The sequence below is a fragment of the Corvus cornix genome, chromosome 4A (genome assembly GCF_000738735.6).
Source record: "Corvus cornix cornix isolate S_Up_H32 chromosome 4A, ASM73873v5, whole genome shotgun sequence".
Classification (NCBI taxonomy): domain Eukaryota; kingdom Metazoa; phylum Chordata; class Aves; order Passeriformes; family Corvidae; genus Corvus; species Corvus cornix.
Genome location: NC_047058.1, coordinates 2,597,809 through 2,666,779, shown reverse-complemented (window position 1 = coordinate 2,666,779; position 68,971 = coordinate 2,597,809). Strand labels below are relative to the sequence as shown.

At 49.5% G+C, this 68,971-nt stretch overlaps 4 protein-coding genes and 1 long non-coding RNA gene across 7 annotated transcripts; 2 read left to right on the top strand and 3 right to left on the bottom strand.

Annotated features, from left to right (window-relative positions):
* The first annotated feature begins 15,582 nt into the window (after window positions 1-15,582).
* ITM2A (integral membrane protein 2A) lies at window positions 15,583-25,351 on the top strand. Its single transcript, XM_039572084.1, has 6 exons — window positions 15,583-15,736; window positions 19,278-19,409; window positions 19,627-19,815; window positions 20,881-20,991; window positions 22,081-22,231; window positions 24,270-25,351. The coding sequence occupies exons 1-6, from the start codon at window positions 15,653-15,655 to the stop codon at window positions 24,356-24,358; spliced, it is 756 nt and encodes a 251-aa protein (XP_039428018.1). The 5' UTR covers window positions 15,583-15,652; the 3' UTR covers window positions 24,359-25,351.
* Window positions 25,352-33,842: 8,491 nt separating this feature from the next.
* GPR174 (G protein-coupled receptor 174) lies at window positions 33,843-41,116 on the bottom strand. Of its 2 annotated transcripts, XM_010402735.3 has the most exons (3): window positions 40,788-41,116; window positions 39,345-39,414; window positions 33,843-36,719 (listed from the first exon to the last, which is right to left on the bottom strand). In XM_010402735.3, the coding sequence occupies exon 3, from the start codon at window positions 36,338-36,340 to the stop codon at window positions 35,366-35,368; it is 975 nt and encodes a 324-aa protein (XP_010401037.1). In that variant the 5' UTR covers window positions 36,341-36,719; window positions 39,345-39,414; window positions 40,788-41,116; the 3' UTR covers window positions 33,843-35,365. The 2 variants fall into 2 exon arrangements, with proteins under 2 accessions (XP_010401037.1, XP_019143352.1); XM_019287807.3 differs by lacking the exons at window positions 39,345-39,414; window positions 40,788-41,116 and adding an exon at window positions 36,941-37,597.
* Window positions 38,303-63,162, top strand: LOC120412034. The gene is made up of 3 exons (XR_005604695.1): window positions 38,303-38,754; window positions 60,976-61,065; window positions 61,985-63,162. It is a non-coding gene; the product is annotated as an uncharacterized LOC120412034 (long non-coding RNA).
* LOC104691292 (putative P2Y purinoceptor 10) lies at window positions 45,682-51,449 on the bottom strand. 2 transcript variants are annotated; one of them, XM_019287805.3, is made up of 3 exons: window positions 51,051-51,449; window positions 49,476-49,548; window positions 45,682-47,856 (listed from the first exon to the last, which is right to left on the bottom strand). In XM_019287805.3, the coding sequence occupies exon 3, from the start codon at window positions 47,804-47,806 to the stop codon at window positions 46,691-46,693; it is 1,116 nt and encodes a 371-aa protein (XP_019143350.2). In that variant the 5' UTR covers window positions 47,807-47,856; window positions 49,476-49,548; window positions 51,051-51,449; the 3' UTR covers window positions 45,682-46,690. The 2 variants fall into 2 exon arrangements, with proteins under 2 accessions (XP_019143350.2, XP_010401036.2); XM_010402734.4 differs by lacking the exon at window positions 49,476-49,548 and having other exon boundaries at window positions 51,051-51,448.
* On the bottom strand, window positions 55,049-63,802 carry LOC104691291 (putative P2Y purinoceptor 10). The gene is made up of 2 exons (XM_010402733.4): window positions 63,180-63,802; window positions 55,049-58,011 (listed from the first exon to the last, which is right to left on the bottom strand). Exon 2 carries the CDS (start codon window positions 58,007-58,009, stop codon window positions 56,987-56,989), a length of 1,023 nt encoding a protein of 340 aa, XP_010401035.1. The 5' UTR covers window positions 58,010-58,011; window positions 63,180-63,802; the 3' UTR covers window positions 55,049-56,986.
* Window positions 63,803-68,971: the final 5,169 nt, after the last annotated feature.

Here is a 68,971-nt window from a genome sequence, read left to right as displayed (position 1 = left end):
GATGAACTGCAGCGCTGGAAAACTGCTCCCCAAGTGCACCTTAAACACAGCAAGAGCTTTTTCAGGGAGGTTTCTAGATAAATGTTAGAAGAGAAGAGAACTTTTCATCCTTTTTCTTCCATTTGGTGGAATTCCTGTAAGTCCGGTCCTTTTCTGCTCAGGTGGCTGGGGCAGGGTGGTGGCACCAGAGTGAGCCTGGGGCTGCCCCGGGCACAAATCAGTTTGGCACAGAAATATAGAGGGGGGGGGGTCTGCTGCAAAAAAGTCCTTTAAAAGGTGAGTTCAGACACAGCACTAACTCTGAGATACTCTCAGCAGGCACGAGGCAGGACCGTGAGCCCCTCCTGACAATCCTTGGATGATCCAAGGTGGCACCTCCACACCTCCTGGCCAGCAGGAAAGGTGGGAGCTGTCCCGTGGGTGGGCTCCTCTCAGCCAGGGTCACATTCCATGAGCCCGCTGCTGTCAGGGGTTTATGAGAGAGCACGAAAGAGCAGGAGGCCACAAATGCTGATATTTGCCCCTTATCATCAGACATTTGGGCTGGCTCTGGAATTCCTGATTTTCTCCCAGCTGTGCCACTGAACAGGCACATCCTCTGTTCAGCCTTCCCAGAAATAATCTGGGTTCAGGTCAGCACCAAGACAAGGGGATTTAGGGCTTTGCTTTGGAGGGAGATGAAGATTCAAGGATGAAAACTCAGTGGCTGTGCTGGCTCTGCCTTGCAGGAAAATCTGTATTTTTCTGACTTGTTCATCCATGTCCATGTCCACATTTCAGTCATCCCAAGAGAATCTGTTCCCTCAGCCTGGATGATTGCTTTGGAGGGTGAGGGTCAGCCAGGAGCCCAGTGCAGCCCCCAGAAGCATCAGAGGGCCACCAGACCAGGTCACTCCAAATTTTCCAACCTGGCCTTGGACACTGCCAGGGATCCAGGGGCAGCCACAGCTTCTCTGGGCACCCTGTGCCAGGGCCTCCCCCCCCTCTCAGGCAGGAATTCCTCCCCAATATCCCATCTAACCCAGCCCTCTGGCAACAGGCAGCCCTTCCCTGTGTCCTATCCCTGTTTCTGGGTATCAGGTTCAATCCTGATGTCGTGACATTTGTACTGACAGGGTCTCCGAACGGCTGATGCCACTCTGGGATATTTTCCATAGAAATAACCCACACTAGGGGACAATTCCAACAGAGGGATTTTATCTTTCTAAGTCTCTGCCTTGTTCAGCTTCATTCCATGAGCCCCTGGCCTGCACCTGGCCAGGGCCCTGAGCATGTGGGTCGCTTGAAACATCTGGAAAAACCCATCTACTGCAGCAAATCCATAGTTTTTAGCTTAAATTCACAGGGCTGTGTCTTAAATCAATGGGACAATCAATCAATGGGATTTTTCCCTTTGTAAAGACTCTGGGGCCAGAATTTAATATGGAAAGTCAAGGGGGTTTCTCCTGAAGATGAAGTTTCTAAAAATGAATATTACAGCATTGTTTTCACCCTTATTGACTGTGTCATGCTGTTATTGCCTCCAGTCATTTTCTTAGGAAACAAATAAACAGCCAGGATTTGTCAGTCTAAGCAATAACCTATAGTGGCAGCAAACTTAATCTGGTGTTAATTAGGCTTGTGGAAAACTAAATCAAGCATCAGAAACCACAGATTATTTTAGGCTTCCTCTAGCATAAACACAAAGGCTTGAGGATCCATAACATATTATTTTTGTTGACAGTTTTCCACTTTTCCCCCAATTTATTTCATGGATCTGATAGGCTGCTCCTTGATTGCTTTTAGCTCTGTCTTCTTTTGGCCTCAGCGTGGCAGTTTGTTAATCCTTCCTATTTTTGCGTGTTTAAGCAGGATTACAAACTTCAAATACATTGTAAAAGGAACCTGTATACAATCTTTCAAAACCACTTAAGTGGGCCAATGACAGAAGTCCCAGCCCTGCAAGGAAATACAGAACATTTCGTAAATCATCCCTGCTGTTTATTTAGAAGCCATTTTTAATTACTCAGCAGGAATGAATGAAAGAACTGGAAAATGGAGAGAGACAGAGGGGTTTGCATTGAGTTACAGCTCGTGGAGAACAAGGGAGGGACAGTCAGGCTTTCAAGTCTGGGGAATTTGGGGGTGTAATTATGTCCTGTGGGTTTATTGACAATCAGACAGAATTAAACTGCAAATATATTGCAAAGAGCAGAGGGATCTCTTGAAAGGCTCAGTGCAGCATCCCCTGGAACATCAGGAGGAATTTCTCCATGGAAAGGGTGGTCAAGCATTGCAAAAGGCTGCCCAGGGAGGTGGTGGAGTGTCCAAGGAAGGACTGGACGTGGCAGTATCCTGGTCAGCAACCTCTGGGCTGCTGATTTCCACAAACTGCTTCCCAAACTTCAGCTCCTGAGCGATCCTGGCACCCCTGGCTGGGATTTCTCACCAGGGCCACTCACAGAAGGCCCATCCTGCCAACAAGTGCTCATTCTTCCCAGAGTTTCTCTTCCCTTTATAGCCAATATTAGCCTGCCCGAGAAAGAACGGAGTGTTCATTTATTGGGACAAGATGATTTTCAAGCTGATTCACATTAATTTTGGAAGTAAGAATTTTTTTTTGTTCCCGTTTCTTTCCAGGAAAAACTGAAGTCATAGGAGAGCAAGCCATGCCTTGCCTGGTTTTGATCACTTGGAGAACTTAGAAGCAAAGTCCTCAAAGTAAATATTTCCTAGGAAGATCATTAAGGGTGCGACCAACATGTAGGGAACAGCAACAGGAAAATACTTCTTTAAACCTAATCCCGGCCCATGCTGCATTCATTAGGGAATGACATTGTAGCTGGAACAGGAAGAAATAAAAAGCCATGGAGCAGAATGATATTCCAATTGTTAAATGCTTCTGGAGCACTCCAATTACCCCCCTCAAATGGCAATTGTTCTCCACGTGTTTAGCAAAGGCAAAAGCCCTCACAGACACCAGTTCAGGTGGGCACAGGAAGGCAGGAATGTTGGCACTCCACTGATAAGCAGGCTGGGAGCTGTTATCAGTGAGATACCCAACACGGAGACCTGAGAAATTATTTGGGAGATGATGCCTTGCTCCCTGGGACACTAAAGAGAAACAATCATTTTCGTAGAATCATGGAACCATAGGAGGGTTTGGGTTGGAAAGGACCTTAAAGATCATCTCATTCCACACCTTCCCTATCCCAGGCTGCTCCAAGCCCCAATGTCCAACCTGGCCTTGGACACTTCCAGGGATCCAGGGGCAGCCACAGCTGCTCTGGGCACCCTGTGCCAGGGCCTGCCCACTCTCACAGGGAAGGATTCCTTCCCAATATCCCATCTAACCCTGAACTTTGTCAGTGTGAAGCCATTCCCCCCATCCTGTCATTCCTTGCCCTTGTAAAAAATGTCCCAGGATAAAACTACCAGCTGCAACAGCCCAACCCAGGAGCTGCTCCCTTCGCCTGGCGCTTCCAGAGATCCCTGGCTGGATAAGGTGGATGAGCAGGCAGGAAGCACCCACGGGTGCTGTCTCTCCTGCCCAGGACGCCCTCCTGGAAGCTCACCAGCTCATGCTTGCTAAAAACCAGCTTTATGTTATATTTATCAAAATAATAAAAAAAAAAAGCTGACGTGCTGGGGGAGCTGCAGGAAGGCAGATAAGGAGCAGCTGCTCCCCTTCCTGCCCAGCCCCTGGTGGAAGGGCTTTATCTGGCCAGGCCAGGGCTGCCTGTCCCACTCCAGGGCGAGGGACATGGCCTTGGGGACAGAGGATTTCAGGGGCTGGAGCGTGTCCAGGGAAGGGAACAGAGCTGGGGAAGGGGCTGGAGCCCCAGGAGCGGCTGAGGGAGCTGGGAAAGGGGCTCAGCCTGGAGCAAAGGAGGCTCAGGGGGGACCTTGTGGCTCTGCACAAGTCCCTGACAGGAGGGGGCAGCCGGGGGGATCGGGCTCTGCTCCCAGGGAACAGGGACAGGAGGAGAGGGAACGGCCTCAGGCTGGGCCAGGGGAGGCTCAGGTTGGACATCAGGAAAAATTTTCTCCCTGGAAGAATGGTCAGGCACAGGAAGTGCTTCCCAGGGAGGTGGTGGAGTCCCCATCCCTGGAAGAGTTCAAAACTCAAGCAGATGTGGCCCTTGGTGATGGGGTTTAGTGGTGGGGTTTGATTGAAGGTTGGACTTGATGATCTTGGAGGTCTTTTCCAACCTTAATGATTCTATGGTTTTTTTAATTACCTGATCAAACACCAGGTAAACCCTTGCCCCTTGTAAACCATCTTTTCAATCAGAATTTCTAGCTGATGAAAAATCATTCTTGTAATTATAACACTTTTTCTCTGCTTTGCACCATTGGTGCAATTTGGAATGAAGGAGTTAAAGAAGCTCCATGAGAGATTCCAGACAAAAATTAATGCCAAATTCTACCCTTTTACAAGAGATTTTTAATACAAATACACCCAAGCACGATCATACTGGACATGGACACTCAGAAATTTGGGAAACTCGGGATATTTCAGAATTACCACAGCTCTGAGTGCTGCTCTAGGTTTTCAAGGGCATTAAATTAAACTTTTCCTGTACATGAGCAAACACATCCATGAGGTTATTAAAAAAGAAGCGGGGGAAATTAAGGAAGAACAAATCTTAAGGAAAAACAAATATTCGGGAAGAACAAATATTAATTTCCCAATCAGTGACTTTGCTTTACTTTGCCACAAGATGGAGCCTTGAGATTAAATCATTTCTCTGAGGTTTGATGGGTATTTAAGAACATTCAGCCCCATTTGAAGACGGAGGTTGGATTTGCTCAGATGATTATCTGTGTTTCTTTAATGAATCACGGTTTTCATCAGCTCTAATTAGTCAGATATGAGGAAACTACGAAGACTCTGTTAAAATAGGTGCCATTGGCATAACTCAGAGGAGGAAGATATTGAACAATGCAGCTTTTCTTCTGTCATAAGAATTCATGCTCCAAACCAGGTGATATTACCTGGGAGGGAGGAGATGGAGAAGAAAGGGCACTTTGTGGGAAAGCTGAGGCATGAATGGGGACAAAAGAAGGATATTTGGGAAGCCAGAGCCTTTTCTTCTCCTTATTCACCTCCTGGCTCACGTTTATTTCTGCAAAATCCCCTAAATATGTAAGCCACAGTTATTTCTGAAGTGCAGTGGAAAATGATCCATGAAAATGTTGTACTGAGTTCCAGGGTTTGATATCAGCAGCAGAATTTGAGTCAGCCCTCCCAGCAAGATCTTCCTCCCTGCCCCTCGCCAACAAGCACTTCCCCAAAATATAAAGCCTGAGTGCACAAATTTCATCTCTCTTCTGATTTCACTTCCCTCTGGCCTTTTTGCTTCACACAGTACTTTCCTGGAGGGTTGTTTTCATTTTCTAGTTGAAATTATTCTGGAAAAACTGGGAAAAGAAGTGAGGTTTGGATTTTTTGATGAGGGCATTTGAGCTCTAGAGAATTCTCTTCTAGAGAATTCTCTGAAAGGGGGTTTACAGGAAAAACAACACAAACGTGTGGATTTAGGCATCATTCCTGCAAGAAGATTTCTTGGCATCCCCATCCCTCTGGCCTTCTGTCTCCTTTGGTTCATGGATCCCAAAGGAATGGTCCTGCTCATGGATCAAGAGCGTCTCTGCTGAATTTCACCCTTGGCATCACATTAAATTGAATATTAGGAGGAAATTGCTGCCTGTAAGGGTGGGCAGGCCCTGGCACAGGGTGCCCAGAGCAGCTGTGGCTGCCCCTGGATCCCTGGAAGTGTCCAAGGCCAGGTTGGACAGGGCTTGGAGCAGCTTGGGATAGGGAAGATGTCCCTGCTGGTGGCAAGGGGTGGGATGAGATGCTCTGTAAGGTCCCCTTGAATCCAAACCAGTGTGGGATTATCTCTAGATCAGAGGGGAGCAGCAAAGGCCTGAAATGCAGTCTGAGCAGAGGGAATGAGAGGTTGGATCAGCACATCCATTGCCAGGGTCAGCCTGACCCTGGATGTCAGCACTCCAAGCTTCCCAGCGCTCTGGAGCTGCCCACATCCTTTCGGCAGTCCAGACTGCTGCTGTTTTCCTGGCCAGGATTTTGTGTGGAATATTCCCCAGTCCCTGCCTGTCCCTAGCCAAGAGCACAAGTCCAGGAGCCTGCTGAGGCTGGGAAGCACATGGACAGGCAGGATCGGGCAGGCTTCCTGCAGCCTCTCCAGCCCTCGGCAGCTCCAGGGCTGAGCAATCCCTCTCTTGGGAACCCCACCCTTGGAGAGGGCTTTGCCTTCTGCAGATAAAAGGCCCACACCCTTTCATGGGCTTTCTTGTACCAGCTTCTTTAAAAAAAAAAAGAAATTGTAAATTGTGACTCTGCTCTGCCCAAACCTTCACTTCCAGGCACGGCAAAGGATTTTGCTCCTTTTTTCTGTTTTCTAATTGAAAATGTCAGTGTTCCTCAGACAGACAGGAATGCAAGGAGACAGGGATGTGCTCAGCTGGAGAGCACACACTTCCTGAGAATAAACAGAGCTGTGGAACCCTCAGACCAGGGCTCCCTCATGGCTGCAGTGACTTGCCCAGAATGGATCTCTGAATCATGGAATCATGGAATGGCTGTTCAAAACCCCACCCAGCCTGGCCTTGGACACTTCCAGGGATGGGGCAGCTTCTCTGGGCAACCCGTGCCAGGGCCTCTCCACCCTCCCAGGGAACACTTCTTTCCCAATTTCCCATCCATCCCTGCCCTCCGGCAGTGGAAGCCATTCCCTGTGTCCTGTCCCTCCACCCCTTGTCCAAAGTCCCTCTCCAGCTGTCTTGGAGCCCATTTAGGCATTGAAAGGAGCTCTAAGCTCTCCAGAGTACTCCGAAGGGTAGAATATTTTTAAGGAACACTGGATTTTAAATCATGGCAATACTTCCTTCTGTCTTTTCCCAGCACTGCCCTGCACCTCTTTCCCTCTCATACCTCTTGTTTTCCTTGTCTCCCCAGCTCCATCCCTTGCCCACCACCTTTCAACCCCTCCTGTCTTGCTGTCCAGACTAATTAAAACCCAGGGAGTCACTTCATTAGGAAAGAACAGTGTAGTGGAATGACCAATTCCAACATATCCGTGCTGGAAACCAGGACTGGGGATGCACGTTGGCCTCTCATGCAGGAATTGAACAGAAACTGCCTCAACTGAGATTAATTTTCAATAAGAGCCAGACCCAGCTCTGCTAATTAAGGTGAAAAAGCAGCTCATCCAAGAAACTGAAGCAGGCAATTCCAAGGATATATCTTACTGTGTATTTATTATTCCCTGTAGGAATACAGGATTTAAGTGGAAGAACTGCTAAGGCTGTATTAATTTCTGTGGCATCTTTTCCTATCAGAAAACACCATCCAACTCTGCTGACTGCAAGCAGGTGAATTTTAGGAGAATGGTTAAATTTGGATTCAAGATGGCACCATCTCCAGGCCTCCAGTGTGGCACCGAGTAAGGGGGACACGGCAGGGGAGGTCACGTCCTTCACTAATGGGAATATCCACCTGGGAAGAAGGAGGAGAAAATAACCCAGAAATAAGGTCATTGTTCCCCTGGCAGCCCCAGGGGGCACTCAGGCAGTGCTGAGACTGAACTCATTTTCCTGCTGAGCCTGACAAGGATGAGGATCCCACTTCACACTGCAGCAAAGGCAGCAGTGGAAACAGCTCTGATTTCTCTGGAAATATCAGAAATCCCAAGAGGAGAGCCTGTAAAGAGTCTTTAGGGAAAATGATCCTGTGGGAATTCCCAGCACAAGGGTTCTTAGATTACTCTCACATGGGCCATTTGAGGTTATCAAAGCTGGGCCATAATTTAGTTCTGGTTTACCCAAACATCACACCAGAACTGCCCAGAACTGTATCTCTGATGCAATCCCTGGAGAAGTGGAAGTAAACACTTCCTCCTGCCCCTTGGCATGGTTCTTCCTTTGGGATGGCTGTGTTGCCACCTTGAAGAAACAGCTCTGAGCGTGGAAACGATGGACACTTCAAAAAAGCTGCCAAATTTTAAAGGAATTTCTAAATTGCAGAAAACAGGGATTTGTTTACCTGGCCAAAAGGTCACATTGCTGGGAACCCTTCATCCTGTACCCTCAGTTGAGTGACAGGGGAACAGCCAGGGCTTAGAAATGGGGCAGTGGGAACACAATTTCCTCCACTACACTGGAAACTGGAAGGTTCTTTAGGAATGGAACATAGGGCTGTGGATGTGACTATTCCCATCAGTCCATCATACAGTTGATTTTTAATTTTTAAATATTAATTATATAAACCAGAGGTTCAGAACATTTTATTTAACTACTGTTCCCTGAAGAAGAGGAGGCCAAAGAGTGAACATGGACACAAATTGTGGCTTGGGAGACACAGGTTGGACCTCAGGGAAAAAAAGCCAGTAGGAAGGGAGTGTAGTGCTGGAGGAGGTTACCCAGGGAGGCTGGGGAGTCTCCATCCTTGGTGTTTTCCAAGATTCAGCTGCACAAAACCAAATCTAATGCTGGTGATAGTTCTGCTTTGAGTGGGAGGTTGGGCTAAAAACCAAAAGAATTCTCTTCCAACATTCTCTTCCATGTTTCTGTGATCTTAAATTCTGGCCAACGCATGTCTTTAATGTTCACTTGGGAAGATTTCAATATGCCCTCAATTGCTTTCCTTAAACCTTCTTTTGAACTGGGAGGTTTCATACTAAAATGCAATAGAAGAAAACCACCGATTTTGGGGGGATTTCTTCATTCCAATCCTTCAAAATACAAATGCTGTTCGCTCTGCTGTCTGCTGGAGAGTCAACACGTTCAAATACAGCAGCACGGGTCCCATCAAAGCCTTGTAACATCACCAGGTGTCTCCTCACTGTGAAGAGATTTTTTGGAACAGGAAAAGAAAGAACCACAGGTTATTTCCTGTACCATGCGTTGGTATCTGTGCTGTGAATAGACAACACCTCCTGCACTGAAACCTGTTCTCTGTAAAAATGGTGTGGGCAGTAGTTTTGCTTTTCCTTCAAATCAAAAGGCATCTTCTCCAAAGTAGGACATAAAAACTTTTAACATGTTTCTTAAGGTCTGTTTCAACACAGTATTTCATACATGGATTAAACCTGGTTTCGGTAAGGCTGTGCTGTGCTTGGGCATGTGTGTGACCACGTCTGTTCCTGCCTGCACTGCGCAGAGGAAGCTCGTGGCTCAGATCAGAGGCTTCCTGCTCTCTGCATTGAGAAGAGGAAGCCCGGGCCAGGCTTGGCAGTGTCACCCCCCCAGCTGGCACCGTCCCCAGCAGCAGACACCACACTCTGCTGAGGCTTTGCCTCTCAGAGCTGGCAGACCTCGGCTCACAGATAAACATCAGCACAGGAGACCACTGCTACCTCTGCTGCTCAACAGAAAACCTGCACAGCTTCACAAAAACCCCCATAAATCTCTTTAACTGACAAGATTTGTACTCCAGCTCTGTTAGCACAGGTGTTCGGCAGGATTGCTATTTTTGACAGGCTCTGTGCAGATGAAAAGGGACACCTGTATTCTAAAAAAAAAGCACCCACAGGAGTAGATGGGGGTGAAGGCAGCTTCATTTTCCATCAGTAATTCTTATTTTTACAGTTTGTATTATTTCTTCAGGTAAAAGCTGGCTACAAAAATTGGTAACATGCTCTTAGTCACAGTCCAGGGTTGATTTCTGTCAGTGTTAATGAAGTTTGTAGAAAAGGCGTCTCTATAATTGAATTATGCCTTTTTTACTCACTGGATATTCCCAATCCCAGTTTGGATTCAGCTCTGGATGATGCACAGAGCTCTGCTAAAGCCCTTGAAAGATTCACCTGTGACCAAAAACCTTCTGGTTTCAGAAGGTTTTTTCACCCCTGCTCCAAAACCTTCTACAGCCTCTTAGTGGTGCCTAATTACGGCATCTTGTACATAAGGAAATTCTCCAGCTGGAATGTGGTCTGGCCATAAATCCTTCATTAATGTCATATTAACAGATGGAGCTGCTCCATATGCAGGTGGTGTGCACGGAACACACACGGATGTAAAAAGACTGAGGCAGGGCTCTCCTTTCCTTGGCTGTTTCCAGACCTGCATCTTTGGGCAACAGAGCTGGGGAAGGGGCTGGAGCCCCAGGAGCGGCTGAGGGAGCGGGAAAGGGGGCTCAGCCTGGAGCAAAGGAGGCTCAGGAGGGACCTCCTCACTCTCCACAACTCCCTGACAGGAGGGGGCAGCTGGGGGGGGGGGGGGTGGGAATTGGGTTCTGCTCCCAGGGAACAGGACAAGAGGAAACAGCCTCAAGCCATGTCAGGTTGGACATCAGGAGGAATGGACATCAGGAGGAATTTCTTCATGGAAAGGGTGGTCAGGCATTGGAAGGGGCTGCACAGGGAGGTGGTGGAGTCCCCATCCCTGGAGGTCTTCAAGAAATGACTGTACATGGCACTCAGTGCTATTGTTTATTTGACATGATGGTGCTCGGTCAAAGGTTGGGCTTGATGATCTTGGAGGTCTTTCCAACCTTAATGATCCTGTGACTCACTGGAAGATTTAATGGATGTTAAATTCATGTGTGAGCTCCCAGCAAACCTTCCCAAGCCCAGGAGCACCAACTCTATAGGTGCTACTTCCATTAAGGCAGGAAAGAGCTGTCCTTGTGTGCACAGCCCTATCGACAGGCGCAGAGCAAACCCACAGGGAACAAGCTGAACAAGCTTCACCAGTCGCTGCAGAGTTCTGCCAGGGCACTGGGGACCTCTGCCAGCACAGCCCTCTGCATCTGGGAACATCCTCACCCGGCCCAGGGCAGGGACAGCATCGCGTTTTGGACAGCACAGCCAAACAAGACATCCCCACGTCCACACTCATCACTAAACTGAGCTCAAACATGACTTGGTCACAGCAGAGCCAAGCCTGAGCTGTTTGAGAGGAGGCTGCATGTGGAGGTGTGGGCTCTCCTGAAGTGCAGCATTCCAGCAGGATGGCAGGGCCACTGAAGTTCCTGCTCAAGTAGGGATCAGCAGACAGGAAGAATGCCAAGGATGAAGGGGCAGGTTTTCTTCAGCACTTGCCCATTTAGGGTGTCCAACAGGTAACAGCCCCCATTCAAACGAAACCAAACCCGGTCTGGGGGTCCTCCCCTATGAGAGCCCCAGGAAGAGCTGAGCCTCTGCCAGCCCACCTGGCCAGAGGGAGAACTCCTGGAGTGGGTTTGGGGGTAAGCCTGCCTGAAAGGAAAATGGGGGAATCCCGGATGCCACCCCTCAGTGCCAAGGCAAACACGAATCTCTGTCCAAAAATGTCTTTTTGGCCAGTTCAGCAGAAGACACTTTGAGCTTTGAGCTGACTGTTGGGTTTCCTCCAGCAGCAGAGTGTGGCAATGTTGTTACAGACCTGCCAGGACTCTGGGTTCCTGACAGATCTCTGCTTGCCTCACTGCAGTTACACCACAGGCACATTTGGCCCTTCCATTCTCTGGGGCTGCTGATCACTCTGGGCGTGCTGCTCACTTGGCAGATGTTCCAGAGGACTGGAATTTCTTGTGGAATTCTGCTCTGTGAGGCAATAGCTGTGTGGGAAGCGAGGTCTCCTCAACACTGACCTGACCACATCAACAGGATCTCTGTTCTTCAGGCTCCCTCTTCTCATCCCTCCCACAGCTGGACACTGCAGAGAAAAGGGACTCCTGACTTCTCCTTGCATGGAAATAGGCAACTTTCCACGTAACCAACATTCCTGTTGTAGTGTTTTGTAACAAGGCATCAGTAGAAGTGAGTAATGTGTGTTTTCTTTGCCACAGATCCTAATCTAACACTGCTGCAGTGGAGAAAAGCCTGCCAGGCAGCAGGGGAAGGCAGCGGAGCAAACAACATTTCCTCTCCAGACACACAGATCCCCACTCAAGGGCCCAAATTTGGTGGGAGAACTTTCCTCTGCAAAAGTTTACACTGGCAGCTCCCAGTTTTGCAGTTTTGTGGTCTGAAATCCAGATGGATTCAGTATCAACAGCCTTAGGAAAAAGGTAGAAAGGTAAAAGAGGTCCCAGGTCACTGATTAGGGAAGGAATGGAGATGGAATACCAGAGCTAGAGAGTGAGGGAAAGCGGGAGGAGGTGGTGAAGGAGGAATGCTTAGCAAGAGAGCTGGGAAATGACTGGAGGCAAAAAGCAGAATTTCAGACATCTAGATAAATATAAAATACCAAACTGGGAGAAGGTCTTTTGGAGAGAGTTTGTCATTTCTCCTTCATTTTTAACAGCCCTGCTTGACACACGTGTTCACTTTAATGGCACTTCTGTCAGTAATTACACTGCTCATAAAAAAACCAACTGCTGGATAAAGTGTATACTTAAAACTGTTAATTATTACCTGTATTAATTACTGTTTCTTTACACCTTGAGTCCAGGTTGGAGCTCTGAGAGTCCTTGTCCCTGTGAGCTCCTGCAGTGCCAGTGAGGGTGTGAAGCTCAGCTAAGTGAATTTACACTTCAGTGCTGAACTCTGTGCATGGATTTAGGTCTAACAAAACACTTAATCAGGTTTAAGGACCTGTGAGTGACCACTGAAATGCAGAACATGTGCTCACATGTCCTGCCAGCCTGCAGCCTCCTCCTCCTCCCAGCTCTGTTTGAGCCAGGACAAGATACACAGTCGGGATTATGCACACACACAGCACCTTCTACTTCCAAGTGTGAGAATACTTCAAAAACTAGGATAAACAGAACATCCCATTGTTCCCAGAAGGTAAGGAAGGGTTCTCCTGGCATAAAAAAAAGAGGAGATAGAATAAATGTGAACACATCTTAAGGCTGGAATTTTTAAAAAGTGTATGAGAAGAGTTAAAAAACTCCTACATGTTAAAAATTAATTCAGGATTGCTCAAAAAAAGAGCTTCCAGTGGGATTATCTGCTGAGTCACTGCCTGGTGCAATACAAGGTACAACCTCACCTTCCAAAGCCTGGTCTTTAATATTCTTAGACTGTCTGGGCTCCTTATGTCATCACTACTGCTAAAAGGGAGGCGTTGGGGTTTAGTGGCACTTCTAAGAAAAACAGTTCTGTTCTCTGTGGGTAAAGGTAACAGAATCACAGCCACCACCGCATTCCAGTTTTTTTTTTTTTTTTGGCCAAATTTCTCCCATCTCTAAGACTACTTGCTCCATGTATTTGTCATTTTTTTTTAAAGCAGTGTTGCTTTAACTTTACAGACACCAGAAGGATTGAAAAGATAATTAAGCATCAGGGGATAATCTCTTGCCTGCCAAGGTGATAAAGATGACGTCAGAATAAATACCAGTAAATTAACCCCAGAGTATTTTAATAGTAAAGAAAAGCAGAAATATTGCAGAATTCAAAAGAAGAAGTGATATGACTTCTTTAGATGGCTTGAGATTTCCAGGCCTAACTGCAATCAGTACATGGCAAAAGCCTGACAGAAAACTGGGCCAGGACTAAGGTGAAAAAGCATTTTAGGGGTGAAGTGGGGAAGTCACCCATGGAGTATTCTGATATTTATTCAGTCAAACAGCCTGATGATTTCTCGATGGAAAAAAACCCTGAGTTTTCTTATGTCTTCCCAACTTGGTATTCTACAAAACACACTCTGATTGTGCAGGAGGAGATGTGTTTGGAAGGAGTTGGTACTGGCTGAACTGCCAGCATCAGCTGTGTAAAATTGTTTGGTGATATTGGAATTACTTTCCCCCAGACACTGCAGATTTTAAATAAGTTTTGAACATGGTAAGACAGATTATTGTCACAAACACTACAGAAATGCACATTAAAAAGAAATCTGTAACAATTCTTATGAAAGTTCCAGTTTTGCGAATTTGAGTGCAGACAAATATAAAAAAACTCTTCTATTCTTTAACTTTTTTATTTTCTGAGCACAATATTTCCAGGTGTGTCCACCCCTTGCAACAGAACATGGACAGGGAGGCAGCTGGGATGTACAGCCACTGGTCTTGATAAAAAGCAAGGGTCTATTTGTGTTTTATTCTAGTTTTATTTCTGTCTTATTTTTCAAATAGAGGGTAATTGGAAGATAAAGTCAATTTGTTTAAGCATGAAGTAATTACATTAGATTAAGATACCAAAAATTATTCATAGCATTTATCAGCTGCCAGTTTGGAGAGTACAAATATTGCATTGGCCATACAGGAAACTTCTTAATTTGTCCTAAATCTGTGTTCCAGGGACTTTGAGAGTAGAGCTTGACTTATTCCCAACATGCTAAATCTAGGAAGTATGAAAATTGATTTTTCACTGGTTTCTTGGTAAAATGAAGTTAGAGTGTTTTCTGTTACTAGACCAAGTCAGGCTAAATAGACATAAAACACTTTGTTCTTCTCTGACTGAAGTCAAAGTCAAAATTCTTACGAACATGAAAGGCAGCAATATCAAACCTATGATCTTGAAAGGAAACACAGTGTATTCCATCTGTGGAATAACAGGAACATGCTTTGAATGCTGGAATACACACTGCATGTTGTTTACACTTAGAAGAATTACTTATTGCAATATTTGCATAAGTGTTCAGCTCTGTTTAATTACGGCTGTCTGCGAGGGAGGGTTCCATGGTGTGGGCACCAGATTCAAACCAGATTTCTTTGTAGAGCTGTAAAGTCAAATTCTAGCGAGACGGACACAGATTTCCATCCATATGAAGGAGCAGATTGTTTCACACCGTCTAATTCATTAAGTGTTTCATTCTCTCTTCTGAGGCACATCTGGAGGGCTGTGCCCAGGTCTGGGCTCCTTGAGGACAAGAAAGACAAGGAACTGCTGGAAATGGCCCAGTGGAGGCCACAAAGGTGATGAGGAGTCTGGAGCATCTCCCTGGTGAGGAGAAGCTGTAGGAGCTGGGCTTGATTAGTCTGGAGAAGGGAAGACTGGGAGAGGATCTCATCCATCCATACCAGTATCTCCAAGGGGTGCCAGAGGATGGTGCCAGGCTCTGTTCAGTGGTGCCAGTGACAGGACAAGGAGCAATGGCCATAAACCAAACCATAAGAAGTTCCACGTCAACATGAGGAAGAATTTCTTTCCACGGAGGGGGCAGAGCACTGGGACAGGTGCCCAGAGAGCACCAGGAGCGGCTGAGGGAGCTGGGAAAGGGGCTCAGCCTGGAGCAAAGGAGGCTCCGGGGGGACCTTGTGGCTCTGCACAACTCCCTGACAGGAGGGGGCAGCCGGGGGGGTCGGGCTCTGCTCCCAGGGAACAGGGACAGGGGGAGAGGGAACGGCCTCAGGCTGGGCCAGGGGAGGCTCAGGTTGGACATCAGCAGGAATTTCTTCATGGAAAGGGCGGTCAGGCCTTGGCAGGGGCTGCCCAGCGAGGTGGTGGAGTCCCTATCCCTGGAGGTGTCCAAGGAAGGTCTGGACGTGGCACTCGGTGCTCTGGGCTGGTGACAAGGTGGGGATCGGTCACAGGTTGGACTCGGTGGTCTCGGAGGCCTTTTCCAGCCTCTCCGATCCCGTCACGCCACGTCGGGAGCAGCCCCCGGCGCCCGAGGCGAGGTGCGGCGGGGAAATGGAGCCGTGTGACGGCGCGGCCGGCAGGGGGCGCTCCCGCGGGCCCGTGGGCGGGGCTGGAGGGGGCGCGGCCATCGCAGACCCCGCCCCGCCCTCCGCGCTGTCCCCGCTGCCGCTCCGGGACGCGGCAGCAGCGCCGGCGCCATGGTGAAGATCGCCTTCAACTCGCCCTTCGCCCTCAAGGATGAGCCCAAAAAGGAGGCGGCCGAGGCGCTGGTGGCCGACAAGGTGCGGGCACAAGGGTGTCCTGGCCAGCGGCGGCGGGGGGAGGAGCGGGGCGGTGTGAGGGGGGGCGCGAGGAGACGAAGCCGCCGCCATTTTCTCGCGGCCGGGGGAGGCGGCGGCGGCCGCGGGGCTCGCGCTCCTGTGGCGGCTGCCCCGGCGCGCCCTGCCCGCGGCTGCGGGAGCGTCTCCCCTCAGCCGCCAGAGGCTGCGGGGCCCCGGTGCCGCGGTGTTGTCCCTCTCCGCAGCCCCGTCGCGGTGCGATGTCCCGTGACACCCCCGGGCCAGCGCCGGCACCGGGTGTTTATCTCGAGTTGGGCCCGTGCCAGCGCCGCGTTTCCTGACGGCGCTTTAAAGCTCCCAGCTCGGCCCTGGGCCGGCCGGGGAAGCGCAGGGAGAGCTCCCCCCGGCGTGGGCAGCGCTCGGCCGGCGCCTTGCAGGCAAACAAAGCGGGCTGAGGCTCGTCCTCCGCTCCCGGCGGCGCTCGGAGCCTCCCGGCAGCTGCGGTGAGGCGTCGGTGTCGCGCTTAAATTAAGAAACCTGCCATAAAGGGTTTTAAATAGAAACCCAGGCTAGCACCCTGTGGTTGGCTTTTCCTTCCCAGCGAGCTGCGCGTCGCTGGCTTGAGTGGAACTTTCCCAATTTGTGGGAAATTTGTTTTGAAGGTGTCTTGCGTTTTAGGCAGGTGGAGAAGCTCAGCCTGTAGGTAAATACATCAGTGGTTCTAGACGGGGAAGATGTCACGGGCTGAGTTTATTTGAAATTGGAAGGTAAGAAAATTTTTAAAACAACAAAACTTGTGGAGTTGGGCTCTAGTTCTTTCTTTTTTTTTTTTTCCCTTCTAAGCTGTAATCAGGAAAGCAGCTTCCCTTCCAGCCTACACAGCCTCACCTGAAATAGCCTCCCTTTGGAAGGAGAAGGGGTGCAGAATGATTTTCCTGCTCAGTGCACTCTTCTGAGCTGTCAGAGCTTGATGTGTGCACATTTAATATAGTAGCACTGAATTACAGGATCAAAAAGAGAGCAAGTAGGAAAACGGGGTAGATAAAGGATTTAAAATTTGAAGATGTCATTAGCCTGGCCAATTTCTTGTGGGACAAACTCCTCAGCTACTCCTGAGGCAACTGGTTGTACATACATTTACTAGCCCTGTACTGTGAAAGCTTTGACTGGAATAGTTCTAATAAACACACCCCTTTTTGTGTTCTCATGAGAGCTGCTCCTCTCAATTTGGAATATCCTGTGTGTTTGCACACACGTACTTGGGTTTTTAACAACTCTTCACTCTGGCTTCAGGGCTTGGAATTGCATGTAAACATCAAGTTCATAATTTTATTCCAAGACAGACTTGTTGGAGTGGTTGTTAATGTCTTCTTTTGCTGGAATATTTGTGCAGAGCAAACAAGCTTAAAGGCTAATGTTGGCTGAAACAGCACAATAAAAGTCCCCTGGAGTATCTGCACAAAACCCTTGAGCTTGCAGAATATTCTCCCTGCAGGTTCTTTGGGGCTGTCAGCAGCGTTAAAACAAGTGACTTTTCTTCTTGTCTCTTATCCCTCGTTTTCTTTGCTTGTTATGGCTTAGAACTGCATTTTCTTTGTAGGTTTTTGATGACTTTTATGTTACTTTTGTGCAGAGGTTTTGTAACCTGTTGGAGCAAAATCTTCCTATTGTGTTCTCTTAGCAGCTCTGTCAACTCTTCCCTCTCAGGTTCAGCTGCCCACATTGCTGCTTAATATGCTGAACCACCTTTGCTTTGTTTGAAATAGGTGTAGCGCAAGTGTAGCTAATTAGATGTCGACATCATCCCTGCACTGGGATGGCTGGAGTGCCAAAACTGGTGCAGACTGGTGTGTTCAAGTAGGGACAGGCTGGATGAGTAAGGACCTCCAAGGTGGAGGTGAACATGGAGAGAACAGAATTAATCTCCATCTTACAGCTGCTTAACCCTGAAAGATGATTTTCACACAGTGCCATAGAAATGTGGCGTCATTCTGACTTGAAACCAGGGTTTGGCTTTGTTTTTGTAGTTTGTTTCTTTTTTAACAAATGCTTCACATGCCAATTGTAGCAGCTCGTGTCCTGCTGAACCAACATTTTTGTGTTTGGAGGATGCGCGAGTGGAATGTGGGAGTATTGACTTTCACAAAACAGCTTGGGGTTTGTTTCAGTGCTTGCATAACTGATGGCTTTGACTTTTATGCTGCTGCATCTTGCTGAGCATGGAAATAGTGCAACCTCAGTGATAATGCTGGCGCTTGTTGGGAGCACAGGTCATTAAATGTGTTGTGTTCTGCAGGACCCAAATAAAGAAAGGCCATGGAAGCTGTTGTGCCCAGCCACTGATTCTGGGAACACCTCAAAGGAAAAGCTCTTTTACTGCGAAATCCAATTTTCTTCCTTCCTGACCAGGACAAAGAGCAGATCTTGAAAGCAAGCTATTAAATCCTGGAGTCAGGAATCATTAAAGGGACCTTCTTGACCAAATATAGAGGTTATCTGAACATTTTGGGTTTGGTGGTTGTTTTTGTGTTTTGTTTTTTCCTTTTAAAGACTCAAGCCCAGTGTGTGATTCCAGGAGGGAATGTCTCTTCTGATTGTTTAGTATTTGACAGTACTTTTGCTGTTCTCTTCACTTGGCTTGCCTGAGCCTTGCAGCTGGAAGTCTGGGAAGATGCTGTGGGAGCTCTGGAGGGTTAAACTTTCCTTTCAGACACCACCTCTGCCTTTGCAGTGAGGATTGCACAACTCGCCACCTACCTGAGAGTAGTTTCCTTTGGGTGCAGTCATCCTTGTTTGAGAGAACACTGGGTGGGGGAAAACAAGCTGCTGAGCTAAAGAGGGAAGTTTCAGGCTGTTGGAAACAAAACTTCCTGGGATTTGGGTAGGAGAGAGGTTATTTTGAGGCTGCAGGGTAGGATGTGCCACAGGGACTTGTTTTCATTTGGCATAATTGGAAGCTGTGTTTAAGCTGACGAGTGGTTTTCTTTCATAATGGACTTTGCTTGTGCATATTAAAAGTTCCAAAACCTGGTGACTCGTGTCAGTTGTCTGTTCCCCAGCCAAGAGACAAAGTTGCATCTTGGCTTCTTCTGTTAATCCAGCTTTGGGAGGAAAAGTAATGTTAATGCAAGTGATAGCGAGAGGAGGAGGGGAAAGAGGCTTTACCAAAAGGCCTGAAGACACTGTGTACCTTTAATGACCTTGATCTACAAATCCTGCTTTCTTGTACTAGACCGTGGCTGCAGCACAGTATCTTTTGTTACAGTTATTTAACTTTCTTACAATTCAAATAGTTCCTGGACAAAGGTTTGTCTAGAAAAACATCCTCTAACTCAGAAAATACTCTTGGTGCTGTTTGAAAACTGATCTTAATCTGATGCAGTAACATTTCATGTGAGTGTTTTCTTATTTTATGATGCTGACTTGTAATTCCTGCACCTAGAAGAAGTAGAAGATGGTGGGTCAAAGTGAAGCAGTTGATAACAATGCACTTTAAATTCAGAGCAGCTGCCCTTTCTAAGTTCTCACCTTTCTTTATTTAAAGGACCCAGAAGTTGCCACACACAGGGCTGAAAACTCATCTGGAAGATGTCTCTTGACTCTGCTGGGCCTGGCGTTCATTTTGGCAGGGGTTGTTGTGGGTGGAGCCTGCATCTACAAGTACTTCATGCCAAAGGTAATGTGAGAGTTCTTTTTTATTTAAACAGCATTGATTAAAAAAGGTGTAAATGGGTTATCACTAGACTGGAAAGATGAAGGGGAAAGAAGGATCACGGGGCCATGAAGATTGTGTGTCTTTTGGGTGTGACGGAGCTGTGCTCAGTCTCGGCAGACAGAAATGCAGTGTTAAGAGCTGGTTTGCTGTGAGGTAACTGCCCTTGCTCATGTCCCAGCACAAGGTGTACCGTGGGGAGATGTGCTACTTTGAGAACGAGGGCCGGGAGCGCGCGGTGGAGCCGTACTTCCTGCCCATTGCCGAGGAGGCCGACATCCGCGAGGATGACAACATCGCCATCATCGATGTGCCCGTCCCCAAGTTCTCCGACAGCGACCCCGCCGCCATCGTGCACGACTTCGACAGGGTCAGTGTCCAGGGGCACGGCCGGGACCGGGGACAGGCACGCACCGCTCGGGGGATTGCGCTCGGGGCTTTAAAGCTCGCTGTCAGCGCGAGTGCTGCTTGGGTTTTAGTGTGACATAGCTGACCCTGTGAGCTCTGTAACAGTGGGATTAACTGCAGTGGTGGTACAGTCACTGTGGGTAGGAACTCTGAGTTGTTTCCCAGAAAAATGCATCTCAGTGCTGTGCAACTCTACTGGTACCTGTGGGATATCTGGAAGTGCCTCTTGCTGTTTGGTCAAGAATCCCATGTAAATGGAGAACATCATAAATGTGTGTTAAGGGGCTAAGGATGCAGCACAATGTCACAGCAAATTGTAGGATTGCAAACAGGTGTGGGCCTTGGAGAAGGGCATTGAAAAATCACTTCAAGCAGCTGAAACTTGGAACCTGACAATGCTGTGTAGTTGCATGGAGTTTGTGTAAGGCGAAGAGGAGAGGATGGCTTTCATTTGACTTTTTTATTAAAGTTGTGTTGATAGTGTTAACATTTATCCTCAGTCAGCTGTAAAAGCTCTCAGAGGTTGGTTGTAAATCCAGCCTTGGCAATGCAGATAGAATAAACAGATAATTCTAGTTGCTGCAGTTCTTGTGCTCAGTGGCAATGCTGATGAGATTATTGTAGGGACTAATACTTTTCCTGAAGAACTATTTAAAGGGAACGATTGTTATTGGCAGCTGGATACCTTTTGTTTGTACTGTGCTTAATTAGACCTTTTCAGTTATGAGATCATACTCCCAAATACTTCCTCTGTGTTAGTACAAACTGTACTCCTTTACAATTATGGCAGAAGCTGCTTTTCCATTCAGCTTTCTCTTATCTGCGAAAGTTTTTTAAACTATTGCTGTAACCGCTTGGTTTACCAAAGTGGTAACAGTTCAGTTCTTACACGGAGCAGTTCCTGAATGCATCACTTCTGTAGTAGCTGTGAGTGATATCCAGCTATTTTAGCTTGCCTTGCTCCTGGTAGAATTGTGTTCTGCTAATTGAAGGCTCCCTGACTAACTGAAAACTTTTTTTAAAACAGCTTTTGACAGCATATCTCGACCTGCAGCTGGGGAACTGCTACGTGATCCCGCTGAACACTTCCATAGTCATGCCTCCAAGGAATCTGATGGATCTCTTCGCCAAGCTGGCGGTACGTGGGAGCTTTGCTGCTGGGTTCTGCTGACAGGCTGCCTTTTGCTAAGAGTGCTGGGTGCTGCTCCTGAACTTCAGGCCCTTGCTAGAACAGTCCTCCCTCCATCAGAGTCCATAATCCCCCAGCTCAGTCACTGCACTGAAGTTAAGGCCAGCTGTCAGTGTATATTATGTTGAGTAGATTCATGCCTAATGCTCTTATTAATACCTGGCTTTATGAGAGCTGAAAGCAACCAGCAGATAAGGCTAAATTTAGCTGTTAGAAAGGAATTTGATAAAGCTCCAAATATCATTGAAAGCCTAAACCTGAGAGTTACTCCCAGCAAGCTCGGTCGCCCCGTGAGGGTTTTGCTGAAAAGAACAATGTGAACTTGTTCCCCAGTTATTGGCGCTGCAGTTATGAGATCACCACAAGCATTTGACTCTTCAGTGACTAAAACTGGTGTTTTTCCAAGATGATTTGTGGGTCAAGTTAACAGAACTTGTTGCTGCTTCCCACTTAAATGCAATACTTGGCTGTCATGTGTCAAATGGACTTTTTAAAAAAATCATTGACTCTCTTACATCTGGTTCTAGAGGCCACTGGTCTAGTTTAGCTTGTTGCAGTATTTTTTTTAGCTCCATGAAGATAAGCTGTAAGTGTATGTCCCTGCCCCTGTTTTAGGAGTTGAGGGGTAGGAAGCTGTCTCAGTAGTGCTGGGAGCATCTGGTGAAGCCTTTTGTAGGTTGGCCTGCCTTTTTTATATTAGAAATACATTGCCTCAAACCTGGAGTCTTTCACAATACTTTGTTTCTCTTTTAGCTGCAAATTTTGTGTACAGATAAACCTGACCAGGTTCTATTTACATTTGCTTCACGTGAGGCTTGCAGAGTTGAGGTTAATTGTGCTTTGTTTGGATGTAACTGCAGCTGTTTGAAATGGCCTCTGTCAGTTTTTAACTTCCCTGGTATGCGACTGGTTGAGCTCAGCATATCTTGGTATTAAAAATCAGGAAGGCTGAACTCTCCTGCTTGAATCCCTTCCAAAGCAAAGAGTAAAATGTAGTGGTAAGCAGCAGTCTGTACCTGCAGGTTTTGTCTCTTCCAGACTGGCTCTTACCTGCCCCAGACGTACCTGGTGCGTGAGGAGATGGTGGTTACAGAGGAGATTGATAACGTGTCTGATCTGGGCATCTTCATCTACCAGCTCTGTGTGGGAAAAGAGACCTTCAGGCTTCAGCGCAGAGACCAAATCATGGGTAAGTTCCCCTCAGGAAAAAGCAAACGTATTGTTTAACTAGGGAAGGGGTAAATACTTAAACCTGGGGAGTTTTTAGTCTTGGGAATCTGAGTGCTCAGCAGAAGCTGAGGCTACTCCAGATCCTGCTGGGTATTTCCCCTCCCTTCATGTCTGAATGTGAAGTGTCATTTGAACATGCTGAAAAAGTTTCAGTTACACAATTACAGGCTACATGCCCAAACCAAATTTAAGTCTGTTTCTGTTCTATCTTTTGGTTGAACTTAAAAGTTAGTTTGACCCCAAAATCCATATAATTCATCAGATAATGTGAGTCTCTGTAGGCACAGCTCATTCTGTCCCTGTCCTATCTAAAACTGGGTTACAGGAGCACCAAATAAAAACATTTTCTTCTGCTTTACTTGCTCTGAAAAAAAAAGTAATTGAACAGTGAGCTCCGGACATCCCAGACTTCCTCTCTGAAAGAGGAAGAACACTCCAGAGGAACTGCTGAGCTCTGGTTCTTTATTGCCTGTGTGCTCCTGCCACTCTGTGACAGGGACTGAGCTGAGGTGTCTGTGCTCCGACCTACTGGGACGAGGCCTGGGGGACAGAAATCTGGTGCTGTGAGTTTTGCTTCAGTGTAGCTGAAAGCATTTCATATTTGCTGCTCCCACCAAACACAGCGAGCTAACCCTTAGTCAGTTAGAGCCTTTCAGAATGCAAATGTTTGGTTTGTCAGGACTCTGTGCTCTGGTTTGGCTGCCAAGCTCTTAGGCAAGAGTTTCCTCAGCCCAGTTGCAGCATCAGGAGCCACATCTGCTGCTTGCTGCACACAACATCCTGTTGTGGATGGAAGGAAGGCTCCCTCTGTGGGAGCAGCAAAGGGGTTCTGTGTAGGGCACATGAAGGAATGCTAAATGCTGTCCTCATGGGAGGCAGAGGCGTGTGACTGAGCTGTTGTGAGGATGATTTTGGGAACAAGGCTAAATTGACAGCTGCTGTGTCTGTAGACAGCCCTGTGAAGAGTGTTTATGATGTTCCCTGAAATCATCCTGCTCTAACGCGTTGTTGACATCTTTGCCGCAGAGCAAAAGATTCCTGCAGAGCACTTGCACAAAAGGATTCTGGTAAATGGAAAATGCTTCCTGGTACAGCTGCTGTGCTGTAACTCTCCCTCTTTGCCTGTGGAGGGGAGAGGGTGGGAAATCTAATCAAAGTGAGGAGAAAATTGTTCAGGGGCCAGTCTTGCCTTGCCTTCCCCACCTCATTTCTAGCACACAGTGTATGAGCCATGTCACAGAAATGAGACTGCAATGGATAAACTCCTGGAACTTCTCTGGGAAAGTCTTCTCATTTCTTCTCATTTTGCTGGTGCTGCCTTGGCTCTCAGCTTTTGTGGAGTTTGTGTGTTCATCTGTTAAACTGACCTCAGGTGCTGTGGCAATTCCCTGGACTTGTAACTTGGAGGCATAGGAGGAACCCAGGTTATCCTGTTGGGTGGGCATTGGAAACTTCACCTCCATCCTGATGCCTTTGAATTGAAGGACAGCCGGGATTTTAGGTGTTAATAAACCAAAGCAGTGCCCTGCTGGGGTTAGGTAAAGAGGTGGTGCTTCTCTTGCTTACTCTGAACAATTCTCTTCTAATTAAACAAACTAAATCTTCTCTGAATTACTGCAAATGGAAGTGATTGAGGAGAGCAGCTCTTTGATGGTAGGACTGCTGTGTTCTTGTCTCTTACTGAGCCACAGCTGATACAAGTAAACTGCCTGGGTCAGACGCAGTGCTGGCATGTCCTGAAATAGAGAAAAATCACTCCAATAGTGTTAGGAAGAACTAGAGTGAGGTAAATCCTCCCAAGGTGAAGTGCTCTGCAGAGCACACCCTGTGCAAATGCACATTGGGCTAGGGATTTGGGATGGAAAACAAGCCCATAGCAGGCTCTGGTGGCAGTTCCTGGCTGGACAAACACAATGTGCGGAATGATTGTGTCTTGTAATGATGGAAGCTGGCAATGCTTGCTCTTCACTCAGCCTCTTGTCGTCTCTCGTCCCCAGGTGTGCAGAAACGGGCAGCGGAGAACTGTCACTCAATCAGACACTTTGAAAACTCTTTCGTGGTTGAGACAAAGATTTGTCAGCAGTGAAAGGTGACGGATGGGAGGTGACCAGGTCACACCTTCTTGGAGAAGTCAGCGTTAGACATCGACTTCTGCAATTAAACCGTGCAGTGATAATCAAAAGCCTTATGCATTTTCTGTGTATTGCTTGTATTTCAGAAGACAAAGTCACCATTTCAGCTTTCGTTGATCCTTGGTATAACTTTTTAGTTGTCTCATGTAAAACTTAAATTTGAGTAAGGTTTTTTTAGAAAGCTAATATCAGTTTATCTGTTGAATGTGTTTGATTTAGTGTAATCTGGGAATGGCAGAAAAATATATATATATAAAAATGTTAACCAGTTCCTTGGCTGGAACCAGTTATGTTCACCTTAACTTTCACAGAATGATTAATATTAATAATCTGTGGTTTGCACATCTTGTGTAGTTCTGTAGAATAGCTCTGCACTCCGTATCCTGGCTCAGAAACCTTCCTGATCTGGCTCATTAAAGGTTTATTTTAACGACCATGTGTGCAGCATGTAAAATCCAAGCTCAGTGATCAGAAACCTTTAACACTACCCTATTTCTTTTTGTGCAATTACTGTATTGAATTCGTATGTATATTTGGAACCTTCCCTGAGCTTACGTTGAGTTCTTCTCCCTTAGTTTGGTTTTGTGGCATTTAGTTGTTAGATTCAGATAGAGTTGCTCTTAAAGCTTGTCAGTATTTTTGGTTATGACTTGATTTATCCTGTAACTTCCTATTTCCAGGGTCTGTTCTGGTATAGCTCACTTGTGAACGTGACTGTAGTTGTAAACTTAAACTACTTGGGCTTATATAAACTTTTTAGATCAACTTTTTATGAGCAAGTAGCATTACTGCTGCAGTCAGAGCATTGTTCCCTTTTTTTGGAAAGCTGCAGTCTAAAGAGAATGAAGAGTTAGTGTCCTGCAGTTGATAAACCTGAGAGTTTTATTAAGGGACTTTATATTGGCATAAATTCTGCAACCCTATAATAAATGTTTCTCTAAAACTTTGGTGTTTGTGTGATTTCCTGGTGCTCAGAGGTGAGGGGGGTGATGCTGTGGGCCTGAGGCGTCGTGCAGTGCTCTTCTCTTACCCCTCTTAACTTCTTTTTGAGCTTGTGAAGCTGAACTTCCTCTTCTGGTGCTGTGGAAATGCTTTGTGGTGCCAGACAAGCTCGAGGAACAGAGGGTAGAACAGACAGCTCTCTCCAAACAGCATCCCCCAGGGGCAGCTCGGGGGGTGTTCACTGCAAGGGCAGGATGTATTTACAATTCATTTGAATATTGCTGGTGATGAGGGTGTGATTGAAGGTTTGCCTGTCCCAGGCTGTTCATGGGTGTTAATGAGGGGCTGTTCAGCACATCGGGATAGGCAGAGGTTAATGAATGTTTAGCTCTGACCCTGAGCTTTGCTGGAAGCTCAGACGGGAAAGTCCTGCCCTGAAACTTCTGGGGCTCCGAGCTAAAGTGTTGCTGAACCCTTGTAGCTTTCCTGGAAAGTGCCTGGGATTGTGCAGCTGGAAGGAAAGCAGCAGGATTTCTGCACAGAGAGCCGTGGGGAGGGAGAGGTGCCTGTAGGAGTTGCTGCTCTGTCATTGCCCAGGAAACTGCAGGAGAAAGGAGAACACAGGACTTTTAGCACAGAAACTAACACAGCTCTTCCCCCAAGGATGTGTCCCAAAACCAGAGCTTTGGCTCTAGAATAGTGTGTGTAGGAGAGTATTTCAGTAAATTGAAGTGTATAATGAAATAAAATGCTGTAGAAAGCTCTGATTCCTGTCACTGTGAGCCAGGTTTCCTTCACTCACAGGGTGTTACTGGGAGAAGCAGCTGTGCTGGGAAGTTTTTCCTCCAGACTTTGTGCCTTTGGACAAGGGCTGATTTCCTGCTTCTCTGCATTGGATGGGAGGATAACCAGGATGGGTTCTTTTCATAACCTTGAGCGGAAGGACTTGGAGATGTGTTGGTTGTGGAGAGCAAGAAGCATCTGCTTGTAGCAGTGAGGTGTGATTATATGGAAAAGAAACCCCAGGAGTTGCTCTTTCCAGCTCAGAGTGTCCATGGAGTGGATGCACCTCCAGCCAGGAATGCTGGACCTGCTTCCACATGGGCTGGAACACTTTCTATACCTTTGGAACGAAGTGAAGTCAGTTCTTTCAGATGTTATTGGATGTTCCAGGCAGGGAGCCAGGGACAGCAGGAACAGATTGTTCTCACCTGCTCTGAGGTGAGCAGGGAGCTGGATTTGGTCACACGTGTGCTCTGCTGGGCTTGTTACCTATCCCTAAGCGTTTTAGGCTGGGGCTGTCCAAGCCAAAATATTGGAATTTTCAGGTACTCCTGGGATCTTCTAATGCTGTGTTTGGCTTTGAGCAGCTGCTGTGTTCAGCTGGGCTGTCGAAGCAGGAGGGAGCACGAGTTGGAGGAGTCCTTTGCACCAGTAGATGGCACAGGCAGCAAACACTTGGGTGTAAAGTGTGCGTAAGTGGTCAAAACTTGGTGCGTTCATCCAACAGACAGTTTTTCAGCTATTTTACCAAAATTAAACCTAAAAATGGTTTGATCAAAGCTTCCTCCACCTGGTGCTTCGTGTCTTGGCTTAGTTTGTGTCTATAGTAAGGAACATTTTTATAATAGAGCTGTAACTGTGTAAAACCCTGTTAGTATCTGAGTAGAACTGTACTGCAGGCATGGGTGTGGTGACTGAGGGCGTGACACTGCCGGGATGCAAATGCAAACTCATTTACTGTAAGAGTTTCATTTACATCTGTGTTTACTGCAAAAGCATCCTGTGGGTATGGCACAACCAGCAGGATCTCTGCAGGCACTTCGGACTGCTTCGTTGGGGGAGCTGGCAGGTTCATTTTCTGACCCTATAAATTAAAAATTAGATGTAAAATTTAAATACTTCTATCAGCGTGAAGCTGGCAATGCAGTGCTTTGGATATTTCCTCTTGCAGCATGACATGTGGGTTCGTTTGGGGTTTTTCTAACCAGAAAAGCACATGAGAAATCATTAAGAACACAGTTGGTTTTGGTTCTCGGAGGAGATGCTGTTGCCCTTACAGAACCTGCTGCTCTGTGTGACTGCTGAGGTGTGGGTGGCTGTGGTGACAGACTCTTCCATTAGAGTATGTAATAGTCTAAATTAGAACTTCAGTCTCCTCCAGCCTTACTGTTGATAAAAATCTATAAAAATTGAACTTCTTTGCATATATAAATATCTTGAGGTGAAGAGCTGGAGAAAAAAAAATAGGGGGAGTGTGGAGACCTTTGAAAAACCCCCTGAGGCCTCAGGCTGGTATGAAAAGGAGCTTTAGCACCTCAGACCTGATAAACTGCTTGTCTAAACCAGGCTTTTCTGGCCGTAAGCTCAGCTCTGTGCTGCAGCCTGTTGCAGCATGGCTGTGCTCCGTGTGGCAGTGAGAAACTGTCACCTCCCACCCACAGCAGCACTCCCAGGGTCTGTGCAGGGGTCTGGGGAGCAAAGAGCCTGCTGGGACTCCAGCAAGACTGGGCTGGCTCCTGTGGACTTGATTAGTTCTCGGGAAAACTCCCCAAAATCCAGCTGTGCTCAGCAGAGTCTGGGGTCAGTGATGGCTGAAATCTCAGCACTGAACAGCCCGGCCCTGAGGAGAACTCGTGTCCCAGAATCCCAGGATGTTTGGGTTGCAAGGGACCTTAAAGCCCATCCAGTGCCACCCCCTGCCATGGGCAGGGACATCTTCCCTATCCCAGGTTGTTCCAAGCCCCGTCCAACCTGGCCTTGGACACTTCCAGGGATCCAGGGGCAGCCACAGCTGCTCTGGGCACCCTGTGCCAGGGAGGAATTTCTTCGGTATATCTGAATTTCCCATCTCTCAGTTTGAACCCAACAGTGTCCTGTCACTACTTCCTGATGAACAGTCCCTCTCCAGCCTCCTTGTAGTCCCTCAGACACTGGAAGGTCTCTTCCTCCAGAACCTTCTTTTCTGTAGGCTGAGCAGCCCCAGCTCTCCCAGCCTGTCTCCACAGGGGACGTGCTGCAGTCCGCTTAACAACTTGGCCTCCTCTGGACTCATTCCAGCAGCTCCCTGTCCTTCTGATGTTGGGGACACCAGCACTGGACACAGCACTGCAGGTGGGGCCTCAGCAGAGCTGTGCAGGACCAGATAAATGGGGTGCAGCCCCCAAACCCTCCACTTCGTATGTGAATTACCCCCCTGGGAGGGCTGAGCTCGAGGTCAGGCTTGGAGGGATTAAAGCTGCTTTGCCTGTCCTCATTCCAGGCCGGGTGGGGGATGGCTCTGCTGCCAGCTGTGGCACAGAACCCAAATGCCAGCACTGATTGAAGCTTCCAGGCTGCCACCAAAATAATTACGATACGGATAATTACAGTGACATTATTGCATTAACATTATTTCTTCATTATGAGTATATATTTGTGTTATTACCTAGGCAATAGGATGGGTGTATTTCCTGTCTTGAGAGTAATTAGAGGCTTTCTACCCACCACTCCACCTCCCAAGGAAATTATTTCTTGTAGTTCAACTATTCTGTTTACTTAAATGGGTATTCTCTCTTTTTGTGCTGTGACAGCCCTGAATTCTACCTGAACGGATGCAAAAGTGAGTTTCCTGTCTGCAGGCTCATTCTCACTGTGGATGGTGGTTTGTGTCTTGCAGAAATGTTTGGGTTCTCCTGAGCTGCTGTTCCGTTTTAGGGCTTGTTGATGTTCGAAGCTGTTGTGGGCTAAATCCATGGGTGGACACCTGATTCTGGAACATGGAACTTCCTTCCTACAGACCAAATCCCTTGTTGGTGTGGAACCCAGTGCTTTTATTCTGGAATGAGAGTGTCAGCATGTGGGATTCATCACAAACAGATCCATGCATGGAGAAGGTTTAAGAGGGATATTGGGAAGAAATCCTTCCCTGTGAGGGTGGGGAGGCCCTGGCACAGGGTGCCCAGAGAAGCTGTGGCTGCCCCTGGATCCCTGGCAGTGTCCAAAGCCAGGTTGGATGGGTTTGGAGCAACCTGGGCTAGTGGAAGGTGTCCCTGCTCATGGCAGTGGAATGAGATTACCTTAAAGGTCCCTTCCCACCCAAGCCATTCCATGGTTCTGTGGATAAACCTACGCCTTCCACCTGGTGCCCCAAAATCCCTTGGGAGGGAAGGGCTGTGGAGGGTGTGTGGCTCTGTGGGTTGATGATCTCAGTGGTCACTTGGTGATAAGTAATTCACTACTTTGGATTCTCTGCCCTTGGGAATCATAGCTTTTGTCATATGTTCTCAGCCCTTTTCCCTAATTAAGCCTTACTTTTTTTTAAAATAAGAGTGATGTAGAAGCCCCACTTCAGACCACACTTCCTTTACCAGTGTGCATTGTCACCCAGCCTAAAGCTGGAAGCAGTTACAGCTTTGCCTCATATCATGACAAAAAACCCCCAAACAGGCAGGAGGATCAGACTTTCACACAACCCAGGGCTGACACTTCCGTGGTGAGCGGAGCTGCTGCTGCTTCTCACCCATGAGCAGCCCCGGGGCACAGGAAGGCTCTGTGCTTATCAGATCCATCTGTGCCTCACTGTGAGCTGCCTTCCTGTGGGGACGAGTCCTCTTGCTCCCCTCACCGCTCCCGTGAGGAGTCGCAGGGCACTGCTGGATCCCTGGAGGATGCTCCAGAGCCACGGCTCCTTCTCTTCCCGCCCATCTCCAAGGGTTTGCCGTGGTGAGGCTGCACTGGTGGAGGTGGCTGAGCACAGCTTGCCCCAGGATTGCTGCCTGCTGGCTCTGTTTTCCCCCTGGATCAAGACCTTTGATTTGTGGCTGTCTGAGTAAAAAGTGAGCTCCAGATCTTCCCAGCCTTTAGAATCCCAGAATGGTTTGGGTTGGAAGGAACCTTAAAGCCCATCTAGTTCCAACCCCCCTGCCAGTTTACCTCCCACTCAACCAGGTTCCTGGACCAGGAACACTTTGTGTTTCTCCAATAAATATCCCATTTGCAGATGTATTGGATAACATAGGCATTTATCCTTTTGCAGACTCCCAGTATTTGTTGTTTCTCAGTGCAGCTGACGGTGTCCCTCCACAAAACTCTTCGTTCTGCTTTCTTCATATCATTTTATTTTCTTGAGTTTTTGTGTTTTCATTTATATTTTCTTTGAAAAAACCAACCAGAACCCTCTTGTGCTCGAAGGCAAGATGTGTCCTCGCTGCAGAGCTGGGATTTATGGCAGAGCACGGTGATGATTTGAACCAGATCTCACCAGGGATTTGAAGTTCCATGAGAGACTCATGGGCTGGGGCAGATGAGCCCAGAGGGAGAAATTTTGGGTGAAGGAACTCAAAGAGCAGCATGACACCAACGTTGCCAGTGCTGCTGTCCTTTTTGGGTTTGGGATGGTGCCGCTTTAGGATTTTTAGGCTGTTAAGCAGCAGGAACAGGCTGGGCTGTGGGCTTGGATGGTTTGTGTTGATTCACTTAAATAAGAAACTTCTCATTCAACCAGAACCTCAGAGCTCTCTGAGTTTCAGCTTCTGTTTCACTCAGGTTTCCTGGGAACTTTCTCTGGAGCTGTGCCGACTTTTGTGTGCCCTTTAATATCCAGTGTCCTGTGACTGTGGATTTGTCCCAGATAATGGCACTGATCACAGGACTGCTGATCTGACAGCACATGAGGGAAACAAGTCAGCCAAAACCAGAGTTTGGGCGGGTTAAAATCTTTAAAATAAGTTTTTTCCCTTAGGACCTGTGGGAGCACAAGTGCGGAGGCAAAGCTGCACATTGTGGGTGGTAAAAGCCATGACCTCCATGAGCCTCACCAAGATATTCCCTTTTCACAGCACTGTTGGGCCACTGGGAAAATGGGAGATGAGTTGAGTGGTTTATGCTCACAATTCCTTATGGCACTCGATTATGTCATTGTGTTCATCCTGCCTTTGCTGGTTGCTTGGGCTTTTCATTTTCTTCTCTGAATTCAGGGGGGAAAAAATGGGAGTAGAAGGAAACTTGAGCAAAATGGCATCAAAAATGATCATCTTGACGATTGGAGCTCTACCACGTGGTGACCATGGAGGTACCTGACCTCCAAGGATCTTCAGTCTCCCCCTCCCTTTAACCTCATGGTGGCACCTCTGCGGAGCCCAGACCAAACACTGGCCCTGACTGGCTTGGTCTGACCTAAGGTGCAGGAACAGAGCTGGAAGCAGGAACCAGAACCAGGCCTTCCCCTCTGAGGCAGTGGCATTACTACATTTTATCACCGTTATTTTGTTCTCATGGCTTTACATAACCAAATCTTTTTTTCTAAATCAGATTTTTGGCCACAGCTGTTGATCATGTAGATCAAATTCTCAGAGTTTATCACCCCAAAGGCTGCAGCTCCTCTGCCCTGATGTAACTGGCAGCATGAACCAGGCACTGCCCTGATGGGTCTGGCTTATTTTTGGTCATGGTCTTTATCAAAACATCTCTGAGAAGATTTCAGCTTTTTGTTTTTGTATTCGATGGGGTGGGCTCATATTTGGGTCACTCTCTGGAGGTTGTTTTTGGTTATTGAGATCTGAGGAGCAGAGTCCAGCAGTGCCAGGGGTGCTCTGTGTGTTTATTTACACCCAACGAGCTGGGGCTGAGGCTCACGTTTAACAGCAAAGTGAAAAGGAAGTAAGCAGTGCAGTAAAACGTGCCAAAGCTGCCTTAACCCCAGCAGGAAAACCTAACGAGTTACAGAGTTACAGAGAAACGGGGACTCTGCTCAGGATGTTGAGCAACCATGTGACAAAACAGCAAATAAAACAGTGCTGGTAAAAGATGTGTGAGGGGACAAAAAGTCTGCTTTGGTAAGAGAAGCTGTAAATCAGCCCCTTTCATGGTGAAAGGAGATCTTTGGGATTCCATAGATGGCTCGTGGTGATGGCAGAGGATGCAGAGGGCACTGGAAATGTTGGAGGACACGTGGCCCCGCTCCCAGCTCGGGGGCAGGAGTGGCTGGGGATTCTGAGCATTGTGGGGTGTCCCCTCCCCCGAGGCTGGGGCACAAATCCCGCAGAGGAGGTGAAAAGGGAAGCAGGAGGGAGGGACACCCAAAGGTGCCGTCGTGGGATGGCTCAGAGCAGCAACGACATGGAACGAAACCAGGGAATTCATGAGCCCCAGAGCTCGGGGATCACCGGGGGCTCAGGCTGGTGGCCAGGCAGGGGGTGGGCTCTGATCCCAGCGGGCTGCGCTCGCCGCTGTCCGTGCCAGCCGCCCGTGCAGGGGCAGCGCTGAGCCTCAGCACGCTCCCAAAAAGCCCCAAAAAGCTGTGTCTCTCCTCACGGGGACGGCGGCCGGGGAGGAGGCGGTGCCCGAGGGCGGTGGGAGGTTGTGCAGCTGGTGCTGGGCTGGGAGCGTGGGGCGGGCGATGGGAGCGGGGCAGGGGCGGGGCAGGGTCGGAGCAGACCCAGAGCTCTGCTTCCCCCTGACCCTGCCGCCCTCACGCACCTTGTGCCTCCCAGAGCACTCTCTGCTGCTTCTGAACAGCTCGAGCTCCCCGGGCATCCCTCAAACCACCCCTGAGGCTGCGCCCTTGCCACAATGGCTTTCCTTTTGGCCCAGCACGAATTAAACCTGGTTCTGTGCCCAAAAGCCGCTTGTCACTTCAGCGCAGAGCCAGCCCGGTGAGGGCACTGGCAGAGAGCTCAGTGCTTTGCTGCTCGGTGATAACAACGCCCTGGGGGAGGGCTGCGACCAAAGGAAACCCTTCCTGCAGAATAAAGGGGATATTTTGGGGTTTGGGGTTTTTTATTCTCGGTTACATTCTCATTCATAGGTTCCCATTCCAGTGCTGCAGACCAGATTATTCAGATTATTTTAGCGATTCACAGAATATTCTGAGTTGGAAGGGACTCCCAAGGATCACTGAGTCCAGCTTGTGGATCCTGAGACACTGAAAATACAGAGGCATGGAAAAAATACGCATGTCATGAAAATCCACCTCCTGGTAATCTGAGGAGTATCTTGATTCTCCAGGTGTTGGTAGCAGCATCACCAGGGGTTTGTGAGACCTCAGTGTGGCCCCAGCAGATCCCACCTGGAGCAGAGGTGCCCTGGGGGAGGGCAGGGCGGTGTCCCCTGAATTTGTCTCGTGTCACCAACCCCGGCCATTGCATCAACTTCCCGTAAAAAGAGATAATTAATGCTCATTTGAATAAGCCCCGTTGCCGTGGCAGGAGGGGAAGGCGCTGCTGCCTTCCCACGAGATTTTCTGGGTGGAAAACTTCAGCTGCCTGAGGTTTCTCTCATTGAACGATTTCTGAACTTCTGACACCACTTTACGTAACAGCTTTTTCCCCTCAGGAACTAGAAGTGACTCTGGGGGGGTTGGACAGGGCCACCCTGCTCCCCTCCCACGGGGGCCAAAAAGGACAGCGATGGGCTGGATTCTTGCAGCTGGAGGAATTCCCATTATCTTGGGAAACCTGTCCCTTGGCTTTTCTCGCCAGTGCAAGAAGAAGGGTAAAGTCATTTCAGAAAAGCATCTAAAATGTTCTGCAGGTGCTCAAGAGGCATCAAATCCAGGTGCTGCCACATGTTCGTGTGTATTGGTGATGCAGGGGGGAGAAGGAACCATGAATTACATTTAAAAAACATTTTTTAGAAATTATTATTTTATTATATACAACAGGAAATATAAAAATAAATATTTTTTTTCATCACTCTGCATGTGCTTCGTGGTTTCCATGAATTATCAGTGCTTGCTCAGCCATCAGGCACCGGCTCAGATTCCTGTAGGGAAGAGGTGGTGGAGTTTTCTTTTATTATGTGAAAGAGTTTTTGAAAAGAAAAAGAAAACTTCCTGTGTTCTGACAGGAACATCACCTTCACATCATTTTCCTACAATGTGTATGTCCCTTATATAAATTATAAAACAACATTTGCATAAATAAAAAACAATACTGTCACAGTATTTTACGCTTCCAAATGTAACGTTTCCAATGTTCACAGAAAAATAGCATTTTACAAGAAGGTGCAAACGAAATACTAAAGTCAAGCCCGAAGGTTCCGTGGTTTGAATTTAAAGCAAATGTTATTAAAAATACATCCATATTTGAGCCTTTCTTAAAAATCTCTTGTGGCACCTTTGACTCTGCTTCCAGGGAGTTCCCATTACAGCAAACTTCGGAAAAGTTTGGATCCTCTGTTTGAATCCTGCTGCTGTTGATGAGGAGTGGATGTGATGGCTGTAGGTCAGTTATCAGCAAAAGGGAAATAATTTGCTCCGTTTTTGGTGAAAAGAGGACCTGAAAGGCTTGATGGACACCTGGCTTGAATAAATACCCTCCATGCAAAACCCCATGGTTCAAAATCCACAACCCCGTGGTTCAAAATTCACAACCCCATGGTTCAATACTCATGGCATGGCTCCAACCCTTCTTTCCATACAGAAGTGGGAACTGATGGCACAAAAATAGTGTGTGGAAGCTTCACTGACTGTGTGATTTGGGGTGATGGCATTTGCTGCACCCCAAAATGAGGCTTCATTAATTATTTAAATGGGAAGAACCTTCTGCTCCTCACTCCGTGCTCAGCGTGGCTGGAGCAGGCTCTGGGCACTTTCTGGAGAAGCAGTCTCTGCTGGATTGTCTTGTGCTTCAGAAACAGAACATTGTGGCATCCAGTACTTTTTAGGATCAAATTCTTTCTGCACAGCAAGACCTGGAATCTTTGCTGTTTCTTGCTGATCAGGGCATGGCTGGGTGATGCCATGGGTCACGGTGGGGCACGGTGTCACCTCTGCCATGGGTCCGTGACCTCCTGCTGCCCAGCTGAGGAATAGAAATGCTCCTGTTTGTATTCAGTGAAAATTTGCAACTGAAGTATTAAATCAACACATTTTTGGTCAGGTTTGGGGTGTTTTGGGGGGGTGTTGTTTGTTTATTCCAACCCTCACTGAAAGCAGAAGTTTGAGTTGTTGTTTGCAGCGTCCTGAGGGAAAAAATTGTGGCAAAGGCCAAAATCTAATGAATATTGGGAGTGCTGGCAGCTGTTTGGGAAGGGCAGCTCTAGTATTCCATGGTGTCCTCCCCGAGCACATCCCTGGAGTGCTTCCTGCCGTAGCTGAGGGGCTGGAGCTGGATGCTGTCCTGCAGATCCTGCCTGGAGAGGCGTCTCCTGAACTCATCCGTGGTGAAGTAGTAGATGACGGGATCCACGCAGGAGTTGAGGCTGGCCAGGCACAAAGCCACAGCGTGGAACACCGAGATCTGCACGCAGCCCTCCTGGATCTGCCTGGTTTTTACAAAGAAATCCAGTGGGAAGCTGATGTGATAAGGTGCAAAGCAAATCAGGAACACCAGGGCGCAGGTGAGGATCATCTTTAAAGCCTTTTTCTTCTCTCCCAGGTCCCGAGAAGCAGAGTTCCTCTCCTTTAGTGATAAGACTGTCTTCCAGGAGCAGTACAGGATGATGAGCAGGGGGGTCACAAACCCCACCAACTCCCCTAAGGTCATCAGTGTGATGGAGGTGGGGAGGTCGAGTTTCTTGATGGGAAGATCCACGAAACAGGTGTTTTTATCATCCTGGTGCAGCCTGAGGAGTGGGAAAGGCAGGCAGCCCACACAGACCACGACCCAGCCCACGATGCTGATGTAGACATCGCAGATACGCCTGCAGTCGCTGAATTTGAAGGGGTGCATGAGGAACAGGTACCTCCTCACGCTGATGCACACCAAGAAGTAGATGCTGGCGTACATATTGACGTACTTCAGGTAGAAGCAGAGCATGCAGAGGCCTCCTCCGAACTCCCACGTGCCCGTCAGGTAGTAAAAAATCCTCAGGGGCAAGGACAGCACCTGTGATAAGTCAGCAATGGCTAAATTGATCATAAATATCACGGCCCTTTTAGTCTCTTTCATGTATCCATAGAAGACCCACAAGGCCAGGGTGTTCCCGATGAGCCCAGGGATCAGGATCACGGTGTAGGTGACAGCGTAGTAGGCCTTGAGGTCTGTCTCACTGCAATTGGAGCTGTTGCTCATGGTTGTTCTCCAGCTCCGTGCTCAGCCCCAGCATCATAACACGTCCATCCCGCCTGTCCTGCAGCCAGGGTGGCCTCAGGATCCAAAGGGAACAGTCCAGCCCTGGAATCCCTGTGGGAGGCTCTGCTCACCGGCTCATCGTGGGGGGCTTTGGCGTGGGGGGAGTTAATTCAAGTCCTGCCCTCGTGCCCTGCTCATGCTCTGGGTCAGAGCTCGCTGGGGTCACTTGCAGGATGAGCAGGAGGGATCCACACTGGGAAAAGCATCGCCCTGTGCCCGAGTGGACACTTCCTCACCGGAGCTGTCTCTGTCACCTTTTGGGTGGCATTTCAGCCTCTTCTCTCAGCACAAGGGTTCAACAACTGACGCAGCCCCGCAGCTGGAAGACAGAAAGGTGCAGTTGGAGCATTGTTGGGAGATGGGGTGGAACAGAGCAAGAGTTATGGGAGAACTGGAAGGAGCTGGAGCATCTCTCCAGCAGAAACCTGTGTGGCTTTGGTGCTGATCAGCTCTTCTGCTGCCCAGCAAGCACCATGCCCTGTCCAGTGGAGATGCAAAACCACCAATAAATGGAAATTGTGTTCATTTTGTGCTACAAACCTGGGGGCATTGCTCTTCCTGTGTCCAAGCACGTGGTCAGTGCTGAGATGCTCCGGTGAGCGCTGGACCCACCTCCCTCGCTGGGGATACTCTCACTTCCCACAAACTCCTGAGGGGAACATCCCCTGGCTTCCCGGGAAAGCCCTCTGGAGGTTCCTGCCCTCCCCAGCTGCAGATGACAGAAGGAAATGTGCTCGTGTAACACATGCGCACCCAAACCTTTGCCCCGCTGCAGCCACCGCCGCTGCCTCACTGTGGGTGGAAGTCCCAGGTCAGTGGCTTTCACCAAACCAGGGTCAACTTTTTGATTTTGCTTTTATAAATAGGACATGAATCATCCTTTGCAGAACTACCCTGCATTTCATCCAATTCGAGTTTCTCACAGCTGCTTTTTCTAAGCCTGTCCTTACCCACTGTGCACGTCTGCGGCTGTTGGTAATACCAGAACCGGTACTAAGGAGGCTGGAGGTGGATTTTATTTTAAATTGTTTGCAGGCCAAACAGGTGATGTTATCTGAATGTGTCAGACACAAAGACCTCAGCCAGATCTGATAAATCTAGAGGAAATTCAGATCTCTTCCCAGACCTTCTCAGGTTTTTCTTTGGCTTCCACATGAAGGATTATCCTCCAGCTCAAAGTGGGAGAAGTTCATAGGTACCATCCCAGATGCCAAAGGCACATTTACTTGATTTAAAACGTTTCAATTTTTTAAATTTAATTTTTTTAATTTAATTTTTTAAATTTTAATTTTAAAGATAAAGTGACATCTGCTGCAGTCCCTGCTGGTTTTTTTTCCAGTGCTGAGGTACAAAATGTGAACACTTATTAATGGTGTTCAACACGTGCTGGCACTGAAACTTTGAAGTAGTTTTGAGTGGAAACAGAAAATCTGCTACAAAAGGAAACATGTCTACTTTTGTATTTTCACTCGCCAAGGAAACTGAGATGTCTTTCTTCCTTCCTTCTAGAGAGGGAGCATCTAACCCAACCAGTGGAGTAAAATGGCTTGTGAAATGATCCTGTTATGCTTCAGAAGTGACAATTTATCATATTTTTTATTTTAGTAATTTTTCTTATTAATTTCTACTAGCTTGTCTTTCCTCTCCTGTTGGCAGGGGCTCCTGTCACCCACTCAGGAAGACTCAATCATGCTCCTTTTCCTCCGGCCGCATTCCCACGTGGGAAAACCCACCTCAACTCCATCTCTGGACCATGGCACACACAAGGGGAAGGACAAGGTGCAGCCTCAGCCCTTCCACATGTGCACATCTTATTTTTCCTGCTGCCCCCCAGCTCCTGCCCTTCCCCATCCCCACTGCACAGCAGCTTTGCTGGAACTCCATTCCCTGCTCCCTCCAGCCAGGCCCTGGGGCAGGGAGGCACTTGCAGCACTTTCTTCCTCTCCCTGTGGCACGAGGGGTCCCCAAGGCCCAGCTGAAGGTGAGGAGCAGCAAGGGGGCTCAGCCTGGGCACCCAGAGGCACCCTTGGAGCTGGGGAGGGGGTGTAAAAACACAGCAGTGTGAGAAACGGTGCTTTGGAAATTCCAAGCAGCAACATCACAGAGTTCAGCCCCATGTGCTGTGTAAAAAACCAGCAGGATGCTAAAAAAATCTCCAGAAAGAGGAAATTTGGGTTTTCATGCTCTGTGCTGGCTTCCCCTCACTGCGAGGGGGTGGGTGAGAGACTCCCCACAGGCACAGCCTCCTTCTTCCCCTGAGCAGCTTTTCCCCCTGATTTTTCCATGGGTACCCCCCAAATCAGCCATGCTGGGGCACTGGATGAAGATTTGTGCATAATGAGCCGGAACAGCAGGTAAGGGTTGCAGCCAGCCTAAAATCAGCTGGTGAGAGCTGGACACATCCTGGGTAAAGCATTTTCCGTGTGCTGGAGGGCAGCCGTGTATCCCTCTGCTCCGTGAAAGCCCCCTCAGGAGCCGGGGGTGTGGGACAGAGCCCCCCTGTGACCAGGATGAGGGGCTGCTCCCACACCCTCAGCGGAGCTCAGGCTCCTCGCCTGAGGCTGGTTAGAGGTGTCCAGGCCAATGTGGATCCTCCTTAGCAAATCCTGGGGAGTTTAACCCACAGCAGCTCCTAAACCCAGCTGCGGGGAAGAGGGTTTGAAAGCAGCTCCTGGCTGGGCTCGGTTTGTGGGTGCTGTCCCTCCTGCAGCCTCGTGCCTGGAGCCCTCTCAGAGCTGGGATCTGCCAGCACCTCCTGCTCCTCCCCAGAGCCAGTGAGGGACCAGCCTGGATGGATCCTCCACCAAGCCCTGCTCTTGCTGCTGGCCCAGGTGAGCTGGGGGTGCTCAGGCTCCCAGTGTTCAGTGTGGGGGGTATTTTAAGAACACATAAAACCGGTGGCTGGGGCACAGCAGCAGCACCCTGGTGTTCCCTGCTCACTTACCCTCCTGAGGGAGCTGGGCCGGGTTGTGCCTGCTGCCTCTCTTGTGTTTTCCCTTCTTCTCCTCCACAACCTAAAATAAAAGCAGAACATGCACCAGGGAAACATCAAATGGAAATTCAGTTTCCTGTGTGAGTGGAGGTGGGGTGAGGGTGGCTCTGTCCCTCCAAAGGGGCCCTGTGGGGAGGGGACAGCTGGCCCAGGGGTGGGCTGGGCTTCTCCCAGTGCCCACTCTGTTCTCTGGCTCACCTGAAGTGCTGCTGTCCTGCTTTGGCAGGAAGTAGAATTTACAAAGTATGAACTGAAAATAGAAGTGATAAAACCAGAAACTGAATGTTGCATGGGGTTGGCTTTTTGTTCTGTTAACAAATGACAGAGGAAGAGGCTTCTCTGCCTTGAAGTAGTTTCCTGGTAGATATTTGGGATTTAGATCTTTCTCCATAGGAGCGAGGTTGCCCCTTGCTGTGCTAACTGAATTCCAAGAATATGCCGGAAAAAGATAAATGCTCTGGTTTAATGCCATGTGAAATACTCTGCTTTTGCCTTTTAATCCTTTGCAAAAGCTCTTGTCCTCCTTTGTTAATATTTATCCTGGTTAAGAAGGGAAAATAACCTGGAGCAGCAGTGCTGTGTGTCAGCCTAATCCCCCACCGTCCTTCTCCCTTCCTGGCAAACCCTGATGTCCCTGGAAGATGTTCCTGGCACCAAAGTCGTGAGTTATCCCCTCAAACCCTCAGCACATGCCCCCCAGGGATGCACAGCCGTGCCCCTGTGCTGTGATAACCCTGTCCTCTTCCTCCCTGCTTATTGTAATTAGATGGAAATTGGCCCGTGGAAAATCAGCGTGGTGCCACTTGTGAGGAACAGGCCACTTGGGAAAACTCGTGGGACAAATAGAGGGAGACAAACCCAAGGAAAACCCGGAGCCGTGGGAATTGGGTCAGTTATCCCTGTGCTGGGGGGATGGGGCTGTGTGGCCTCAGAGGCCCCTTACAGTCGAGTCCCATCCCAGGTAGTGCTGGGTTTCCAGAGGCTGAGAATCGCTGGAGTTGGGGTTGATCCTTACATTCAGCTGCTCACACAATGGTAGCAGAAAACACAGTTTCAATCTTCAAGGCTGGGTGTTTTAGCTCCAGCCATCCCCCTCCTCTCCCTCAGATGCTCAGAGCGTCCCACGGGCACACACAGGAGCTCTTCAATAAATGAACTATTAGCTCCTTACCTATAGCTGGGCTGACTCTGAATCGCCTCCCTTCTACCCTTTTACTCTGGGAGTCGCACCAGGTCTGTGGTGAAGGCAGGACCCCCCTGGCTGTCCCCGGGCTGTCCCATCCCCTCTCAGCACTCCCGGAGGAGCCGCGCCAAATCTACAGCAATCGAAAAAAGCCCAATTTAACCCGCCAGGCCAGAGCCGAAGGTGGCCGGGACGGAGGAGATCAGCCCTACCTTTGGTGTCCCGGGGGCTGCTGCCGTGTGTCCCGCGGGGCTGCAGCAGGTCCCCCGGCGGGTCCCTCCCTCGCCGCGCAAAGCAAAAGCGCAACTGCGGGGAGCGGCTGCGCCGTGGGGAGCGGGACGGGCACGGCGGGGCCCGCGGCACCGCTTCGGGGTGTCCCTGCCCCGGATCCTGCCTGGCATCGCCCGCTTTCCTTCTCTTTTTGCGGTTTTACAGATGTTCGTAAAGGTGCTGGTGGCCTCGGGGTGTTTTGGCTGCTGTGGTGGTCTCGGGGTGTTTTGGGAGCTGTCGCTGTGAGGTTGGTGTCACCCCAGCAGCTGGTCCTGCTGCCGGGGGTGGGGGTTAGGGGGGCTTGACCCCTCAGCTACCGGGGACAGGGACCCGCTGGCAGAGCCCCTCTGTGACGGGCACGGAGCTGAGGCCGAGGGAATGAGAGGATTCATCCATTATTTTCCTTCCGCAGCCTGCTGGGAAAGGCTCCTTCCCTCTCGCCTGGATGTTCCCACCCCTGTGCTGCAGTCCCTGCTCCCGGTGCTTTGGGGGGCTTTAGGGTCCCCCCGAGGCTGATCGAGGGAAGGTTTGGGCTCCCCAAAAGCAGCGAGTTCTCCTTAGTCATTATTGCCTTATTCAGGGGATTCCCGCAGCTCTCATGGAGCAAAGCAGGGTGAGCTCCAAGGGCTCTCCTTTTCCAAACGTGCCATGAAGTGGTGTCACCCACGGCCACATCCCTGGACCATCGTGGTCCTCGGCCATCGGCAGAGGGCAGAGCTGGCTGCGCTTTGAGGTTGAAAAGCAGCACTTCTCTGCTTATCCGGCGGAGGACTCCGGCTCACGAAACATCAAGAGTTCTTGCTAAGATCAAGAGGGAGCAACGATTCAATTGCTTAATCTGAAAAAGTGACTTTTAAACCCATTTCTGGAGAAGTTCTGAAGAGATTTGCAACTTTTAAATTTGCGTTTATTCATTTTTCTTACGCACCTTCCCAGGAGAGCAGCATACATATATTATACATTATACATCATACATACATTATATTACATTACACCTGCTCCTTTAAAGCACCATTGATTTACTCATATCACAATTCCAACTTAGGCTCTGTAGCTCTTTACACTCCTTTTTATGGTGGTTTGCAGGAGGCTGATGGCTCTTACAGCCTTGCAGAGCACAGGATTTGTCACCCTGTGGTGGCCCAGCCCCTCTCTAAGGCTCTGTGGATCCCATCTCCCAAAAATGCAGCCCTGTTCCTGTTCCAACAGCTGATGCTCCTGCTGGTTAAAGCTTCCAGCTTTATTCTGAAGCTGCTGATGATTTGATGGGTTTTAATTAATGTGGGAGTCAAAGCTTTCAGCACTGTGGGATCTTCTTGTCAGAGCTGTCCCCGTGGTGCAGGGCTGGGTTTTGGCCTGATACTTTTGGGCTGGCAGCAGGGGGGTTGGGGTTTAGGGGGCTCGTTGGTGTTGAGGTCTCACAGAGCTCTCCATGGAGGATGCTGCCTCAGCTCATGTCAGACCAGGGCTGTTTCCCTAATTTCAGCAGGATCTGGGATGTGAAACTTTCCCAGCACCTCCCAGCAGCTGCCTCTGCTGTGCTCTCATTTATTCCCTCTCCCCAGAACTGTGTGATGTGACACCTGGGGGTCCCCAAGCTCCCCTTGCCCCACCAGCATTTCCTTGTGTGACCCTGGCACCTCCCTGCCTCCCGCAAGGATCGAGGGGGATGGTTTGGAGGTGACTTTAACAGACAACAAAATTGAGGCCAGTCCAGGAATCACCAAACCCCTGGGGCTGAGCAGCACCTGGGCTCGGGGATGGGCTCCTTTGCTTTTCCCCCTCTGGCATGTGATGGATGCTTTGTTTCACTTCCGTTTCCACAGCAGCCAGCCTGGTTATGGCAAGGCAGAGCCTGAGCTCGGGGCAGTGAGTGGATGCAGGGTGCTGAGGGAGGTTTTGTTTCAAAACCACCTTGCAGAGCACCCCCAAATCCAGTTTTGCTGGTGCCACGCTCCATGGGCGCTGCCATCAGCATCCATCCCATTTCCCATCACTCTGGGAGTGTTCCTGGGGTGTGGGGTGGGAACTGAGGGTGCCTTTACCAGCAGGCAAGTGCCAGTCTCTGAGTTCTGCTGTCCCCAGGAAAAACCCTGGCTGGACCTCCCAATCCTGCTGTAGTTGAGGCCACTAAAAATCAGGAGGTCTTGGAGCTGGGCACCAAATCCCAAAACAATTATTTTACCGCATAGAGTAAAAACTTAAAATTGTTATATTTTTATCTTTACTTACATTTTTATCTTATAAGAATTGGAAGTTCTCAGTTTATTTAAGCTTGTGCTTCGTGACCTTGTGGGAGATCCCCAGAGAGAGCCAGCTCAGGTCTTTCTGAGCTGCACTGCCTGTCTTTAATAGAAATAATTCCTGGGAAGAGGTTGTCTGTCTGCTCTCCGCACGGCTGGGGCTGCCCCAGGGGAAGGGCGTGTCTGGAAACGGGGAGCAGGCACAGGTCCATGGATGCAGCTCCCGGCATCAGCAGGGCTCACGTGGAGCCAGGGATGCAGCCGTGCTGCTGACACCAGGCTGAGGGCTAAAAACTGCTGGATTTTCCTGCCCTGTGTGCCTGCAGCAGGGAATTCTCTTTAAAAACCAAAAAATCCCTGCAGAAGGAGCAGGGCTGAGCGATGGCGTGGCAGCGCCTGCTGGGAAGGATGTGCTGGCTGTGCAGGGATGAGGCTTTGGCTGTTCCTTGGAATGCTGAGCACCCTCCCAGTGCTGAACGCTGCCACGGCATCCACGCAGAATTCCCAAATCCTCTCCCCTGTGCCCTGAACAGGACCCTGGAGCATGGGAGGGGCTGATGGACACACCTGGGGCCATCACACAGTGCTGTCCCACCACACCCCAAACTTGGGCTTTGCAGGGTGTTGCTGGCTGAGCACATGAATAAAAAATTGGATTGGGATCTGATGAAATCATGGCTGTCTGGAAAACGGCTCCCTGGCTTGGAGAACCTCTCCCTGGCTCGGCTGGGTTTGAAGCAGCAAAATTCACTTTCCGTGCGTTGGAGTTGTGCTCAGGATTGGAGCTGTTGGTGTTTGTTCCCTTGCCAGGGACAGCACTTCCCCTCTCCAGCACGAGGTGGGTGGGTGGAGGAGCTGCTCCTTGCCAGCAGTGGTGCCAAAAATCAGGAAAGGAGTCTGAAGCTCGGTGGTGAGGACTCTGCAGAGCCTGAGTGGTTTTCCAGAGGCAAAACTGGGATTTCCAGAGGCAAAAATTTGGGGCTGGACTGGGAGCATGTGGTCATGGAGGGAGGATAAAGGTATTTTTAGCAAGGAGAAAAGCAGCTTCTATCCCTCCCTGTGGGGCCCTGAAATGTGCCGTGCAAGGGACAGCTTGGATACTCCCAAGTACTGCATAATTTTAGGGATATGTAAGTGTAGAGTTAGATGGGATCTTGGGAAAAAATTGTTCCCTGTGAGGGTGGGGAGGCCCTGGCACAGGGTGCCCAGAGAAGCTGTGGCTGCCCCTGGATCCCTGGAAGTGTCCAAGGCCAGGTTGGATGGGGCTTGGAGCAGCCTGGGATAGGGGAAGGTGTCCCTGCCCATGGCAGGGGTGGAATGGGATGAGCTGTGACGTCTCTCCCAATGCAAACCATTCCATGATGATCCTGTGACTGATAAAACAGGAGGCTGGCAGGCATTGGAAGGGCAGGAAGCACCAGTTTGTACCGGAAAAGGATATTTCTTCAGGGATTGATTTACAGAAAACCCAGCAGAATCCCTGCTATCCAGGTGTCCAACCCAGCGAGGGATTCTTCTGCTGCATTTCCCGTGCCTGGGGCAGGGACAGCCCGAGGGAGGGTTTGATGCTGAGTCTCCACGTGACAGATTAGTGAGAGTTTTGGGTTTGCTTTCTCTTTCCTGTGCTCTGTTTGGAAAGGGCAAGCTGTGTTGCAGAAATGTCAGAAAAGCAATCTGAAAAACAACCTGGCAAAATCCCAGTGGGAACTGGAGCTCCTGGGAAACCTGGAGCTGGTGCTGCTAGTGAAGCTGGAGCCACAATCCAGGATTTGCTGTTGCTCAGGGGGGCTTATAAATGACCTGTCTCTGGTCACTGAGGGCCACCTGGATGCCCAGCCCGTCTTTTCGGGGTTGTGCCATTCCCAAAGCACCCGGGAAAAGCCACACTCCTGGTGAAGATCCTGCTGCTGTGGCTTGTCCTGTCTGTGGGAGCTGCCTGGAGCCAGTCCCGGCATCGGTGAGGTTTCCTTGGGTTTCCTGTTTTGCCTCTGCCCGCTGCTGGGTTTGGGCCATCTGAAACAGCATTTTTCCAGCCCTGAAAGCTCTTTTTCCAACCCGCCCTCCCCCCCCAGCAAACAAGGAAAACATGGCCTTTTGTTATTTATATTTTTTGTGAGAGGAGGAGGAGATTTAGGACAGTATGAGCCTCAGGGCAGCGGCTTTTCTGCCTGTTCCCGGCGTTTGCTGCCTGTTGCCGGGGTTTGCTGCCTGTCTCTGGCACACTTTAAGTACCAAAGCAAATTCCTCCAGTTTGTCTGGATCTCCCATCTGGTCTCCCCCCATCCAGCCTCAGCACTGTGAGGGCAAACCACCACCCATTCCGTGCTTCCCAGAAACGCTGCGCGGGGTGGAAATGTGCATCCAATCATGGGAAAAGCTGTTTTCTATCAATCCCTCTCTGCCTATGTTTACTTATAAAATTCCCTGAGGGTTTTTTGGGAGGAGGAGACCTCAGAACCCCTGCACAGGCCACTGTTCGAGGCCTCTCTGAGCCCCAAACTGGGGTGTCCCCCCCAAATTATGTCACTGCTCTAAGAGCAGATGTGGGGCAAAATATTTCTAAGCACTTAAAATAACACTCCTGAAGCTCAAATACACATTGGGATCATTTTTATTTCCTCAGGGTTTGAAGCTTTCAGGGTGTACTGGAGTCAGTTTTGTAAATTTTCTCTGTACCCAGCGAGGGTTGGGATAGTTTTTGGTGTTCAAAGCAAAACTGAAGGTTTGGATAACATCTTAATGTGCAACCACATGCGTCAGCAACATGACAAATAACACATGACTCCCAACAACACAAGAGACACCAACGACAGGTCCCCGTTTTTGCAGCTCACACCAGAACTCTAATGTGAGTTAATGTGCCCTGGGAGGTGTCACATCTCCCTCTTTGCTCGTGGCATATCTATCACAATTTGTCTTCCAAATATTGATCCCCCATAATCAGCCGAGCACCTGCAGCTGCCAGGAGCCAGGTGGATCCCTTTGCTCAGCTCTGGGTGCCTTTTCCAGCAGCATGAGCTGAGCCCAGTTTGTTTGAGCTCTCCCTGTAACACTGATGTGGTATAGGTTAATACTCTCTGCTTGGTACAGTTATAGTCGTGCAGTCCGGATTAGGCTGGATCGGACCCAGGCAATGGAATTTTTGTAGTGGAAAAAGGTTCAGTTTATGAGGAGATAATGAACCATCCTGATCCAGAGCCTTGTGTGAGCGTGGTGGATGCTCCAGGTGACAGTGGCTGTAGGTACCCGGGATCGGGGCTGGCATTCCCAGAGCTGTGCCAAGGCTGAGCTGCTCACTCACAGCTCAGGATTCAGAAGGATTCCCAAAAATGGCAAATATGCAGAAGCACAGAAACACCTGAAATGAGGCACCTGAAGCCACTGCAGTTCAGCACAGGAGAAACTTCAGCATCAACAACGGCTTTCGAGGGGATAGAAGGCAACAGTCCCCAGCAGCAACAACACAACCATCAAACCTTTTGGCATCACAACGTCCTTATGGATCAGGTCCTGGCACCTGCAGCACACGAGGACAATTGGAGAGTGTCCCAGTCCTCACTGCAGCTCTGGGAAGCCCCTGCACGGACAGGGCTGGCTGATGCTCACGAGATGGACTCCAGCAGCAGCTCGTCGGGCGGCACGGGGGGGATGTCCATGCTGTTTATTTGGCCAAAGAACTTGGGAAGAGACCAGAACTTGAGGCGAGGGAGATTCCTCTTCCTGACGCGGATGTCGTGGGCAGTGTCGGTGCCAGAGGCGCTGCTCCGGCGGGGCGGGAGCCGGGCTCGCAGGGCCACGCAGCCGTGGCGCAGCAGCTGCGCCTGGAACTCGGAGGTCATGAAGTAGTAGAGGACAGGGTCCAGGCAGCAGTTGAGGCTGGCCAGGCACAGGGAGATGGGGTGGAAGCGCAGCGCGCTCCGGTGCACGGCGCAGCCCCGGATGATGTTCTCGATCACCATCATGAAGAAGGGGAAGTTGATGTGGTAGGGGGTGAAGCAGATGAAGAAGACGGCGGCGCACATGAGGACCATCCTCAGGGCCTTCCGCTTCTCGCCAGCGTCCTGCAGCGCCGTGGGGCCGTCCCGCAGGGAATGCCACATCCTCCACGTGCACCAGGCAATGGTGCTGAAGGGGATGACGAAGCCGAACAGCTCAGCCACCGTCACCAGCGCGATGGCGGCCCCTGGGCTGAGCTGCTTCACGCCAAGGTCCGAGAAGCAGCTGTTGATGGAGTTGGACAGGGCTGGGCTCCTGACGATGATGAGGGGCAGGCAGGCGGCCCCCACCAGGAGCCAGACCAGGGCGCTGATGGCCACGTCGTAGCGGCGCTTCCAGCTCTTGGCTCGGAAGGGGTGCAGCAGGAACAGGTAGCGCTGGATGCTGATGCAGGTGAGGAAGCAGATGCTGGCGTACATGTTGAGGTACTTCAGGTAGAAGCACACCTGGCACAGGAAGCTCCCGAAGGGCCAGGTGTGGTTGATGTAGTAGTAAGTCCGCAGGGGCAGTGAGAGGACGTGGGCCAGGTCGGCCACGGCCAGGTTGATCATGAAGATGACGGCTTTGCTCTTCCTGCTGAGGAACCGGCACAGGACCCACAGGGCAGCGCTGTTGGCCAGCAGCCCCGGGATGAAGATGAGGGTGTAGGTGGTGGCGTAGAGGGTGGACTGGAAGGACATCTGGGGGTCAGAACAGTTCCCGGAGGACACGTTGCTCTCCATCCTGGCCGGGTCTCTTCACTCATGGGGCGGTCACGGCAGGGGGAGGCGTTCTGGAGTGGGGAAAAAGGTGCTGTAAAGCCAAAATCTCTCCACGGAGTAAATGCGCTTTAGGACAGAAGAGTAAGATGTGTGTGGGTGTGTGTGCAAGTCAGTGTGAGTGTGAGTGGGGAAGGGGGACCCCACTCCCAGGGAGGGATTCCAGGCATCTTCCACCCTCTCCTTGCAGAGGTGCTCTGTGGGATCTCGTGAGATGCCCCAATTACAGTGAACACACTGAGCTCCGTAACATCCCTCCCTTTATTGCCAGAGAGCTTCTGCAGCTCCCTGGGTTTTCCAGGACCACTTTTAATTCATCAAGTTTTCCATCACACTCTGTCAAATTGGTGCTCTACATCTATGAGCAATTTCAGCTGGACTGTAAATAAATAGGGATTTGAAATGGATTTAGGCACTGTCTTTGCAGATCTGTGCAGGGATGTGATGTGAATCGGCAGCAAAGGCAGTAATTAACATCCGCAGGCAGCTGAGGCTGGGGACAGCTGCAGACAGATCCATCAGCTCCGGCTCCAGAGTTAAGGCTGGATTTATAAGTTAATAACTGGCCAAGCACACGCCAGTTGCTCTGCTGGTCCTGCTAACTCAATTCCGGCACTCCCGGCACATTGTGCAGGCATCGCGCTGGGGCAGCAGGAATTATCCCTCAGCAGCAGGAATTATCCTTCAGCAACTGCTCAGGACATGCAGGGAGATAAATACACCTCCCTTCTAGTTAAAGTAGAAATTCTTCTCATCCATTTACTCATCCCAGCTCACCCAGTGCTGAGGGGATTTATTAACGGGTCACGGGGAGTTCAGGTGCTCCTGCTGCTCCCTGGAGAGGGGATGGATTTTGTCATTCATGAGCAGATCCCATGGGAAACAATCTGTTCTTTTGGGAAGAGGGGATTTGGCAGCAGCAGGATACAAACCCAGGGGTTGCAGTGGGATTTTCCCCTTGGAAATGGAGCCTGTGAGGGGTGGGCAGCCTGCCCTGCCCTTCCCTGCCTGGAGCTGGGGCTGGCAGAGCCCTCAGCACCTCCTGTCACTGTCACCCAGCCCCTCAGCAGTGGTAATTAATTAAGAAGCAGCCATGGTGCTGTTTCCCAGAGCCCTGAGCCAGAGTTTGTCACAGGGATGGATTTCCAGGAGCGAATCCATGCCAATGCTTCAAGGTACAGGATGAAGTCTCCTGCATCCTGCTCCTCCTCACCTGGGCAGCTCTTTGGTGGGCTTACCATGTTTTCAGGTTCAGAAAGAAATCATTATTTTAGATATTTTATATTTTTATGTGCACATAAATATATAAAATACAGCCCCGGCCTCTCGGCTGGCTGCCCCCCACGCTCAGCTCTGGTGTGAGGAGGGTCAGTGCTCACACCCTGCTTTCCAAACTGAGCCCTTCCCAAAGTGCCTTCTTGCTTTTCCTTGCTCTTCCAGGCTTTGGCTGCAAGCAAAGCAAGGCCGGAGTGGAGCTGGGGCTGCTGGGTGAAGGCCCCTCTCGGTTGCCGACTGTGCCAGAGGTTTGTGATTGCTCCACTGAGTTGGGAAAGGCAGGGAAGAGGGGACATCTGTGCTGAGGGAATACTGGGAAACAGCTCCTTGGTCCTGGCAGTGTCCCTGTGCTCCTCACCTGCCTGAAAATCCATGAGGGACTTGTCTGTTTGACCCTGGGAAAGGGGTGGCAGGACTTGATCTTCACATCCCTGCAAGAAAGAGAGGGAAAACTGCCAGGGAGCGTGGGGAATGCAGCTGTTCCCAGCTCTTACCACAGCTGTCCAGTGACAGAGGTGGCACTTGGTGTGGGCTCATGGCAAGGGTCAGAGCCCCGGTGTCCCTGCCAAGCAACTCAGCCCAGATCCTACACCTCTTCCATGGGGAGCCTCCCTGCTGGTTTTTCCCATGTATTTTGACTTTCCTGGTGTGCCTGTTCCTGGCGGGAGGGCCGGGTGGCACTCCTGGTACCCGACACAGCTTTGGGTGGCAGCGCTTTGGAGGGCACTGGCAGGAAAGCAGCAGAGAGCCCCACCCTGGGCTGGGGTCAGGCTGGGCTTGTTCACTACAACAATTCCTGGGAAGGTGGAGTTGTAAATGTTTTATTGTTTTCCAGTTTTCCCTTTGCCCCAAATCCCTCCAGCTTCCCCCTGTTCTGCTGGTGGTGTCTGGACAGAGACATTCCTATGGGCTCCGGCCAGAGTTTTGTCCAGCGACTTTATAAATCTTAAATTTTACAAATAAAATATTCCTGCCATTCCTTGCTTATTTTCCCATTTCATCCACGCATGGATTCAAACACAGGCAGGAGCAGGGGATGGGTTTTTTTGGCAAAGCTGAGCTTTAATCAGCTGAAATTCCAGAAGGGAGCCCAGTATCAGTGCCCGAGGAGTCAGAGCACTGGCTGTGGATGCAGCCCCGCCATTCATCAAACATCAAATAACGCTGCAATTAATTAGGAGGCCAAGGCAGCTCTTGGAGCACCCGGGGTTGATTTTTGGAGTGCGTTGGAGCAGTGTCTGGTCCTGGAGGCGAATGTGGCTGTCAGTGCTGGAAACCGCCCGGCTCCTGTGAATCAGCCTGTGCCCCACCCATCCCCACACCACAGGGCTGTTCCTGCATTTACTGCTCCCGATCCATTGGCAAACTCGCCCTCATCTTTTCCATGGGCTGCTTGGACAACGCAGGCTAAAGCTGAACTCCAGGCACGGCTGGGGAGAGCCCTCCAAGCTGGGGGATGTGGGCAGAGCTGCCTCCCTTCAGTGCTGGGATGCTGGTGGGAAAAGCAGGCTTGGGAAAATATAAAAAAAAAAAAAATCCACTTATGGCTTGAAATAGGGTCTTGGTTTAAGTCATGGAGTTCTCTGGCACTGGAGTTGTAAGGAATGATTTTGTTTGTTTAATCTAGGCACTAATAGGAAATGCGTAAATAGAGCTGGTCGCTTGCGGCAGCCTCTGTCAGTAAGGACAAAATTGAGGGGTTTTGGCTAAAACAGCCTCTCCCCACGTCCTCCCCCACACCACAGCCTGCCCTAGGCACCGACTCCCCTCACCCACCCTCGGAGACAAATTTGTGGGCACAGCAGAAGCGGCTGAGGATGTTGCACCAGCTCCTGCCCGATACCATCTCTTGGAGAACTACAAAGAAGTGATAAACTTGCTAAAACTGTGCCGGTTTCAGTCCCCTGAAGAAAAGAGCAGAAATGCCACTCACCTTCCTGTGCTTCCCATGCTCCGGGGGGGTCATAGCCGTGCTAGGGAGCAGGAGCAGCCAGCGTCCTGCTTTTATTTCCCACTGATTTTCTCAGCAGTCCCAGCGCCTCCTCGCTTAACTTCCACATGTTTTCGGAGCGCTGGAATCCTGCCGGCATCTGCAGCCCGGTCCAGTGGCTGCAGAACAGGAAATCCTGTATTTTGTTTCTCTTCTCCACACCAAACGTGTGCAGTTAATGACGTTAAAGCCGCTGGGAAGGCGATGACGTCGTTTGGTGCCAGTGCCCAGGGATGGAGACCATGGATTTCTGTCGCCTCTGGGCACAGGGGCTGTGGGAGGGGATGGTGCCCTTCCCTCCGGCTGCTCCTGCTGCTCTCCACGGTCACTGTGCCTGGGAAGAGCTGTAAAATACAGAAGTAACCTCCCAATAAGTGCTCGCTGAAGGAAAACCGAGCACTCTGCCAGTGTAAGTTACTGGAAGGGAGTAATTTTCCCTCATTTTCTTGGAAGCTTGGTTAGCCTCAGACTATCAAGGCTGCAGGCTAAAGCTGGAGGGTTTGGACTTTATTCCTGAAATAATGTGATGGTTTAAGGTGGAGATTTTCCCAAAATACTGTTGTTTAAAAAAACCATGATGTGCATCATTCCCGATCTTTTTCTTTTTGTCTCCTTTAATTCCCTTCCTATATCTATGCACATATATAGGGGTTTTAGCTGTTTTTCTGCCTGCTGAGTGTGACCTCCTTCCTGCGTGGCTGAACAAGTGGTGTAACTTCATGGTGTGACTTCTTCTGAGCTGCCTCTTTTCCAGCTGAGCAGTTTTACCTGATATGCAGGGTCACAGCTCATGGCCCAGGGCTTGGACAGATAATTTGGCTGCTGGCAACTTTCCCTTCCTGGAGGTGATGTAAAAATAGAAATATTCTTACTCTATTTTTTGTAAATGGCTCTGTGACCTCACAAAATTAACAGGAACAGAATGGTGGAAGAGAAACAAAGGGAGGAAGCTCTTAAAACCTTTAGTTACCAGGGGTTACTCAGGGGCTGGGATCAGGAGTGCACCAGAGCTCTGCCACTCACTCAGCTGCCAGGTCTCCTTGTGCCAAGAAATCATGGAATCTGAGAGTGATTTGGATTGGGGACCTTAAAGACTCTCTGATTCCAGCGCCCCTGCCATGGGCACGGACACCTCCCACTATCCCAGGTTGTTCCAAGTCCTGTCCAGCCTTGGACACTTCCAGGGATGGGGCAGCCACAGCTTCTCTGGGCACCCTAAATCCCCATGGCTCTCATCGCAGAGGATTTGGGACATGCAAGAGCTGTTTATCACTCCCGGTTTTCTTGTTTTCTTCCTGTGCATCTCTTCCAGCAGCTGGTGCTGATCCTGGGAAGAAGGAGAGGTGCTCGTGTGTTTGTGGAGTGTTCACAGAGCACAGAAGGGAGGCTGGCACTGTGCCCCATCCCTCTCCAGAGGGCAGAGGTTAATCCCAGAGAGAAGGGGCTGTTTTATCAGGATATCCTGCCCGGGACATCCTATTTCTGTGTCTGCAGCAGTGTATCCAGCCATCCCTGAGCCCTATTTTTAGGTGTTTGTTTCCAGCTGTGCTGCTGGGGAAGGAGAGACCAGTGGACGTCAGACCCAAGCGAGGGGTTTGTAGCCAAGCTGAGCCCTTCTTCCACTCCTTGGCTTTTTGGACAGCTTTTGCAGAAGATCACAACATTCCTGGCCATGAAAATCTGAGGGGCAAACAAACCTCAAGGCTCATCCTTCAACACACAGGGGTCAACCTCTCCTTTCTTCTTTCAACCTGGGCAAGTTTTTGTTTAGCATTTCTGTTTCTCTGACTCATCCCCAACACTAACGTGCCTTTCACACTTGGCAACGTTCTGCTTTCAAAGGCAGAAGGCACAAAGGAATTTTAAATAACGTTTTTAATAACTGTGAGACTTTATCTAAGGCCTCCAGATAAAGGTCTCTTCTCCTGCAGCCTGGTCTCCTGTGGGCGGGAGGCCAAACGCGGATGATCAGCATCTCTCAAGCGCTCAGCATTGAGAATATCTGACAGGATGCACCTGAAGGATGTATGAAAAGCAGGAGGAGGAGGAGGCTTGTTCACACAAAGCGGCTTCACCCTTGTGCAGGGAGCTGAGCGGGGCCGGGGGAGCCCCCAGCTCATTGTCCTCTCGCTGTCACACAGAGCTCTCTGCAGGGACAGCATTTTGGGAAGCTCCAATTTATTTTACAGCAAGCAATTGTCAATCCCTCCATTACTTTTTTGGGCTAAGCCTTTGTCTAATCCACAACCCCAGCATTTCCGGTTAAAATGCGCCAGTCATCCCCAAAATCTTTTAAGTGTGATGAAGTGGTTTCACAGTTTTGAACTGGCTGTGGAGTCGTTATCCTGCATTTCCAGCATATTTTGGTTTTCCTCCGGGCAGAGAGCTGGTACTTTCATTTAAGGGAAGCAAGAGGTACTGCAAGATCCTGCAGCTCACAACCAGAAGCTGCAGAAAGGCTTTAAATCCCTCGGGAGTTCCTTCCAAATATGTTTGTTGTCATGCACGGGAGGGCCCTTTCAAGCAGGAGAGGAGATACCAGACCTCTGCTCCTGGTTAGGATGGGGTGGCACTGCAGAGAAACACATTTGCTTCTGTTAAAAGCTGAATGGCTCATGTTCTAGAGGAAAAGAAATGTGTTTGCCCAGGGCTGTGCCCTGGGGACAGGCACTGGGCCAGTGCAGGGGGCTTGGAGACCTCACCACATCTCCATCCTGAGCAGTTCCCTTCAGGGTGAGATGCTCCAGCCCCAGGAGCCCTTCAGATCCATCTTCACGCACCTGTGGAGCTGTACCCAACCTCTTGATTTGGTTGGACTCTGCCTTTCTGTGGCATCCCTGTAAAAACAGCTTTTTTTTCTGCCCAAGGAGGAAGAAAAGTCTTTTCCTGCTGGTGAGTCTGAGCAGTGGGACCAGCACGAGAGATAATCCAGGAGCAACATCATGAAATTATATTTCCTCTTGTCAAAATAATAAACATGTTTTTTGGTCACAGGAAATGGGGTGAATTACAGGAACCTGAGCCAGGCTTGTTGTGCCTCTGAATGTGTGAGGCAAAGCAGCCCCTGCAGCCCAGGGCCTGGGTCAGATCCAGCACCAGCCAGCTGGGAAGGCAGCTGGAATACTCTCCTCCTCACTGCAGTGCCTGTTCTTCTCTTGAGATGTATGCTGAGGTTTTGGAAGACCTGAACTAAAGACTCTGGGGTTTGTGGAGGCCAAATGGATCATCTTGAACTTTTGGAAAAGTGCAGGTTTTCCCTGATCTCTCTTTGCTCTGAGCTGTTGCTCCCTAGGCTGGCCCAGCCTGACTGACTTTCTCTGGTGGTTTAATCCCATCTGGCAGCTGAACCCCACAGAGGTGGTTTAGCTCTGCCCCAACCAAAACCAGGGCACTTTCCCCCACACCAGAAAAGAGCTTTAGTCGCAGTTGTGTGGTCCCCTGCACACCATAGGACTGAAAGTATTGAGTGTGTGACCTTTCCTCACAGGCTGGGGCTGCAGTATGGAAAAGGAGCATTTTGGGGAGCCTGAGGAAGTTCAGAGGGTGAGTGAGGCAGGAAAATGGGGGCAGCTGAGGTGCTTGGAGATGCCATCCTGGAGATGGAGAACGTTATCACTGGTGGAAACACCAAATCCATGCTAAGATGATGGGCATGAGAGCCACTGTTGCTCCTGGACACTCAGCAGCTGGAGCGGGTGTTCCCACGCCATGTCCATCTTCCACTGTCCAGGACACCTTCCCATCCTCAAAGTACTCCTAAATCTAATACAAGTGTGGCAGGTTTAAAAATGAAATAAATTACCACTATTCAGAGTAAAAACAAGCAACAAATCTGTTAAAGAATAATAAAAGTTGCTCTCCATTGCTTGAACCCTGATCCCAGGAGGAGCTGATCCCAAACAGTTTTCCAGGTACCAGTGATGACTACAAAACTCAGCAGATGTTTGCAAAACAGCCTTTATTTTTTTGAGCATCAGTTCTTGGGAAGTAAAACCCACAGAATGAGCTACAGAGTTCTCGTAAGTGCCCTCAGCTTGTTTTCACCTGATCAAGGGGAAAAGGGTGCGAAAATGAAGGGACAGGAAGCAGCTCCCAGGCACGTGGTGGCTGAGCAAGGTCTATAAAAATCCTCAAAACAAGCACTGAAACTGAAGTGTCATGCCCTGACAACTTTATACAGAGTGTAGCTTACGAGAGACTCCTGAACTGACAACAGTTGAATTGTGTGAGGTTAACTCTGTCCGTGAGCATCCACCCCTTTGGAAGGGGGCTCCTTGCAGAGCGTAAACGTTTATTGTGCCAGTGACATCAGAGAGAACATTTCCATCGACTCCAGCGCATCCTACTCAGCCCAAAATCTTCTTCTCACACCTGGGAGGAGAACTATGAGAGCTTATTGTATGTAATAGGTGTCATTGCCTTTTAGAGAAACTCCAGGGAAATGGTTGTTTAAACCTTAATTCTTGGCTTTTCCCCATTTTTTTGTAAAACAGAGAAGTGGGAAAACACAACATACAGGAAATATTTGGCTGAGCTAAGATGTAACTCAGTGGGATTGAATGGTTGGAGTTAAAATACACATAGCAAGTGTTTCTGGTATTTCTTCTGGTTTTGTTGCAAGACTGTACAAACTGTCCACATTCTTTTGAAAATAGATTTCCAAAGGCAATAAATTGGTGACTGTTCAGCCAAATCCATCCCCAGGTATCATGAGATACCCTTGAAGTTACAGAGTGGGTGGACTCGGCTGAAGAGGTGTAACTAATTAAAAATAAGGGGTAAATTAATCCTTCCTTGTCGCTGCTTTGCATAGCTACCTAAAAATGTAAACATTAAGATCACGACAGGACCTGGTGGAAAAAAATCACAATAATTTATGAACGTATCTTCTGCTCTGTCAGTGAAATCACCTTGGCAAAGGATTCCTCTCTTTTTTAAAAGTTGCATGAACTGAATGGGTTGAGCTGAGCTTTTTTGGGGCAGATTCATCTCAGGTACCTCTGGACCACACACAGAAGAGAGTGAGGTACCACCAGCACCATCAAACCCACCTGCACTGACCCCAGGACCACCACAGTCCTGCCCCAAGGGGGTCCAAAGGCAAAAGCCACCTACACATGTCCCCCTTGCCAGCTTGGAGGGGAAGAAAGTCACCTGGAGCAAGGGAAGGTGCCACTCTCTGGATGTTTGAGGAGAATTTGTCTTGCAGAGGGTCTTGCACCAGCTGCGGGTGCAAATTCTGGGATGTGTCAGCAATTAGGGAGCAAACAGAGCTGGGTGAGGAGGGAAAGGAGGAGCAGAGCGGGAGGGGGAGCAGAGGGAAAAGGGGAACAGAGGTCACTGGTGACCAGTGGGATGTGCTAAACCCAGGAGCACATGGAAACCAGCTGCACACCTTCACCTGTCCACAGCCCTCACTGCACAAACCACAATGTCCTTTGGTTGCCACTGGCCAGTTTCAGGTTCTTGTGTGGTTTTCCCAGAGAAGATCCTTCAGCAGACGTCAGTGTACGGATGTGGGATTGTCTCTGGCTTGAGCATAGAGCCTGGAACTGGGAAAATAGAAGAAAAGTCTGGGACTTTTCCACCATTTCCCAGTAAAAGTTTTGTCACTCCCTCCTGTGTGTTTTCTAGTCCAGCGAGGTCAGGTGTGGGTGGCACAGTGGGGGAATGGTCACACCAGTTGGGTGACTCACCGGATTCCAACCTACCAGTCTTAGATGGAGTTTTATCTTCTATACACTGAAAAAATTCCACTGCCACAAAATTCCCCTGGATAAACCTGCAGGATCTTCCACAACAGAGTTGGTAATGGAGTATCCCAGACCAGTCTCAGATTTCATATCGAATACCTTCATTTTTTCCGGGTGGCTTTCTTGTCATTCTTTCATTGACGAGGCGCTCTCTTTGCTCATGAGCCGGCTCCGGATGGCCATGCTGCTGTGCCTGGAAATCTGTTCCTGGAACTCAGAAGTCATGAAGAAGTAGATGATGGGATCCAAGCAGCAGTCGAAGCTGGCGAGGCTCAGGCAGAAGGGCTGGGTGTAGAGCGTGATGGTGCTCAGGAAGCAGTCGGTGATGACTTTCTCCTTCACCAACATGTAGAAGAAGAAGTTGATGTGGTAGGGAGCAAAACACACACAGAACACAATGGCGCACATGGAAACCATCCTGAGGGCCTTCCGCCTCTCCCCGCTGTTTTCCTGCGGGATGTGGAAGCCCCGGATGGAGTCTCTTGTTTTCCAAGTGCAGTATAAGATGATGACGAGCGGGCCCACGAAGCCCAGGAGCTCGGCGGTACCGGTCATCAGCACCGTGCCCACCTTGCTGTCGATCGGCTTCACCTGCAGGTCGGCAAAGCAGGAGTTGGTGTTTTTTTCCAGCCCGTGGCTCCTCATGATGGGGAAGGGCACGCAGGCCACCCCCACCACGAGCCAGACCAGGGTGCTGATGGCCACGTCGTAGCGGCGCTTCCAGTCCTTGGCTCGGAAGGGGTGGTACAGGAAGAAGTAGCGCTGGATGCTGATGCAGGTGAGGAAGCAGATGCTGGCGTACATGTTGAGGTACTTCAGGTAGAAGCACAGCAAGCACAGGACATCCCCGAAGGGCCAGGTGTGGTTGATGTAGTAGTAGATGCGCAGGGGCAGTGAGAGGACGTGGGCCAGGTCAGCCACGGCCAGGTTGATCATGAAGATGACGGCTTTGCTCTTCCTGCTGATGAAGCGGCACAGGACCCACAGGGCAGCACTGTTGGCCAGCAGCCCTGGAATGAAGATGAGGGTGTAGGTGGTGGCATAGAGGGTGCTCTTGAAGGAGTTGTCGGGAGAGGAGCAGCTCTGGTTGCTCTGGGTCATGACTGGGTTGCTGGAAGAGGCTGTGGTGGTGTAGGGCAGGAGGGTCATTCCTGTGGAGAGGAAAATGGGCTGTGAAGGCAAAGGCACTGCAAGAGTTGTCAATACTCACGTCTGCAATTCCCATTTGGCTGTCTGGCACAAAGCAGAGGTTTGGGAATGATGTCTGCATGAAACATCCTGGTATCGTGTTCAGAGCCGCCCTGTCAGGAATCCCACTGTTCCCACAGATGTGGGAGACCATTCCTGGTGTGTCAGTCCCAGGAGCAGCAGTGAAGCTGTGCCACACTGAACACGGGCAGCAGGACAAGCTGCCTGTCCTTTGGCCATCTCCTCAAGGTCTCCTGTGGTTTGGTCTCTGGGAGCTGGAATACATGGATGAAAGGTGGGCCATATCCCAGCCTCCATCATGGTCATGGCCCAACGATCAGAGTGTGGGTGCCAAGCACTGAATCATGGAATAATTTGGGTTGGAGGGAACCTTAAAGCCCATCCAGTCCCACCCCCTGCCATGGGCAGGGACACCTTCCACTATCCCAGGCTGTTCCAAGCCCCATCCAACCTGGGCTTGAGCACTTCCAGGGATATGTTGGGCTGTGTTGGGCATTATGTGGGGAACAGGTCTCCTGAGCCCCTCAGAGGACCTAATGGATCCACTTTCTCTGGCATTATGGGCACAAACCACATGGAAAAGAGTAGCAGGGAGTGGGTGTGGAAAATGTGACTGTTACGAACACAGCCAGTGCTCCTGAAGGGTTCTGTTAATGTATTTAGGCTGATGGAACACACAGAGACCTGGTCACGCCACCAACTTCTATTTCTCATCACCATGGCAGCCTCAGTCTGACTCTTTTTTCCGTCAGATAATTTTATTTTTTAGGTACTGCCAATTTCTGCCTCTCAGCCATCAGCAAAATGCCACGTGTTCAACTGTTGGGCCACCTTTCTCTTGCCAGCTTTTGTAACTGGGACCAGTAGGCTTGGCAACTTGTCCTCAGTAAGGCGACACAGGCAGGAAGAGTTGGGGTTTATCGGGGGTTTCCTCCCAGGGTTATAATTCTCATTACACTGATTCCCTCCCGTGTTGAATATAACAGTTAAAACCGAAAATCAGCTTCATGTGGCACTGCAGACACTGATTCACTCCTCTGACTCATTTCCTGCAGGGGGCAATTGCCAGAAAAACTGTCTCTGTAGGTAGAAATTAGTAACTCCCACCCTGTTACTAAAGCTTTTTCCTTCGTGTTACCAAAAGTGTTGAGTTTAGAGCTCTCAGTGACACAGAGCACAAATAGCTGGGTTTTCAGCCCCTTAATCGTTGTGGTGCTTGCATTTGGCAGCTCATCCAGACACTGCTCCAGGCTGCCATGGAAGGGTTGGGATTCAGCCCCCAAAACACCCACATGCAGCAAGGTCCCACATGGGACATGGGCAGTGAGCAGGGCCTGGTAGCTGCTCCTGCAGGCTCCCCAAACAGATTCTTGCTTTTCTTTCCCAGCTTCTCTTTCATGTTCCCACAGCCTTCAAAAATCCAGGTCTGTGTGTTTATCTCCTGCAGCAGCCCCAGCTTTAGCAGCTCCAGCTGCTCCGAGCATCAGGGAAGCGTTGCCCTCAGGAAACTCTCTGGCTCATCCCCTTCCCTCACCAAAATGCTGGAACCCAGGCCCTCAGAGCTGGTTTTGTCCCTCCAGCTCCCTCCCAGTCCCCCTCCCCACACAGAGCTCTGGGACAAGATGCTCTGCTCCGTGTTCCCCAGCAGCCCCATCCCAGGACACTACAGCCTTGCGCCTGCCATGAGGCCAAAACAGGCCCATGAGGAGAGAAGAGGCACGAACTGTGCTGGAAACACAGGAGAAAGATTCATCTGGCTCATGGATTTATCTCCCCTGAGAAGCAGCACTGGAGGCCTCCTGCTCTCCATCCTGGAGTTGTCGGGAAAGGGAGTGAAGAGGGAATGGAGCTGAGCACTGGGGTGTTCCTCCCCTCAGAGTGGTGGGCATGGGTTACACCCCATTTCCTGGGAGAGCTGTGAATTTCTGCTGCTTGGGAGGTTTCATCCCTTTCCAGCTGTTGTCCAGCTGGCCATGGCCACCTGCTGCTCTTGTCTCTGGTAAGAGCACTGCCCACTGCACCTTCTGTCCCTTCGGGTCACCTCCCCGTTTGCCAAGAAACCATTTTCCAAGTCCCCGTGCGCCTGGATTTCCTTGGCTATCAAAGCTGGATGGCCTGCCTGCTGCTCCTCCAGACACAGCTGGTTGATGGCCATTACAACCACACAGGATTAGGTACATCTGCAAAATGTTATACTTTAAAGACACTTTTATAATTAATTGTCTAATTAAATGCTGCCCAGTGTGTGCTTGTTCTTCAGTCCAATGAGTGACAGAAACCAATTTGCTTAGCACGGTCCTTAAATACAGTTAGGCCTTATTTGGTCCCTTCCCACCCAGAATATTCCGTGCTTCTGTGACTTAGGTCTCATGTGACACTAAGGACAATTGAGGTAATGGGGTGAAGGGCTGCTGACTCAAATTGGGCTCTGAACAGAGGTTTTTGGGCAAACTGCCGTGTCCAGGATGTGTCCCTGGAACACGGGGGTGATGCTGAGGGCACACACTCCATCCTAGAGCTCAGCCTTGGCTCTCTGGTGGGACAAACCCTGCCCAGGCAGGAGCCTGAGGCCCTGGGGGAGCCCAGAGCATGGAGAGCTTCCCCCTTGTCCATCACCTTCGTCTGCTAATTGTCCACAAGGTGTCAGAGTTCATCCAAATTTCGTTTCTTTGCCCTCTACGCTATTTTTCTCACCCCAAGTATTGTCTGAGTGGCAGCAGTGGGAGCTCTGATGAGTCCATGTTGCCATCATTTAGGAAGATCCCAAACTGAAAACATCCAGAGTTGCTGAATAACTGATGTTAGGGAAGAAATTGCTCCCAGGAGTGGGCCTGGTTGCTGGTATCTTTGCTGATGATCTTTAAAGGTCTTTTCCAACCTAAATGATTCTGTGATTCAATTTGCAGGTAGAAGAGTCCCGAAAAGCTGCACTTTGATGGAGATCATGGAGCTGTGGCGAACCTTGGAACCAAGAGGTTACAAAACCCACCCTGCAGGTGATGTCCCAGCCCCACCAACCCAGCAGATCTAACTCAGGGAACAGGAGGTGGATGCCCTGGAGTCAGAAAATCCCTCTCTGCATTCAGGGAACTCAGGGTCTGAGCAGGGTGATCTGGCTGGCAGTGCACACAATTAATACAGTAACACAATTAATATGCACAGGGGTGGTGTCTGCTGGCTCATCAGCAGGGCGCTTTCTGAGGATGAATGATTTCATTACAAAGCCATAAAAACATAACGAGATTAAACCATCTCTTTAAACAAAATGCACCCAGACACTCACAGGACACCACAAAACTACTGCATTTCTGCCTTTCCTCTCACTTTGGCTGAGACTGAGGCTTAATCCCACAGCAACTCCTTCTCTTCCCACCTGTGCACAAAAGCAAACACTCGAGATACCACTGAGGGTCCTAAAATTACATCTCCAATGTCCTTTACTTCGTGGTGGGTGTGAAAAAGCTCCAGTAGATTTCATCAGTGCTCATTTACATCTTGCAGACAGGCAGCTCCCACTGCAACACTGCTTTCAGAATGTGATTATTTTTACAATTGGTAGCAAATAAACATGCTGAGATCCAACCACTATTTTTTATATTTTTGTGAGATTCTGTATCCCTGATGCTGTTGCAGTAAGGATATAAGAAGTGAGTGTGTTATTACTGGAGCTTTGGAAGCTAAGCATGGCATTTCTAGGAAAAAGATGTTCATCTGGATAGGCTGAGAATCACAGGGATGTAATTCCACAGTCCTGGATCTGTCTGAGGTGCCCATCAGAGCCAGGTTAATTGATTTGATTGGAGCACAAATATCTCCATGCTCTGCCCTCAGTGCATGGCCATGACACCAGGGTAGCACCTCTGCACTCAGTGGAACTTTCTACGGCTAAATGTGCTTTTTTTTGTTTTCTTTCAGAGAAAAAGAGCGGGTCTGGGTTGTCTGCGGTCTTTTTGTTCTGCAGCACTGCTGGAGCTCCTCCCTGCAGCTCCAGCAGAGACACCAACAGCCCCCTCAGAGCGCTGCCTCCAGGCTGGGCAAGGGCTGTCCCACAGATGCACTTCCATCATGGGATGTAGTTGCCATGGCTGATGATGCTGGCACCGGGGCCAAAATCCCAGCACTTTTACTTGACCCCAAAAACACGCCCTTGAAAAGAACCCACTGTCCCTGCACAGCTCCTGCTCCAGCCTGCCGAGGAATCCCCTCCTGCAGATCCTGACATCCTGATGCACCTTCTGAGAGATTCCCTCTTGATCCACTTGCAGAAATCTCAGTTTCAAGGGCCACCCACTCTAAATCCTGTCTGTGACCACCCCCACGGGCTGTTTGCTGGGCTCCCAGCAGAGCTGAGCTGCTGGTGCAGATGAAAGCAAAGCCAGCAGAAAAGCACCTTTTACAAAGTACAGCTGCAAACCTGCAGCCCATGAAGTCAAGCTCAAAACCTTCAGCCCATGAAGTTTAAAACCTTCAGCCCATGAAGTCAAGTTTAAAAGCTTCAGCCCACGAAGTTAAGTTTTAACCCAGAGCAGTGACTGCAGTCTGAATTAGGAATTAAAACCACTTCAGGATTCTCATTAGCAAAAGCAAGTCCAAGCAATCCTGCTCTTTTTGTCATCTTGTGTCCCCTCACTAGTATTAATTTCCTCCTGTCGCTGCTCACTCACAGAGCCCTGGATGGCACAAAGATGGGCAGCACATGGATTTTATTTTACGGCAACATAAATCACCATTGGAAAAAAACAGATTTGCACGTTACCCTTACTGTCAAGTACGACTTTAAAATAAAATATATTCCCGGAGGAATCAGGCAAAAGAAGGAAATAATCGCTATTAATGACACCGGAGAACAGTTGCAGCGCCGCTAATTGCCCACGCCTGACATTTGTGTTTTTGCAGGCGCAGCAGCCGCTGTTTGAACTCCTCCATGTGTTCACCCAGAGCGCTGGCACACGAGGAGAGCAGAGGCTGCCGCTGCTGCGGGGCTCCAAGTGCCACAAATCTCCTGGCAAGAGCCACCCCCTAAGGAAAAGCCCGGGGAGAGGGAGGTTTCTGCAGGAAGCAGCACGGGCGCCGTTCTAGACCCCAAGGAGAGGGTTTAAAGCAGCCTTACCTTTGCAGGCACAGCCGTGCTCAGCGCAGCCGAGTGAGCGCTCAGGAGGAAGTGGAATGTCCCCTGCGCCGCTGTTTACACGAGCGAGGGGACCTGGGTGACATCACGAGGTGCCACAAAAGGTGCTGCTCCAGCCCTGCCCCTCTGCTGGGACCCTCTGCTGCCCCTCTCTGCTCCCAGCCCCGCCAGCTCAGTCCTGTTCAGGTGTCCCCACAATGACCCCAAAATGGGGTTATGTGCTTTTGTCCCAGGTGTTTTCTGTCCGGTGTCTCTGCCAGGTTGGCTCGGCACCCACTGGGAAGATCCCAAGTGGAGCTGGGCACAGGGCACCCTTTCCTCCTCTCCAGCTCTTCCTCCCCTCCAACTCTTCCTCCTCTCCAAGCGCAGCTCTGAGCAGACCATGGAAACGCTCCCGAGGTTTCTGCCTGCTCCTGCCTGGCAGCTCAGCCCTGCTGTCCCCTCCTGCCCCCGGGGCTGGGGACCTGCTGGGTGCTCTGCTCCTGCTCAATCCTCTTGCAGCTGAGGCCCGACTTCCCAATAGCTTTTTTTAGCACAGCGTGAGCCTTGCCTGACATTTCTGCTGAACTGAATAAGTTTCCAGCTCAGTTTACACTCGCTGTATCTCCCTGCCAGCAATGCCCAAGGGTGGCACTTCTGACATTGCTTCAAGGAACGGGCACAGATCCAGCCTCACCTGATCCCAGGGGATAAATACACAGCTGGGGCTACAGCTTTACCCCCTTGGAGGATCTCACTGTTTGGATTTTCAGGAAGCCACCAGGAATCTTCCCTGCTTTGCCTCTCTGGCTCTCGGCACTCGACTGTCCCTGTCCTCACCAGCTGAACTCTATTGTGGTTTGAGAGTGTGAAGTCAAACGTCACAGCAGCTCCTTCCTGATGTGGGACAATGTAAGTGTTGATGTCTGACAGCTCAGAAACCTCAGAAACAAAACTGATGGCTCTCATTCAGAAAATTCCATATGAGCACTCCCTAAAATGCAGTGCTGTGCTTTCCAGATGGTATCATTTCCATGAGTTGTCAAAGGAGGTTGGTAGAAGTTGGGAGCTTGCCAGGCATTTATTTTAGAATTATTTATATGTGCTTGTGCAAAGCAATAGTGAGGTTCTGGCCGGTGCTGCAGTGTTTATCAGCACATCCTGTTTAGCTGACTTTTTTTTTTCCTCAGCAATGGAAACATATTTGCTGGAATTTATCCAATCACAAAATTGTCTTTCACATAAAATCATAGAACTCTGCAGCCCGGCAAGCTGAGAATTTGGGAACAGCATTTCCCTGACTGACCCCACCAGCATCCGCAGAAAAACACTCAGAGAATCACAGAATCATGGCATGGTTTGGAATGCAAAGGAGTTTAAAGCATTTATCTTGTTCCACCCCCTGCCATGGGCTGGGATACCTCCCACTAGCCCAGGGTGCTCCAAGCCCCGTCCAACCTGGCCTTGGACAATTCCAGGGATCCAGGGGCAGCCACAGCTTCTCTGGGAACCTGTGCCAGGGCCTCCCCACCCTCATTATCAGCTCTTGTGCAGATGCTCTTCTCTGCATGAACCTCCATCTAAGACAGACATGACTGATCTGAGCAAAAGCCAGAATCCTTGTAAAAAATAGGAGAGGGAAAAGATGCAGCTGCCATTCCTGCCCTTCCCCATGGCCATAAATGTCTCTGGTTCGGGGCAGGTTGTTACACGAGAGTTTTAGGGCCATGCAGGAAATTTAAAAGTGCAACTCATTGCACCTGCAGAATATCCTGCTGAATTCCTTCTTCCTTAAACAGGTGCAGTTGCAAAGTAGGGAGCACCTGAAGCGGAAGGACTTTTGCTGGCTGGGCTTTTGGAAGGCTCGGCTGGGAATTATAAACAGTCCCAAAGCTCTGGGTGACCTGAGCAGCACCTCAGAGCTGGAAAGGGACTGGAGCAGCCCAAGGATTGGAGCCCTGTTTGCTGGAGTGGTTTATCAGTTATCCTGCAGACAAGGGCTCAGGAAGTTGCTTTTTCTGCTGATAAACCACAACTGCCTGGAGACTTTGCAGACAGTTATGCTGGGTAAGATGGAATTTCCCTACAGAGCTCTCTGCCCTCATTATGAGGGTAAAACTTCGATTTGTGCAGCCAACGCTCTTCCTCCTCTGGGTCATGGCTTCCCAGAAGTATTCATTACCACAATTACCTGGATTAAAGGAGAGCTTGGCTCCTGCAAGGCCACCCGGACTTCAGTGCCATCATCAGATAACTGAGCAATACCATGGTTTTAACTCAAAAAAATAGCTCCACCTTTGCCTGTTTGCTGCTGAGGAGCTGGGTTTGATGTGTGATGATCCCAAAGAGAAAGAAGTTTCCATGCCTTTTCCATGTTTCTGTTTCCTTTCCAAGTTCTTTCCCCAAATCCAGAATTAAGCTGCTGCTCCGTGGCTTTTTTGTGGTTTGGTCCATAGAATATTTGTAACTGGTTTTTTAGAGGTTTTCCCCATCTACATGGGGAGAAATCAAATAAGGAAAAAATACCCTCCCGTAAAACAAATTACAGCCCTTCAGTGGGAGCCGGAGGAAAAGCAGCTGCATTGCTAAATTATTATTGAGATAGGGATGTAATTTATGGAAATGTGTTATTTAGTATATATACAATATTAATGTAGTGCATTGTATAGTATTATTAATGTATTAATATTCATAATAGTACATAATTATTAAAATTTGTCTAAAATCACAGAATCACAGGATTATTTGGATGGGAAGTGACCTCAAAGACCATCCAGCTCCACCCCCTGCCATGGGCAGGGACACCTTCCACTATCCCAGACTGCTCCAAGCCCTGTCCAACCTGGCCTCAAACATTTCCAAGGATGGGCCATCCAATAAATAATAATAATAATAATAATAATAATATTGGATGGAGCAGCCAATAAATAACAGAAAGATTTAGATTTCATGTCAAATTTCTTTTGCTGTCAACTCAAGCCTTCGGAGTGTGGAAAAGCAGATATTCAACAAAAGATCACACCAAGAAATTTATCTAAGTTTGGTCAAAAGTTGTACTCTGACAAGGAGAAAATAAATAATTGTATCCTGGTTCTGTGATTCTTCCTATGGAGAATTTAAAGGATTATTTAAAGGAAGGTGAAATGGATGGGTGGAGGTTAAATTAAATAACGGTGTTGTTTATTCTAATAAATCAGATAACAGAAAGAGGAACAGAGAATGACAAACATTTCAAAATTCTGCCCTTTTGTTTCTCTTTTTGGGTCTCAAGTTGATAATCATTTTTTCTCTTGCAACAAAAAGGAGCAGGAGGCACATGCAAAAAGTCAGAACTGTGTTCTGTGAGAAATGACTTCTAATTACCTGCATTTGCTGGCCACTGAAATATCATTGCTCATTAGTGCCACTCTCTCTACTGTTACAGAGCTACAATTGCACCACGTCGTTAACTCACGTTGTTAACGATTTCCTCTGCCCCCAGTACAGACACACACGTTCCTCCTGTCCAAAAGAGAGGCTGATTCTATTCCAAAGAAATCGATTTTTAATTCAAAACAGCAGCTTTTCCTACCAGAGCCGCCTGGTAGCTGTGTCTCAGCCCATCCCTGCATTCCCACGACAGCCGTTCCCTTCCGTGGGCTCTTGGAATTGGGGATAAGTAACGAGCTGAAAACGCTCACACCAAGGGTTCCTAAAGAAACGAAAATGTTCCTCCCTGACAGCAGAAAGAGAAAGGAGATCTTGGAATGCTCTCAAGTGGGGGTGCCCAAACCCTGGGAAGCTCAGCCCAGATTTAATTCAGAGCAGCTGAGCACCTTGAATCCCTGGAGCTGGATGAGAATCTGAGGAGCTTTTCCAATGGCAGATCCGGGGTTTGCCAACGCCGGCCGCAAGGATTTGCCTGTCGGACCCATTGCTCTTTGACAGAGTTCTTTACTTCCTAAATTCTGGTTTTTAGCAGGAACTAAAAAGGAGAAAATGTATCTTCCCCTCTAGCCAAGCAGAGCCTCTGAGCAGTATTTTCCATGCAGCTGATGCTAAAAATGATCATTGGTTTTCTTTGCCGAAACTTCTCCTTCATCCCTTGCAGCTCAGAATCCCTTGACAGACAGATTCCAGCAGCCTTTCTGGAGGGGAGAAATGAAAATTTTGAGGGAGAGAGACCTGGGGAGGAAAATGAATTCTTAGTTTTGCCTGAGGAGGTTTTAATTTCTTTGCCCAGTTTAATTTCTTTGCAAAAGTTCTCTTCCCAAGGGGGTCTTTGTAGTGGTGAGTTACCCTGGAGCAGCCACAGGCTGGCACATGAAATTCCTTTTCCTTATGTGCACAGGGAATTGAGTGCATTGTCTGTGTTCCTTCTGGAGCTTTATGCCAAGGGCATTGTTCAGTTTTCCCAGAGGAGAATCATCAGCGCAATGTGCTGAGATCCAACTAAACGTAAAGGTTATATCTGTTAATTTAGAGCTTCCAGCAAAAGGATCTTCTGGTGCTGGAACATCAGGCTCAGGGAACCAACTCAGCCTGGAACTATCTCCTGGAATTCTGTCACCTCTCACCCACAGGTGACTCACCCCTCTGTAGTGGCAGGACAAGTGTGAGATCCGTGGTGCGACCTTGGACACATCCCAAACCATCCTGGGATTCCATGATCTGAAAGCCAACGTCCCAAATATCATCTGTGACGCTGGTGCAGCCTCCCCATGAAGGCTGCACAGAGAAGTGTGAGAATGTTCAAGAGAACTGGAACACAAACCCAATGAACTCCACGGGGAATTCCCGAGACCGGAAAACCCCCTCCCAACGAATATGATCAACCCCAGTCATGTTCTTCATGACATTTTCTTCATGAGGCTCTGCTTCCCCTTTCAATTCATCTGGGAACAGCAGCAAAGACTCCAGCAAAGAGAAAACTTGATTGCATTTAAAAATTAGGAGACTTTTAGATGGGCTATTGGGAGGAAATCCCTGTGAGGGTGGGGAGGCCCTGGCACAGGGTGCCCAGAGAAGCTGTGGCTGCCCCATCCCTGGAACTGTCCAAGGCCAGGCCGGACCTCATTCTTGTCAGGTTTTATTCATTGAATCACAGGACTGTTTGGGCTGGAGGGGACCTTAAATCTCATCTCCTCCAACCCCCTGTCATGGGCAGGGACACCTTCCAGGTGCCCACCTAGACATGGTTGCTCAAATTCCTGTCCAGCCCGGATTTGGAACCAGTCAGCTGCCAGAGAGGACACGTGTAGGGTGTGTTACAAACACGAACACAGGCTTAGGCCTGGGCCTAGGATGTAAATCTGGTCAGAGCAAAAATTTAATTCAATACCATCAACAGCTGACAGCAAGAGATCAACAGCAGCACTTGTGTCTCAGGTCTGCTCTGGGTGCTCCTGGCTGGAGAAGGACTCTGAGGAAAATGATTCCTGGGAGAGAACAGCCTCATGAGACATTTTATCATTTCAATAAGATCAGAAACACTGGCAGCACCAACATCACAACATCCACAGCCCAGATTCCACTGGCTGATTGGAATAATGAAAAGCCATGAGATGATTTTGCTCTATCCCTGCTTCCCAGGATTCTAAATGAGCAGGATAAAATCCTGGGAGCTGGTTTGGTTTCCCTGCCCAACAGCAGAGGTGCAATGATGCATGCAGATGTTGATGGAACAGCTTGATCTCAGCTCTTCCTGAGAAACATCAGCTCAGCATCACCTGTTTGGGGGATTTTGCCTTACAAAGATCTTCTGTCAGCTCTTAGTCCTGCTCCAAGTGCCTGGATGTGCCTGGATTCGGCTGAAG

Bases quoted from the DNA above. Each gene is read 5' to 3' on its own strand.
- LOC104691292 (XM_019287805.3), bottom strand. From the start codon at position 47,806: ATGGAGAGCAACGTGTCCTCCGGGAACTGTTCTGACCCCCAGATGTCC.
- ITM2A (XM_039572084.1), top strand. From the start codon at position 15,653: ATGGTGAAGATCGCCTTCAACTCGCCCTTCGCCCTCAAGGATGAGCCC. The intron at 15,737-19,277 runs GTGCGGGCACAA...CTTTATTTAAAG, and splicing joins AGGCGCTGGTGGCCGACAAG to GACCCAGAAGTTGCCACACA. The intron at 19,816-20,880 runs GTCAGTGTCCAG...TTTTTAAAACAG, and splicing joins TCGTGCACGACTTCGACAGG to CTTTTGACAGCATATCTCGA.
- LOC104691291 (XM_010402733.4), bottom strand. From the start codon at position 58,009: ATGACCCTCCTGCCCTACACCACCACAGCCTCTTCCAGCAACCCAGTC.
- GPR174 (XM_010402735.3), bottom strand. From the start codon at position 36,340: ATGAGCAACAGCTCCAATTGCAGTGAGACAGACCTCAAGGCCTACTAC.